The sequence below is a fragment of the Ammodytes marinus genome (assembly GCF_949987685.1).
Source record: "Ammodytes marinus genome assembly, chromosome: 17".
Lineage (NCBI taxonomy): Eukaryota > Metazoa > Chordata > Actinopteri > Uranoscopiformes > Ammodytidae > Ammodytes > Ammodytes marinus.
The window spans coordinates 13,859,586-13,931,674 of record NC_137221.1 but is presented as its reverse complement, the minus strand read 5'-3'; the positions used below and the strand labels follow the sequence as shown (position 1 = coordinate 13,931,674).

At 40.2% G+C, this 72,089-nt stretch overlaps 1 protein-coding gene across 2 annotated transcripts; it reads right to left on the bottom strand.

The window, feature by feature from the left end:
• Window positions 1–21,031: 21,031 nt before the first annotated feature.
• Window positions 21,032–43,468, bottom strand: triqk (triple QxxK/R motif containing). Of its 2 annotated transcripts, none has more exons than XM_080045697.1 (4): window positions 43,320–43,468; window positions 41,241–41,315; window positions 30,422–30,507; window positions 21,032–23,035 (listed from the first exon to the last, which is right to left on the bottom strand). In XM_080045697.1, exons 2-4 carry the CDS (start codon window positions 41,299–41,301, stop codon window positions 22,928–22,930), a joined length of 255 nt encoding a protein of 84 aa, XP_079901823.1. In that variant the 5' UTR covers window positions 41,302–41,315; window positions 43,320–43,468; the 3' UTR covers window positions 21,032–22,927. The 2 variants fall into 2 exon arrangements, with proteins under 2 accessions (XP_079901823.1, XP_079901824.1); XM_080045698.1 differs by lacking the exon at window positions 43,320–43,468 and adding an exon at window positions 42,330–42,460.
• Window positions 43,469–72,089: the final 28,621 nt, after the last annotated feature.

Below are 72,089 nucleotides of genomic sequence, written 5' to 3'. Positions count from 1 at the left end.
TGTGTGTGTGTCAGAAGAGAGTTTTAGTGAGAGAAAATTACGAGAAAGGGAGAGGGAACACAAGTGTTTTGTGCAAGCATCCAAGTCTATTAAGTCAGATAAGCACATTAACACCTCGACAACAAGGAAAACACACACACACTCCCACCTCATAACAGTTCCTCCCTGTTGATAGTGGTCCCCCAGAGTCAGTGCAAACACACACACACACACACACACACACACACACACACACACACACACACACACACACACACACACACACACACACACACAGGGACACAGATGCAGTAAACATCCCAACACTGCGTTGAGTTTGTGGCTGAGCAGTCATTAACACCTTCAGCGGGCATCTGGTTTTGCTCTGACATCACTGATGGTTTTGACCTCTAGAGTGGAGAGGTCACAGACAAGTCACATGTATTGTTTCCAGGTCTACATAACATCACCACAACATGTCTCGCATAAGGCACGGTCTGAATTTACGTTCTTGTTTTTCTCCTTCAAATAAGTTTGTCTAATGTTGGGGTTAGTCTGTCATGCTTTTGTTCCGTGCCCCTTCAAACTGCTTTTCAGCATTGTTGTTGAGCACCAAGATCTCTTTCATTTAGCCTTGTATTTTGGGGATCGTTGTTACTCGTCAGTCATACATATTAATAATGTTAATTCTATGTTATTTATTGCCATCTAATATTTTGTATTTTTTTGAAGCACACAAACCAAAAGGCCATTCTAATCAAACCACCTCTAATCATTACTGTCAGTAACTCCCCGAGGTGGATGTAATATGTCTTGCTCCCTGATAGAGCTTCTGTGTGCTGGCAGGTCTAGAAAATATGCTGCAACATCTGTGAAGCTACTTGGGGTCCTAACGTTTCACTCCGCTCCCAGCTAAAGCAAACAAGGGGAAACATATTGGGAAGGAATTAAGGGCAGATTTGAGACAGGCTGTATTGTTAAGCCTTTCACCACTGACATGTCTGTTTCAGTCAGTGTCTACAGAAGGCCTGACCTGGCAACCGCTTTATGCAACCCGGAAAACCCGGGCCAAGATTTGTGAGGTTCTGATTTTCAAGGGTATGGAGGTTTAAAATGTATGTTTATTAGGAGGTGTACTTTTCTGTGGAGACATTTCAGGATTCATATGTGTTTTATTAATAGAACAAAATTAATGTTGGAGAGAAAGAGAGAAGTCTGCATTTTGCCCTAACTTTGCGTCGATCATCTGTATATCCTTATACTTTCCATCCAATCGGATACATTCAGGACAATTTCAACCAGACCTCCCACTCCCCTACACACACACACACGCACACACACACACCCGCTCATTTGTCCATTTGCTAGCTGAAAAACTGAACAGATGATGGCTTCTCCTTTCGGCATGGTGCCGGTTCGTGGTGACAGTAGCGGTGGATGGCGGCGGCGCGCTCATCATTCCACAAAAGCCCAGCCAGATGTCTCCGAGCCTGGGAGGCAGGTGGGCCAGGGCCCCCCTCTGCCGCACCGCGACAGTGCTGGCAGCTCTTCAAACCTGCTGGGTATAACCTTTAATTCACATGCTTTTTCTGGCACGGTGGGCCGAGGGGCTGCCATCTGCCTAGCCTGTTGTGGTACACAGACAGAGAGAGAGATGGAGAGAGACAGGAAGTGATAGAGAGAGAGAGAAAGAGAGAGAGAGATATGTAAAAATGGGTGTGCATAAGTGTGCTTGTTTTTGTGTGTCAGTGTAAGTGGTGGGGTGGGCGCAGAGTAAGCCTTTGAGCGAGTTGACCAGCAGCCACCTCATAGAATATTGTTCTGGTGGTCCATCAGACCCTCCTGGTTCATGTGGCACACACTCTCTCATGCACACACACACATACACTGAACCATCCAAAGAAATAAAGAAATGCCAAAAAAATTAATCACAAAATCATCTGTTCTCAGTGCTTACCATACCAGTTAATGTGTCATCAAAAAAATACATGCTAACTCAAAACGGCTAACAAGCACTCAAGACTAAATGGAATTAATTTTAAATAATGACTTAGCATTTCATTGAATGAAAACATCAACACCGTGTGGAGCGAACAAATTAGTGGTCTCTGCATGCAGATGCTTGCCAGATGCAGGGATTTCCACTTGAGTCAAGACACACCTTTGGATTATTTCACAGTATCCCTTTCATCTGTTAGCTGAGGAAAAACCTTTATTGCCTTCTCTCTATCACGGTGGAAGGGCTGTAGACAGAACAGATGTCATGAATAATCCCCAACATAATGAAACTCCACTGATCCCTAAGTCACGATACTGTCAACAAACATGGCAACACTCAAGCCCGGAGCGCAGCAGGGGGAAGAAAAAGGTTTCTTAAGGATTCTTAGGTCATAAACACAGTGGGGGAAAAAAGTCATATTACAATGTTGGGAATTATTGCCAGACTGCATTAACTGATAAGATCGAGGTAGGAGAGGAAGAGCAAATTGAAAGTGTCTTATCTCCTGATGTGGGGTAAATCTCAAAGAATAGTTTTTGCGGCATGTTGTAATTCTTTTTTTTTTCTTTCTATTTTTTTGTTGTATATCCTAGTTGGTTAATGATGTTCCTATGATATAAAAAGGTTTGAAAGATAATGAAAAGTGTTACAGAGCTAAGACAATTTGAAGGTATCGTATTAGTTTTTTACCTCACATTAAAAATTGGCAAAGTTTAGTGCTGCTTCGAAATACCTCAAATCTATATGGGGTAACAAAAAACTAAAAGCATCTAAAATAAAAATCATGAATCTGAAATTACACAGCAAAAGCTGTGCACATATTATCTAACCCATTAATAATTGACACAGTAATAGTAAAAAATATAACCCCTGGGACATATTTATGTTTGTTAAATGATGATTCAGAGATGTTTGTAAACATCACACCCATTTTTTATTCAACACTGGCATATTGGCATTTGAGTATGCAAATCCATGTCTGGCTCTGATTTTGCACGAGACAGTTTAAAGTCAATCTTGTCCCATCCCTACTTATTCCAGCTTCAAAAGAAATGAAAGATTAAAAAAGGGCGAGTTTGTCAAAGGAGCTAAGAAAGAGAGGGAGAGAGAGAGAGAGAGAGGAAAGAGAAAAAAGTAGATTGAGTTAGATCACAGAAATAAAATGAACAGAAAGAATGATAAAGGAAGAGACAAAGAGAGGGAGGCATAGTCAGACTGAGAGAGGGAGAGAAGAGAAGATAGATGGTGAGCAATACACTGCACATTGGAGAGATAATGAATAGACGGACAATGCCAGAAATAGCAAAAAGAGGAGGTACACGAGAAAATGGAGAGAATAGTGAGAGAGAAAGAGAGGGGGGTGCTGCAGAGAGGCAGCCACAGGCCTGCTGTGCGGTGCATGGCGGAGGCTCATCATTCAGCTAATTATGATCAGGCTTTTCCCTGCAGGCACAGCAGCGCTAGAAATGGAAAGTCTTTGTTCTCACACACCCCAATGGAAGCGATGGGGCATGGCGCCATGCAGATGAGATGTGTGTACACACACACACATATACTGGTATACAGACTCATACACACAAACACAAGCAAGTGTGCGGCCTCATTAACACTACACGTGTGCACTACGCTTACTCCCACATACTTCCTTGTACACAGAGTTCAGGACACCCACCCACACACACACACACACACTGCATGCACGCACAATCTCCATTCATACCACACTTCTCTCTATGTCGCCAGTCGTTTATACATTTCCCCTCACACCGACACACACCTCTGCCTCTCTCCCACACTCATAATCATGTAGTACAAAACACACACACACACACACACACACACACACACACACCTATACAGATGAATACAAACTCGAGGGATTGCACACACAGACATGCAGACACAAAACAGGCAAACAAACCAACACAGAATAACCAACACAAAAGCTATCAGATTCAATTTAGAAACATTATGATGATGTTAATCATTCAAGTCTGCACCTACTGAGCCAAGTTATCAATCTCTATTATAGAATACAGACCTCTGTTAGAAAAACAGCGGGTTATTCAATTTTAAAAAGTGAAGACAACAAGAGATTTATTTCCAACATGGACTAAAAATATTCCAAAAAAGGTAAATTGTATCAATTAAATGACCAGGATTTGTTGTGCAAAGTTTGGCAATCCGAAAAAATACACAAACACAATTTTGTCAAGCAGAGTCATGGGATCAAATATCAAATAATAACGACAACAACTACCTGTCAGGGCCACACTGTGTAATTCATGGCCACTGAGCAGCATTAATAAATTGAAATGTATGGCTATTACACTTCATTTAAAAAGAAGGATAAATGCTTCATTAATAAATAAAGCAGAAGAGAAAGCTTGTCAAGAAATCGGTACTGGACTGAATGCACAAGTATCCTCTTTCGTTCCAAATTTTAACATAGCTTGAGTGGGCCTAATCTAATCTTGAGCAATATTTATTCCATTAATTTCTAAGAACAGACAATTGGTATGCTACTAGAACATTCTACATATACTACGAAATGACGAAAAACACATTTGATATTTTGGAAGATAGATAGATGTAGAATCCACTATCAGTGTGTCGTGTGTAAATGTCGATGGAAATTCAGTCAGGGGAGAGTCACCACAAGTGATGCATCATACAAATGGTTAATGTAAACATTTGATATTGGAAGTGTAACTGAAATAAAAATAGATTTGAGAAAAAATTGACACATGACTCTTAACTCTTCACTTCCTGTAAAAACTAATTAAATATGTTTCCTGTGCCTCTGGGTAATCTTTATTAAATCTAAGAATATAATCCTGTTGATGTCATAGTGATGTCATCAGGGTTATATCAGAGTTGGCTTGAAAATAATACAGGAAATTGGGAAGATGTGATTTTGATCATTCTTTTAATTAAATCTTAATTAATATACTAAATTGAATGGAGCACCTCTTTAAAGTGGCCTCTCTAAAACAAACCCCTTTTATTTCTATGAAATAAACAGAAAGAGAATAATTCAAGAAGAGAATAGGGAACTTCGGATTTGGGTCGTTAACAGAATGACATACACAATTATGATGCTATCAAAGGTAAATAATCCTTACAACCTTGGTACTTTCATGGTCCTGGATAATTTGTGAATTGAGTTCAGTCTTTATCCACAATAATTGTTGTAACCCACTTTTCTCAGGATTGTGATATCGTGGAGCACAAAGCAGACAACAATTAAGTTTTTTTTACGTTGCTAAGTAGCTCGACTGTATATATTGCTGTGCCACTATCCAGGCTTCCAGAGCTGGGCTAGCATATCCCTTGTCTCCCAAACAACACTCGTGAGAACACACTCTCACACAGAAAAAACTATCCATTATTTTCCGATGACAGGTAAATTTGCGCAGCTTGGAAAAATGAATAATAATAATAATAATAATAATAATAATAATAATAATAATAATAATAATAATAATAATAATAATAATAATAATAATAATAATTTACATTGCCACATATTAAGTGGATTGTGTATCTTGTGCCTGTTACTGGAAAAAAATGAAGAGGTCAGAGAAAAAAAAAGAAAAAAAAATGTGCCGTGATATGGACTGAGCCAGCTAGCACGGCCACTGTGCCTCCATATTGCTGATGAAGCAGTGTGCATCACAAATCATCTGAAGGGAAAAGGGACGAATGCGAGAAACATTGGAATAATATAGGCCAGGAGAGAAGGAAATAGCTCCAGGAGAGAGATGTGATTAACTACATGTTGAACTGTGGAAAGCAATAACTGGGTCTATACTTGTCGCGAAAGGTTCTGATTAACAGTGCATGACTGAAATGACCTTACATGGAGAAAGAGGACAGGATTTTTTTTCAGACTGAAATCTCATTGAACCGCAGCTTACAAGAGCATTATGTCAATTAGTAGTAGGGCCCTATCTGCACACTGATACTGTGGAATGATTTACGGTTGACAATTGTTTAGTGGAGAGTGAAGTGAATGGAAGCTTTGTATGGACACAGTTGTAGTCAAGTGGCTTGGAAACCAGATCAAGGGAATTGTTCCTCAAACAGTATAACACAATAGACTTATTGTAGATTCAATAATTTTTAAAATAAATAAAAGTAAATCAATATTAAATCAATGGTGGCCAGGAAAAGAGAGAGAAATGCATACTTCAGACAAAGAGGGATACACTAGATTTGCTACAGTGTTCAATGTCTCTAGCTGCATGCAGCCGTGTGCCACTGGCAAATACTGGCAAAGAATTACATAAACATGTATTGTTGTGCTTTCATGCAAGGCAGTGTTCCTGTCCATATTTTTTTCATGAAGTCTAGAATTGCAGCCCCCTTTTGGCACACAGACAGGTCCTCTTGGCATGGGCTCCGCACCACTCTCCGTCTCTCCCCTCTCTTGTTTACAGTACAAACACATCTGCCTTTCACGCATAAGTGGCTCCTGCGAGTTGTGCGACGGTAAACGATATCCCCCTGCTCCCGGATAGAGGTGTGAATGGCAGAATAATGTCCCCAAAGCTGAGAGGACTTGGCAAAAACACATTGGTTGTTTTAATGAGCTGCTTATCTTTGGGCTGGTGCCCAGTGTGTGTGTAATCCAATAGACAATGTGCACACGTCACACATATGCAGAAAAGACTTTTAGCGCACATAGCTTCAGTGACTGGGCTTTTTTTAACCAGGTGTGTTCAGATGGCTTATTTTAGACGTAGTTATCTTGTCATGAAATTATTATTTTGTTTAAGACATAGAATGGAAATTATTCACATAAATTAATTTAAGATGCAAAAACTTTATTTAACGTAGTTATGGAAACATGCATAACAGATAGATAGATAGATAGATAGATAGATAGATAGATAGATAGATAGATAGATAGATAGATAGATAGATAGATAGATAGATAGATAGATAGATAGATAGATAGATAGATAGATAGATAGATAGATAGATAGATAGATAGATAGATAGATAGATAGAGTGAAACTAGAAATTTATTTTCTAAATAATTACTGATGCATAGTACACACACACAACACTGCCGGTAACCTTTGTGAAACTTCTTGCTGCTCAGACTCTCATTAGGGCTGAATCAATATGCCACAGAATGGGACACCTCTGAGAGGAATTTTGATGAGGGAAATTATGTGCCATTACCAGGCAAATGCCTTTTGCGTAATTATTACATGCTGGACGTGGTTGCAGGCCATTATATAAATGCCCTATGAATACTGTCCATGCATACTGATGTAGCAACACAGGCATATTAGTTTATCTGTCTGTATTTATAGACTCTTGACATTTTCTCTCATCTAAGTCACTGTGGATAGCACTGATTTAAAGTGTATTGTTTGTCAGGGTTTGTCAACTATGCCGATGGGAAAACGTAATCATATAGCTAGGCCTGGACAATCAAATGATAACGATAATCATCTTGATAAAAATATTTTTTTTTCAGAAAATAGTTCCTTATAATTAAACCGCCCATACAGCACAACCTACACCATAAACCTATTTCATCATCTCATCTGAAACAAAATCGCCCATTATGATGTGCAGAAAGTAAGAACTACCCATGCAGCAAACTATCGAATCAGTCACCTTAACAACATGCCTAACCTAAATCATGCCTTACATTACCTCACATCTTTACAGGCTGCACACTGGGATCATTTGCAAATGTTTTGATCATTCTGCACACTCCACAATTATACAGCGTTTCCCTTTTAAAGAAGGGATATTTGAATACTTATTGTAAATGTTCTATTCATATTTTTGACTTGCTTTAATTTACCTTCTCCATGTTTATTGTATCCACCAAAGCAAACTACTTGTAAGTGTAAACTTACTTGGCGTTACTCTGAACTCTGAAAATAAACCTTTAAACTTGAAAGAAATTAAGATTTTACATTTATTGTAGGGCTGTCAAGCGATTAAGAAAATTAATCTAATTCATTACAGGCTCTGTGATTAATTAATCTAAATTAATCGCATACTTATATGACACTTTTATGCCTGTTTATAAACAACTGTATAGGCTCCCGTTCGTCTGTCTCTCTCTCTCTCTCTCTCTCCCCCCGTCTCTCGTAACTTCTGTCTCCTCACAACAGACAGCGCTGCACTGACACAGGTGCACTCATTCACCGTCCTACTCATAGCCAAAACTATTGACACACACACACACACACACAAACACACACACACACACACAAAGGAGGAAAAAAGACAGGCATATGCTAGGAAGAGTGAGAGGGGGCGGGTGTCGCAGCTAGCAAACAAAAGTGAGACACGGAGGAAGATTGAAAGATACTGTTTTGAACCTACATTGTTAATTAGGCACCTACTAAATCAATAATGCACAGACACTCCGGAGAATAACATAAGACGTATTCCTACCTTCATGCTTATTTGCCCGGAGCAGCCCACATCCATAGAGCCCTCGGCCCCTTACCCTGCTTCTTTACTCTTTAATCCCGTGCGGGCCGTGTCCGCAAACTACAGGTGCAGCTCCGCTATCGTCCCACCTCTTTTGCACCGGGTCAAAGGGCATTATAGAAGTGCGATTAATCTGCGTTAATTTTTTTAATCGCGTACATTTTTCTGTGATTAATTCATCGAAATTAACGCGTTAATTTGACAGCCCTAATTTATTGCAACAATTACATGTAATATAATTCAATCTAGTTATCGATATTAACTGATATGAGACAATTTTTATATTGTATTGACGATTTTTACCTTTACCCATATGGCCCAACCCTGCTTATAGCATTGTCCACACATCAGCTGAGTTTCCGTGGTTACTCGGCCCCACAGCACATGAATGGACTTCCCATGCATTGCCCATCGAGTTGCTCACAGCGCGAAAGCACTTTACAGCTCTCAACTTAAATAGATTAAAGTATTTTCCCGCTGCATCAACTACAATTTCATAAGCACATAAACCCCTTCCATTGTGACTTTAACAATGCCCGTGAAATCAACACCTATTCATTGAGAAACAAAACTGGGATAATAACAATTCCATATGCTTCCAAGAAACAATCACAGCTGCAAACTTGGCCTGGTTTGAGCAGATTTTTTTTAACAAAGGCAGCTAACGGTGTCATTGTGCAGCCGCTATGCTAAGCCTGTGATTAAGTCTGTGCAGAAGGAAAAACAGCTAAATCAAAGAGCATCACTTTGAAATGACTCTTCTCTTTCATTTGCCGGAGCACTGGGGCATGCTGGGAAAGGTGTCATCGTATTGGAATTGGTTTGAGGTTTTGATGGTCGGATCGGATAAAAACATCTCTCCTTTTTTTGCTCTCTCTCTCTTTTTTAAACTCCCTCTGACTTCATCCTGCTCTATAAAGTGCTTCAATGGCGTCTAGAGAACAGTGGATTGTCAAACTCTGAGGCAACTCCCCAACAACCCATCTAACCAGATAGGCAGTCGAGTAGCCGACCTCGGAGCCAAACAACCAGCCAAGCCAGCCAGCCAGCCGAAGCAGCCCGGTGTCTCTCCTTCAATGGTTCCAGCTCTTTGTTTCCTCCCAGTAGTTACAATGTGGGATTGTTTACAGCTCTTTTTATAGTCCAGTGAATAAGCCCCTTAGTTTCTCCCAATCTACTCCTGCTGCGAGAGCCAGCCCAGTCAGTGGGAAGTGGCCCTGGGAAGTCGTAATTATATTTGGCAAAGAGTGCAGAGCTGCACACACAAACACAAACAGACAGAGAGAGAGAGAGAGAGAGAGAGAGAGAGAGAGAGAGAGAGAGAGAGAGAGAATGTAAACACCATCACAAAGACACCTGTGAAAGTGGGCATGCTTACAGGTACAGTACCCACGCAGTGCTGAGTGCTTCATACAATCACATACAATGTTTTACTCTCTTAAAAACAACGGCACACAAAAGGGCACAACACCATACCTGCCCCGCACAGAAAAGCCAGCATGCACACAACCATAAAGGCAACGGAGAGACTCCTCTGCACGCCTCATACGCAGCTTTGCTTGGGACTCTCCCTCCCTCTCTGCCTGAAACAGTATGATACAGTATGTTTAACAAGCACTTTGGCCAATTTTGGCTAACTGCTTCCAAAACGCAAGGGGAACAGCGAAAGATCATAGGATGCATGACGACTTGTGTGCATTGCCTTTGTAAAGACCCGAGCACTCCACACCAAGAAACACCACCAATGACAGTCAGTCCTTTGAAAAAAACTCAGGCTTTCTGATGCTCTTTCTGCACGTTTCCATCCAAATAACACCTGGTTTTTGTAATGCAATACAGTAAAATTGCACGAATCTTGCACGAGTCGCTGCTTTCACGGAGACATACTCTATTTGTAAGACAATAAATATAGTGAACGCCTTCGGAGAACATCCAAGATGTGTCATTTAGAGCCTTGTACTGTTAAATTTAATCTGCAGACACTAGAGTTAAAGTTATAATGCGTCTCTGTCGCAGAAGCTGTAGTAGGAAAGTGTGTTTTGCTTATGAGGCATCTTCATATCTTTTATTTTTTTTATGCCTGAAAGGACAAGAGTTGACATACATTGATATATTTCCTTGGGGAGCAACAATGTGCAAGTGAATGCATGTAATAGTTAAGTGGTGATCTGTACACAGGCTCCCTACAGAATGCGTGTTCTCCGTGACTGCAGATTAAACTGATTTGTAAGAAGTAATCTGGGTGTCAGGCTCTCAAGCGGGGGTCATGGCGAAATAATGGGAACAGTGGGTGTAATCGTTTTGCCTTTTCCTCGAGCAGGCAGTTGCAGGGGTCCCTCTTAAGTGCTCTTTGTGTCTGTGCAACATGTGTGAATGCGCTCCATAATACATTCCTTTTTCCACAAATGCAATTCAGCCTCTCAGAGTAACAACATCAGATGAGATGAATAGGCCATCATTTGCGCTGCGGGAAAATGAATTTGCAGCTGAGGTGGGCAGCACACGGCTCCAGTTAAAAATTGCACTCTGGGTAAAAAAAAAACGGTTTATATTCTCATTCTCCATCTTACCTTCTTTGCACTTCTATTTTTTTTAACAAAGAGGCAAATTCAGAGCATCTTTTCATATTCAGCTGATGCTTTCACAACACAAAAAGCGGAGGATGAATTGGATCATAGCTCTGCAAAAGAAAACCATCGGAGCACAACAGGAATCCCATTTATCTGTGTTTGTGTGTATGCCTGGTACTCAGATTTGGTTATGATAGCGATCGCCTTCATTTGCAAATTGGAGTTAACGTAAACAAACAGCTTGACTTATATGGTCATTGTGTACCGCCAGTGAGCATTTGTGCAGGTATGTATAGTGAAAGCCTATATGGATAATTGTTTACTTTCTGTCATGTACCCTCAAAATAATCAATCGAAATAACACCGAGTCTCCATAACAACTCGCACATATGAATGCCGATTAACTGACTTAATGCCGAAAGACATTCACAAAAGGGAAGCATGAAAACACACACTTTCACTCTTTGTTTTCTCCATCACAACTGTTGTCTAGATCTGCCAGTTTACAGTACATCAAGCCGAGCAACAAAGGTTCATACATGATTGTACGTGACTGGGTTAGCAGACATCTATCCAAAGCAATTCCCTAAATACACACTTTATAGTATTATTCACTGTTTGTTAGAATTGAATATGTAAATTCCTTAAAACAAGTGTAAAAAGTCAGATAGGGATAATAAAACCACCATTGTATAGTAATTTTCTTTCTGCAAGCTGAAAATAGGTTTGCAAACAAAAAGAAAAATGCATATTTGTTTAAAGATAAGTGTTTTTTAGAGCAAATGCAAGATAACATAGTTACATTATTTTCCTAAATATGCACGGAACATTTAACAGCCTTGAGGGTTTCCTTTATATAGCTATACAAAGCAGGGGTCATTTCAGGAAGTAACAATTGTATATTATATACAGATCACACACAATGAGTCACAATTGTCTTCACTGACACTATACAGTATAAAACAATGTCTTAAAGCTGCAACCTTAAGCATACCAATATGGGAGAGTTTCAGTTTAGGAATGTTTTATTATTTGATTTCATTGGACAAGAGCAGAGTCTTTATTCATTTAAAGAACAATGTGATAAAATTAGACAAACCGGCAAGGTGACACGACAACCAAGTGTGAAACCTGCAAATTAGCTGTGCGGGCTAATTAAAAATATTCCTCCATATGTTATGCATCTCATTATCATGTATGATTAAAGTCATTAATAGAAAAGAAAAAAAAGGATAAACGATTTTATGGCAAAAAGTAATGTGAACGACATATCAAATCTAATAAAACTGTCACATAAGGTTGTTGATGTCAGCGAAAAAAACAGGAAAATGGCTGAAAGCAAAGATGGTGAAAAGAAGAACAAAACGCACAAGGGGAAAAGGAGAAAGACGCTCAAAGGTGAGATGGATAGATAGGCGAGCCAGGAATGACGGGGTGTGTGGGAGACAGAGGAGGGAGGGCAAGCTGGAGGAGCTCACCCCAGGCTCGGGGGGTGAGTCAGGGGGCAAGTATGCAAGATTCACCCTGGTACTGGCTTGTGTCGAGGCCTGGGATCCATCTGGCTCACCCCCCCTTTCACACTATCTGTGGTTAGGGGAGGAAAGGTTGTGGTCAGGGCTAGGTGTGTGTGTGTGTGTGTGTGTGTGTGTGTGTGTGTGTGTGTGTGTGTGTGTGTGTGTGTGTGTGTGTGTGTGTGTTGGGTGCAGTTGTGTGTAGCAGGATTGAAGGGGCAGGGCGGAAGCAGGAGTGGGGACCAGGGAAACCCCAATTTAAGCAGCATCAACAGACAAAAAAAGGGAAAAAAACTAAACCACAATGAATTAATTAATGAATTAATGATTTATTTCAAATATGCAACAACAATACAATAATAAAAATGCATCAACAGGAGTCAGCCCTAGTGACTCCTGCACTGATAAGGCCGCCAAGCACTCTATAAAAATGCCACAACATATTTGAAAAGGGGTGGGAAGAAGTAAAAACTTGTTCAATCACACCCCACTTCTTTAAACAATATTAACAAGTCAAATCAAACTCAAAACTACATGTTTCCTTCAGACTAATTTCTAATTTTCACAATATCAATTCTATTTATCAACACTTGCATATCTGTAGTGTACACCATACCGATGCACAGATACACACAAGCGTACAAACAAACACTTGCATATCTGTACTCCATACCAATACACATAGATACACACAAAAGTACACACGAACACTTGCATATCTGTACACCATACCAGTACACATAGATGCAAACAAGCTAATAAGTCACAGGTGGCAGGGCTGCATGCACACGCATATACACACAAGCTATTTAGACACCTAGTCAGCACTTGTGAATGATTTGCAGGGACCTCTTTGCTCTCTTTTTATTCTCATGGTCAAGGTGACGGAATGATGAGGTCAAGGCGTCACCTAAACAATATACAGGTATACATTCAATGGTAGTGGGAGTTAACTGCAGTCTATATTTCATGTTAAATCTGAAAACACTGTTCCGGGGGATTTTTTGAGTGTGGAGGGGTGACAGTGGCAAATGTCCAGTCGACTGTTACTTTCCCCTGAGGCTCAGGGAATACAAACAATTATCAGCTTTTAGAAGAACTGATATTTACATATTCTTAGTAGAAAGATCAACTTAACTGAGAGCGAGGGAGGTATGCTGCAGTTTGCATATTGAAGTCATCGACAGCTGAAAAAAAGACACATTCAGACAAACAGAGTATGTGAACGTGGTGGTAGATCAACTGAAGTCCAGCGGGGTGGGGAGTCTGACGCAGGAAAATGAGAGTGTGAAGACAAACACAGGATCAGCTCAACCGCCAGCCACAAGGGTGTGTCTCCGTGTGTGTAAGTACTAAGTAGGCCACAGGTGTGTATACTTTAATCCCATCATTAAAAACAGCTTTGGTCAAGATAGGTGTCACATACACACTTGCACACTCACATCATAACCTTTGATGTTACGTCAATGTGATGACACCCACTAGGTTTAAGAGTATTCCTTCAGAAAGGTATTTGTATAAGGCCTGTCTTTGTAAATGCCAATTCAGCCCCAAGGTGTCTCTCTCTCTCTCTCTCTCTATGTGTCTCTCTCTCTCTTTGTGTGTGTGTGTGTTTTAAGGGAGGATTTTTAGAAGTCAAATGCAAATATCAAAGGAAGTGGGGTTTTTTTCACCCTTGGAGAGTTGACACCTGTGTAAACTGCCATGTCACCCGGATAGCCACCTGTCAGGTGATGTTGATTCTTCTGTGATAACTTATATCTTCTTGACTACACAATGACTTCGAGGTACATCTTGATGATATAAGCAGATTTGTAGGGGTTGAGCCAATTTTCCCAACACTAATATTTCTGAATTTATAATCTCTGTAGGATGACATTAAATTCTTAAAGCTGCAATGGTCATTTTGCTCCACAGAAGCTGGTGTAGTGTTTATTGTTTTTCCTTTTTTTTTTCGTAGCTGAGTCAGTTTAAAGCATAACAAAAGTCCCGGGAATACCACAAATCATCATTACAAGGCCGTGCAGTGTACTAAACACAGAACAGTGCTTTCACTGGCATGACAGAGGTATAGATATAGATATAGTATATTTATGTATAAAAAGAAAGAAGATAAAAGTTCTCTCTGAATGGCCCTCTTTCTTCCTCTAAAGTCCCTCTGACTGAAAGTTATCTGCCTTGACCTCTGGTAACCTCTGGCTTGAGGGGACAAAAAAGAGAGAGTGAGTGGACAGTGGTGTGCAAATAGAGGGGGCACTGTGTGACTTTGTGGGAAACAGAAAGAGAAGGGAAGGGGAAAGAAAGAAAGAAAAAGAGTGTGTATTATGTATGGGTGCCTGCTCTCCTTTTGCCTGCGGGGGTACAGATCCTGTGGCTCGGACTATTCTAAATCAACAATAGTTCACCATGACCCTCTTATTACCTTGAATGTAATGAAAGTGATCCTAGGAGCTCTCCATTGCTTCATGTGAAAGTGTCAACAACGTTCCCTTGAAGACTTAGCCAAGTCATTCATTGGCCTGCTTGCTCAGATAAAAGATATAGGGACAATAGAAAAAACGGTATGGACCAATATTCTCACATAAAGACACAGACAACAAGACACACAACAGGGTGCCCCGAAATACTGAGAGTGCGTTCAGGCTCGTTACCCCCCCTGTGTCATGCGATATCAGTGCGATATTGGTTTGTTTGACCCGGAAAGCAGGGAACAAGGGAACGAGGTGGAGAGGTGAACAGAAAGACTGATAGCCCCCATCTTTCCTCGACCATGTATCATCAGCCATTGACGCTGTTGCCAAAACAAAGCGACTGCTGCTTCGAGCCCGTTAAAATGTCACCGCTAATGATGTGGGTTATGTTGCTAATGTGGCTAATGTGTTGTTCCCATGGGGTTTGGTATCCTGCCCAGGTCAAACCCCGTGCCTGTGAAACGTGAAGATGAAAGATGGCTAATTGTTCATCATCTTTCTGTTGGGGCTTTGGTTTACAACATTTTTAAAAAAAATACAAAAATTACTTACTGAGGTTGAAATCAATTTCTGTGTAACTGACATTGTTTTAAATATTCATAAGAGTTAAGTGTTTTATTTCTTTATTTTAAAGCTGCACTCATTCATATTTTTATGTTACCATATCACGTACAATTCAAACAGAATCATTCAGAGTGATAAACAAACATAGATGTTTACCCAACTCAGCAGCTTCCCACACCTCCTTTGAGCTTTTATAGCTTCTGCATGTAGCTGCTGTTTTTGCGGGGACAAAACTCTTGACACTGTTTGTTATCTGCTGAGCAACAGCTGGCAGATAGACAAACTTAGCGACTAGCTGGTGAACAGTGCAACATTAAAGCAACTAATAAGCCAAATTCTCCCCCCCAGAGTTAAAAGAAAGTGAGCATTGGAGTACATTTGTCAGGTGGATAACACATTAGCCACATCAACTTTAATGGTTGATAATATGTATTGTCTGATACCCTTCAGTGGTTGAAAAAAAATAACATAACTGCTTTACCAACATTAGCACATACATTTCAATGAGGGAAATATACCCCTAGAAAAAAAACATTCAAACAAGAACATTTAAACTTTATAAATGTCAAAACAAGTGAATCAATCCCTGTATCAATTACAATATTAAATGACTGAAGTTTATTTTAAAACTAAGTAATGGTTGAAGAGCCTGCCGTCTGAGAAACAATCAGTTGAGCCACAAGTTCCCTTGAATGCATTCATCAGTGCGTGCTTACTCTCTGGAACAGTGACTCAAGGAGAGAGAGAAGGGGGAAGCTGAGATCTCCTTACTTCCTATAAGCTCCACAAGAAACCAACAAGAACCGGGAGACAACATGTTGGTGATATTCCCTCAGGTAATCCCACGCTCACCGGTGCATAGCCAAGCAAAACCATTGCGAGAAACACAGCTAGCAACACTGCTCTGCTTCTTGGAGGCTTCATTTGTCTTGATGGGTATCACTTTGTCTCTCCCTCCCATACTTCCGAGATACACCTTTTAAGTCTCTGGGACAACACAAAGGATTGCTCATTTGTCTTGCTTATTTATTATAGACTTACTATAGCCCCCATCTGTATTGGCCTGGAAAGGTACTCAGATCTAAACAGACAAGCCAAGTTTAGCATCTGCCACTGAATCGTATTTTAATTTAGCTCGATACATACTGTAGCTTTTGTTGAGATTATAAACTTGAAAAGGCAAAACAAATCTATGCCTGAAAGAATCAGCCTTAGAGAGATCAACATAAGTAGGCTACACGGTACTGATTAGCTTAATGTGCTAACAGAGTCCAAATAACTGATGTATACAAGAGGCCTGACTCTCAGGTGAGTCAGTCTCAAGTGGGTCGGACTTGGATGGTTTACTCAGGGTGTTGAGTCTCCTGGGAGCTGAAGGATAGGATGTCAGCTGCTGCTTCCTGCTTCAGCCAGTAACAGGAACTGGCTCTGTTCCAATGTGTGTGTGTGTGTGTGTGTGTGTGTGTGTGTGCTGTCAGACACAAGACTGGGCAGCGAGCCCAGGTACAGCATAGCCCAGGTGTTCCTCTATGAAGAACACAATGAGCGTGTGCAAACACGGAGGGACAGACAGGCAAATGGAGAGGGATTGGTATCAGAGAGCGCACCTGTTGAGCACCTGCCCCATCCGCTCATGGCACGCTGATTATGGATGCGGCGGTTGTAAACAAACAAACCACACACACACACACACACACACACACACACACACACACACACACACACACACACACACACACACACACACACACACACACACACACGAAATAGCCAAAACTCAAACATGCTTATTCCCTCCAAATATTTTAACATAGAGACCAATCGGGACTGTATTTAGAGTAATTTAGATATAGTTTTCTCCCTCACCTCTTACAATTTTGGAGTATATTCTCAGGCAACTTTTCAGTCACTACCTGCCCTCTGTGCTCTTCTCTGCTCCCCTCCCCCGGAGTCCTTCGCTCTCTGTGTCATTAGAAATCGCATCAGGGATTAAGGTGGCGATGGGAGGATCTGATTCACCCTGGAATTCACTAAGTCCGGCATTACCACACACCTCACAAAGCACAGGGGAGTTTATAATCCACCGCACAGCACAATCCCGCTAATGCATTCATATCAGACACACGGGCAACAGAGGTCGGCCAGATAATTTAACACCAACGTATTACTGTCAAGTTCAGCGTTTACAGTGCCTTGCAAATGTATTCATACCCCTTGATATTTTCGACATTTAGTCACGTTATAACCACACACATACATTTATTTTATTGGGATTGTATGTGATAGACCAACACAAAGTGGCGCATTATTGTGAAGTGGAATGAAAATGAAACATGGTTTTAAATTTGTTTTATAAATAAAAAACTGAAAAGTGTGGCGTGCAAAAGTATTCAGCCCCCTGAGTCAATGCTTTGTAGAACCACCTATCGCTGCAATTACAGCTGCAAATCTATTTGGGGTATGTCTCCACCAGCTTTGCCCATCTACAGACTGACATTTTTGCCCATTCTTTTTTTTTTAAATAGCTTGAGCTTTAGATTTAGCATCAGATTGGATGGAGATCATCTGTGAACAGCAATTTTCAAGTCTTTCCAGAGATTCTCGATTGTATTGAGGTCTGGACTTTGACTGGACCATTCTAACACATGACTATGCTTTGATTTAAACCATTCCATTGTAGATCTGGCTGTATTTTTAGGCTAGTTGTCCCTCTGGAAGGTGAACCTCCACCCCAGTCTCAAGTCTTTTGCAGACTCTAACAGGTTTTATGTCCTGTATTTGGCTCCATCCATCTTCCCATCAACTCTAAACAGCTTCTCTGTCCCTGCTGAAGAAAAGCATCCCCATAGCATGATGCTGCCACCACCATGTTTCACGGTGAGGATGGTGTGTATAGGGTGATGTGCAGTGTTAGTTTCCGCCACACATTGCATTTTGCATTCAGGCCAAAATCTTCAAGTTTGGTCTCATCTGAATATGCTGTGTCCCCCGCATGGCTTGTGGCAAGTGTTGGAGGAAGGTGCTCTGGTCAGATGAGACCAAAATTGAAGTTTTTGGCCTTAACGCAAAGTGCAATGTGTTGCAGAAAACTAACACTGCACATCACCCTGAACACACCATCCCCACCGTGAAACATGGTGGTGGCAGCATCATGCTGTTGGGGTCCAGTTTTTTATTTCTAAAAAAAATGTAAAACCATATTTCATTTTCAGTCCACTTCACAATGATGCACCACTGTGTGTTGGTCTAGCACATGAAATCCCAATAAAATAAATGCACGTGTGTGGTTTTAATGTGACAAAATGTGCAAAATTCCGAGGGATATGAATACTTTTGCAAGCCACTGTACATGCATGTCTAAGTCTGCAGGAGTATGCATTTTGGTAATGAAGTAGATGTTGGGAAGATAATTTATAAGACAAAAGACCTGTATGAAAAACTATTCAGAACTCTAAATAGCTATTAACCCTAACTATTGTGTAACAACACAACACTATTCTTAATCATTCACTGCATATGGAATCGCAATCAGTTACTCTGGGTGTATGCACAAACGTCTTTTACATGATATAAATCTACATATTTTAATCTTTAAGCAAAATTGCAGAAGCAGGGAAAGAAATCCAGTTAAGCAGCAAATCAATGAGAGTGGGGAAGAAATATGGGGAGGGGAGAGCGAAAGAGGGGGGCGCATTACGTGTGGGACTAACAGTAAAGTACTTTGTGACATGCATCATCAGTCTTGTCGTCTCACTATATCTCCCTAATGGGAGCACAGCAGTGTGTGTGTGTGTGTGTGTGTGTGTGTGTGTGTGTGTGTGTGTGTGTGTGTGTGTGTGAAAGAGAGAGGGGGCGATGAGTCTCCCTGTCAGAGAGACTTGTAGATACTGTGTGTGTCTATGTGTGTGCGTGTGTGTGTCAGAGAGAGATAGAGATAGGGGTCTAAATGAGCTCCTGGCGGGACTGACCCTCCTCACTTCTCACCGGTCCGTCAGAGAGACTGAGCGCTCCACTGGAGCAAGGCCACAGGCACGGTGCTGAATACTGAGAATATATGCGTGCGCGCACACACACACACACACACGCACACACACACACACACACACACACACACAGTCAGGAGAAAGGCGGCTGCACAAGACCTCAGTATACTGGCATTCATACACACACACACACACATAAAATTGCACCAAAGTCATCTTTGAAAGTAAACAGAAAGTACACTGAGGTCAACGTGCATTTATGTTCACATGACGTAATGCTACAGACAGAATGTGTGACAAAGTGCACGTGTTTGTTTATGTCTAAAGTGAATACCATGAGAGCCAGACCTTTAGCTTGCTACACATGCAATGTGGGGTTCAACAGCAATCATAATTATGATTCATGTCTCGGTAAACAGCCATACATGTTTCCTACTCACTATAAAGTGTGGGAAAGTCAAACATTTTAGTGTGAGTGTGTGTGTGTGTGTGTGTGTGTGTGTGTGTGTGTGTGTGTGTGTGTGCGTTGTTGCATATGCAAGTTTCAGGCTAAGTATAATTACTCTTGGTGACATACCTCACATGACTAATGGGTAGGATTTGGGCGTACGGCGTCTAGCTCATTTGTCACAGTAAGGTAGGTAAAGCTTCAGTGCATTTGACTCCCGTGGAAAGCTGCTAAGGTCGTGCCAAACGCTCATACAATGCCACTGCCTGATTAATTTCATGTTTTTCGACTCGCAAATGCACAGAAGTCTGAGAAACGCCTTTAGATTAGCGCCGGATAGGTCACGTGATAGGTCTGACGTCGTGCTCAATAAATATCTTAGTGGCAACAGTGCTTGTGTGGCACCTCACTGTGCCAAAATCCTCACTGGCACACAGTCATCCTCCCTAACAATTGAGGAGAGGCCATGAAATGACATGTAGACCAATGTTACTATAGCCGATACAATTTAATAACCCTTTACTGTTAGGACATAGTTGTTTATAGCCTAGAATAGAAGCAATCGAAGAGAAATAATGGCAAGCATAAAAGTAAATGGACACTAGGTTTTTTTTCCATTCATTAACTTTTAAGACTCAAAGTTAACGACAACACCTGCATATAACAGCTAAATGTAGACCTGCAGGGATGAAGAGGTGTAAAACATGACTGCTGGTAAAGATATTGTCAACGGAGTTATCTAATGTATACAATGCCTGATTAGATTGTATTTTGTATAGTAATAACAACAACAACAACAATACTAATAATAATTATAATAACAATATATAATATGTGAAGGTATCATTATAACTACATCATAAATGGGCTTGTTTATGTTCAAGCGTTTTGATGCTTCTGGCTGTTTGTGAAAAGTAGAAAATCCACAAAATGTATAATACAACGTGCTCATTTTGCTGTCATGGTCAGTTAACATGCAATCCAATAAATGTATCAAAATACCAAAACAGTCCTTTAATCTTCTGTCACATAATATTGCATCGTTTGTATTTTCCTTTACAAAAAAATTCATAATTTCGATTTTTCGAAAAAAGCAGTTTACCGAAATCAATTAAACAATAACTTATAGTTATATCACAATTCATATCACACTGTGTCCCAGCATTGAATCATTATGCAAATAACACTGTAACATGTTTGTATACACCATACAAACAAATACAATTTTAGCACTCAACGCTACGCTATTGTGGGGAAAAAAGCTTTCATCTCGTCCTGGCAAACATGGGTCCGAATAAATAGGTTGTGTTCCCACATCCATTGTGCTGATGTCAGAGCTCTGTAGATTGGTGATGGTGACCTGTTAGGTTCCAGGTGTCATGGAGGTCTATTAGGATGGGCTACCTACATGGACCTATAAAGAGGCTACCTATTGTTACACATGTGAGTGACTGGCTGTGTTGGAGGAGGGGGGGGTGGGGTTGTTGATGTACCAAGGCCAGATGAATGGCTTATCATAATGGTTTTCTTAGACATGTCTTTTACTAGAGGGGCAAAGGTCATGGGAGAAAAAAAAGAAGAAACCGAAAACTCACAATCCATCTCACATTTCGAGAAATCAAGTCGGCCACAGAACACACGTCAGGCACGGATTGACTCATTGGGGGGAAGAAAAAAAACATGAGAGATCTTATAAGGCCTCTTGTGTATTTGGTATTGGCCTTTTAATACATTAAATACATATATATATATATATATATATATATATAGGTCATATCCTAAACATCGCATGAATTGCTTTTGATAAGGGGTTGGGGTGCACTGGGAGAATGTGGAATAGAAAGTGATGTAAAAAAAAAGGTGCAATTTTGAACACACACAAAAGAATAGAAATTGGACTTAATAAAAGCCGCTGACTCTGCACTAACAAAGAATATGTCAAACAGTGGAATCACTTGGACTGAAATGGTTAGTGGAAGGTCATGCACCTATAGCGCTACTAGTGCACAAAGCGTTAAGGAGAGAAACATACAGGCTCACCTCTATTCAGGGCATTGGCTCATCTATGTAATTTCCATTCAAATGAAAGAACAGGATCATATTTGTGATGCAAATATCTCCGGATGTCTATCTCTTCGTGCCGCACGTATGCGTAGGCAGGTACAATGTGTTGATTTGTATTCTGCACACATCATTTAATCAGGGGCGAGGGGCTTTTGTCGGATTCTAATCTCACACTTTGTGATCTCCAGATATAACCGGCAGAGGAGAGGCGAGAGATGGTTTGTGCACTGGAATGTGAGGCCAGTGTTTGTCTGTCTGGATGGAGAGGAGAGGAGAGATTCAGCAGCGGAAGAGATTTACATTTTTTCTATTAGCGGAGAGACAACAGTGGGACGTGATTCCACAGCATATGATTAGCAGGAGCTCTCTCGGTCTCTCCACTGTAGTTTCGGAAGGCTTGTGTTAAAAAAATAAAAAAAGTATTGTTTTGTTTGACGAATGTAGATTATTATTATTTTTCAACAAAGTTATAGAAGAAGTCCCATCTTGTTTTCAGGGAAAATGAATCAAGGCTGCGCTCACAGATCAAGGCTTAGTGTAGTACAAAAAAAAAAGAAGAAGAAAGTAACATTTATGGATGTAGAACCACAGTGCAACAAGTGTCACCGTAAAAAGTAGAACAGTTTCATCTAGTGTTCCAATGTAGAAAAATAAAGAGGAAATGAAGTGTCTAGATAGAAGGCTGAATTATTAGTTATTTGATGAATTGCATTATTTCTCCTGAAGAGGCAGTTCATTTTCACTGCGTCACCAAAAAGTGTGTTCGAAGGCTGAAGGATTGTGCCGACCGGAGCAGTCCCAAAATGCTTTATACATACAAACCGTTTGACTGTATTTGGTCATTCTTCATCAAGAAAAAGTCTCCTGTTAATCCACATCCAGGTCCAGGTTAAGCTCGGTGCTCAGGTTGAGGTAGAAGAAAGCGTAGACACAGAGGACGAAGAAGAGGATGGCTGCGATGACAAGGAATGCATCCTGAAAAAGAGAAAGACAATAGGGTTCTAAGAAACTGTCTTATTAGTATTAATAAACAGTATATACAGTACCTGTCTGTCTGTCTTTCTGGAGGAGCTCTACTCCCTTTGAATTTGTTTGCACGGTACTGTTACTATTGTGCTTATTTATCAGGGCTGTTAAGTCTATATTTGTCTATATTCCCTGTTATGTCTATAATAAGCCCCTATTGTCATTCCTTTCATCTAAATTCGCTGCATTCCTCGCAGACTTTTCTTTTCAAACCCATCTGACTTGTTCCTTAGCTTGCTCTGAAAAGTAAAAAGTAAATACTAAATATTTAATCTGTAATTTGTGCTTTTTGAAAGAGAAATGTGATCATAAAAGTGTCAATTATCACACTTTTATTTCAGCCATTAAAGGAGAAAATATGTTTTACATACAAAGATGCTCAAATGCATCAAATAGCTTTCCACATATTGAAGCAGTCCAAATGTCCAAACAGGCATTATAGAACAGGTATCGGCGAGATGTCAGAAATAGATTGAGCACTTTGACACTGCTTGTCCTTTGGAAGGCACATTCAAGTTTTCTTTTTAAAATGGACCTGCATTTGTGTAGAAACGGTTTCTAAAACCAGATCCCCACAGTAGGTGTTCTAACTCTGATGGATCCATGTACACATTAATGACACAAACGGTCTGTTGCTTTGAGAAATGCGCTGTGGGAAATTGTTACCTGATGAAATTAAAGCAGGTTGATTCAGGTGATGCTGACGCTAAATATACTGAAATTAAATCAACAAATGTGTAACAGCATACATGTTAATTTCTTTTACATGTTTACATCAAGTCAAAGAAAATGCTCCAATAGAATGCAACAGCACCTTCTCTGGAACCTTAGGTTAATTTGAAGTTCAGCTGCAAGCTTTTGGTCACTATCTTTTTTTTCACAGGTTGGTATAGTTTAGTAAGAGGAAAGTGTGACAGCAGATCACATACCTCTGGTTTTTATATGACGACTGTTTTGCTTCACTTGTTTGTGCTGGTTTGACAGTAGTATGTAAAGTGTCTTTGAATGTATTGAAAAGTGCTATACAAATAGAATGTATTGTTATTATTTAAAAAAAAATCAAAATGAACAATATCGCAATTCAGACACCAAACACTGAATGACCACAGTATTATGACCTATTAATTAGATCCATCTGCACTGTTCTCCTGACATCTGAGAGGTTAAACTTTTTCTACAAAAATGGCCTATTTTTCTTCTTTTTTTTCCTCAGATATTCTAATGGTTAATTGTCAAAGTAATTGAGGCTTTCCAGAGGAGTGGCATTCAACTTGAAAATGGGATTTTGGAGCGCCCGTTCATTACGAGGCGCTCACTCGATTCCAATCTTCATCAGCTGGAGTTTCAGTAGTGCCTCTCAAGAGTATTGAACAATGCCAGTTATTCTTTATCAAGAGAACTCATTAGCAGCAAACTTTCTAATCAACAACTGGAGAGAGCGTGGAGAGCTTTAAACGAGAGACGAGCACAGTCTGATTGGTAGGGTTATTCAAAAAGAAATGTTTGATTTGATTTGATTTTTTTAACCATAGAAACTGGGCCACAACAAGAAAGGTGAGGTGAATTCAAATCATAGAGCTCTGGGGGGGGGGGGGGGGGGGAGAGAAAGACCACTCCAAATGTGTCTGTCTGGTTAGACTATTTAAAAGGTATGTGTTTGAGTCCTGACAACAGTTTCTTCAAATTCCCCCTCCAAAAATATTGTCATTTAGAGCATCTCCATTTATTAATGAAGAGGTGTGGATATTTAAAACATTTGGAGTGGAATAGGGGAGAACGGGGTAAGTAGGCACACTTTTTACTCTAGTGGGAATTGCTTATCACCTAAACATCTTTCAATAGTCATTCCTACATTAAATTGAAGCTTAAGGTGTTGGCTTGAAATGTGTACCCCTCACTTTTTCTATCTTAGTGTAATAAAGAAGAAATTAATCATCAAAGACACCCTTACACATTGTGACAACCAACCCCATCAAGTGGTCGGTTGTCAAACACTATGGGGTTGTTTGTCACAATGTTATCTTAATGGGAATAATCTTAAAAAGAAGGCAAGAAAGTAGAACTAAATTTGAAAGTTTAATTGCATTGTCAAGTTGACAAATAGGCCTACATAACTTACTGTAGCCTTGGCAGCTGGTCTAGTTTGGGATGCACTGGGTTGTTTTAATTTTGTTGCCCTTTTTTCTTTTGCATGCTAGCTGCCTTTTCCTGCTCTATTATTTCCTTCTCTGGGGTGTCAGTGAGGATACAGCTTGACAATTTATTTCGTTATTGGGTTCCTTTTCTGGCTGCAGCCTTGAGATAACATGTAACAACCAACCCCCCAAAAAATGTGACTACCAACCCCAACTTGAATTTCTTGCTAGCATCAAGGCCAACAACCATCTGACAACTAATTAGCTTTCTACAATCTAAACTATAGTTTACCCTTCACACTTTGTATGGGTAACAAGTGTTTTGTTATGAACCCATTGTGTAAAAGCATAGAAGAAAAATACAGAGGAGCTAAATATTTTCAATTTGACATGAAAAACACAAACAGTCGTCTCACCTCAAATTCAGCAGTCTAACTCCAAGGAAGACTATGTAGGTGACCTCTGATCCTAATTCTGGATATTTACAAACCAAAATATCAATAGACAGCGCCTTGTGGTTCCGAGATATAACGATTGTGACAACCAACCCGTGTGACAAATTACCCCGTTCTCCCCTATAGATTTTTTTTTGCAGAGCTGTGTGATTCACAAACGTATTCATACAATTATTCAATTATTGTAAAGATATCTATTCTCCTATTTATGGATTTGTCAAGATAGAACTACCTGAACCATGTCAAACTAAAACCATAGTTTAGCCATAATTCCACGTATGACAGGCTGAGGTGATAGAAGGTTAATGGCATATAGGAAATAAGCAAACAAAAAGACAAGACTAAACACAGAGAACCATGACAGTTTTAAAACATAAAAAGAAGCGAATAAAAAAACACAGGAGTTAGAAAAAGACAGACTGAAAAAACAAGAGTGAGAACGGAGAGAAAACAAGAGAGATAAGGCTCGGCACAAACGTGGTGGTGGGGCTAAGTGTGTGTGTGTGTGTGTGTGTGTGTGTGTGTGTGTGTGTGTGTGTGTGTGTGTGTGTGTGTGTGTGTGTGTGTGTGTGTGTGTGTGTGTGTGTGTGTGTGTGTGTGTGTGTGTGTGTGTGTGTGTGTGTGTGTGTGTGTCTGTGTAAGGGGGTTGGTGACAATTAAAAGGTGTCCCAGCATCCGCAGCTATCTGTATACATGCTGTAGTGCCTAGTCATCAGCGACATTGGTCTTCATTAGCCTCGGCCCACATTTTATCTACATCCCGGCAGCCTCCAAACAGCTTTTAGTCCTCGCCTAATTGGAAAACTTTTAAATTTCATGCACTTTAGTTTCATATATTAAACAGCCAGGCTCCCACCACTTTGATTTACTTTTTCTATTTTGCCTGGGCCTTGCAGAAGAGAGAACTGTTATCGAATCACGGTGGCTTGATTGTTTTTATCTCTGTCTTTTTCTGTGTGTTGTCTTACAGCTTTGAAAAACATCGGGGAAAAACAAAAAAATGTAATCCTGATTAGAGTAACACAAGGTAATCGTCACGTTGAATCGCCACTGAAACTAAAAGGACCCAAGAATCCAGGTCAGGTTTTATTTTTTATTTTTTCATTCTTTGCTTCAGTTTTCAGATAGAAAGAGAACAGCTGGTTTGAAAGCAAACTGAAGGGGTTTTGGTGAAAGCACTTGACTTGTAGGAAGCACCTGCACTTGATTGAGATCATTGTTCTCAAGGAGAGTGGCCCACTGCGTTGACTCTTGCCTTGTCTCATAAACGCCCACACCACACGCACACGCACACGCACGCACGCACGCACACACACACACACACACACACACACACACACACACACACACACACACACACACACACACACACACACACACACACACACACACACACACACACACACACACACACACACACACACACACACACACACACACACACACACACACACACACACACACACACACACACACACACACACACACACACACACACACACACACACACACACACACACACACACACAGTGACACAGCCTCTCTGCCCACATTCTGATGGAGACCCCTGGATGGGGCCCAAGCACATCATCATCTTCATCATTTGGAGCTCTCAGCACCGGTGGCAGCTGCAGCACACTCGGCATGCTGGGAGCTGGGTCCCTGTCACCCTGGCGACAAGCCACAGCTCAGCAGACATCCCCTCATCTGGTCCGCCTTTTACTCTCCTCCTGGGTTTGTTTGTTTGTGTGCGTGTGTGTGTGTGTGTGTGTGTGTGTGTGTGTGTGTGTGTGTGTGTGTGTGTGTGTGTGTGTGTGTGTGTGTGTGTGTGTGTGTGTGTGTGTGTGTGTGTGTGTGTGTGTGTGTGTGTGTGTGTGTGTGTGTGTGTGTGTGTGTGTGTGTGTGTGTGTGTGTACATCAGTCTGTATGTGCCTACGCACTAAGCAAGAGAGATCCAGTGTGTCTGTGGCTGTATGTGGGTGGCAGAGAGACTCCAGCTACAAACAACTGTTGGTGCATTTGGGCTGAGGCAAGTTAGTACAAGTCACACTAATAAATAACCAGCCATGAGATTATATTTCATATCTGGTTCAATGAAAAGGTGCTGACGATTTTATTTTTAATTTTTTACTTATTTACTTGGTGATCATGAACACATCTTGCAGCATTCATACCTTCACACTTATCTATTTAACTTCCTTCAATATTAATTTACTGCTTGTTTTATCTGACCAACTGTAACAGTTGCTTATAAAACAGAGGGGGAGAAAAACCTTGCATGTGAGGAGATATATATTTGCTTGATAAATGACTTAAAATTATTACTTGTTATCAATTTCCTTCATTCAACTCATCAAATAATTGACTAATTGTTTTAGCACGTGTCTCTCATCATATCATCTATAAGCTTATCATAGGGAATCAGGATTTCTGCAAGTCATTCCTCACTGTTTATCATTAATTACTGAACACATTCATCAGAATTGCTCCTTCAAGACAAAATTAGCAGTTTATATATTTATTTATTTATTTATAGTTGCAAGATATACGTGTTTTTCTGTTGCTACCGAAACATTAAATTGAAAAGATTGGGTGGAATAAACAAAAAATAAATATAAATAAAATCCAGTCCTACAATACACACAACATACATCCACAAATGACAGCTGCAAGATAGTGATTATGGGTTGCCTTCATCCTCTGCCAATTCCATAAGCAATTTTTCCCCAAACTTTCCAAGCTCAGCAGTTAAATAAGACAGTGCCGAACTGAACAGAAGGCTAGTGAGCCAATTAGCCAAGGCAGCATGCTTGTTGCCTGAGCGGCAAGCTAGTGTGCTGGAGCTACTTCCAAGGCACTTCTTCTTCTCTGGGCAAAAACCGAGGGAAGACTGCAGACAACTTCCTGCCAGTATCTACTTCTCCACTTATTGGCGAACCCCTCGCCATGCAGGGTTTGAAGCAGCTGGACAGGAACTATTTCCACACTTCAATTCAGGCAGCAACAAGTTACTTCTGTAAACGCACCGTGACTTGACCCGTGTATAAGAACACACACACACACACACACACAACGCTACAAGTGGGTGGTTTCCGCCACTTCTGAGGTTAATGTTTTGGGCAGCAAAAGACACAGTTGCTCCTGTGGGAACAGAAGTTCTCCCTCTCTCACTTTCTCTTTTTTGCGGCGCTTCATCCCTTTCCCTGCCAACTCCCCCAGACTGTCCTGCTACAAGGAAAAGCCCCAGGACAGCCTGCCCTGGCAGCTGCCACATTCTCTGTGCCCGCAATGTCTGCTGGCCCTTCTGAGATGCCAGCTGCATCTGAGAGCAGCATCTCCACCAGGGGCATGGCCAAAGAGATGAGAAGGGGAAAGAGAGTGAGGAAGAGAAAAGAAAAGAAAAATAAAGGATATAGAAGATATATTTTTTGCACACAGCAACATGCCTACAAAAACGGCAGCAAAATTCCTGCTGTCAACTTAAGAGACAGAGACGGGGCCTTTTTTCACTGTCATCACAGAGCTGTGTAAAAATCACAACTATATACGACGCTGAAAGGACTCGATGGGAAAGCAAGCGTGACCAAATATCCATTACATTTTGGGGTGAATTTCAATTGAACTCGGGGCCAAGTCAGTTTAATATACCCGTCCCAGAGGTATTTTTAATCCGACCTCTGCAAATTCCCCTCATCTTGGGCGTGAAAAAAACCCTGAATTATTCATAAGCAATATCAATATTTCAAGATATGGACTAATCTAATTGGATTAAAGACTTGCCTAATGAGGACTTGCGTGTCTAAGAGATGCATATTTTAAAACCTGACCATTTCACCCAGTGTGTGTAATCCTCGCTAGATTTGTTCATCTCTGTGTACTATGTTCCAGCTGAAGATAATTGAGGAAGTGGAAGCAATTTTCAATGCCCAGAGGAAAATACACATGCAAAAAAATATAAATAACTTGTCTAAATTATGTTCTCTTACACTTCTTCACATTTAACAGCTATATAACAATCAGTGACGACATGATTATATATGCTGGTCGAGGATTTAAAAACCTATGAAGGTAGATTAACAAGCCATTCCACTGGCAAAGATATGGAAGAACCTGAAATAGTGGCAGTGTTTATTGGTAAGATTTAGGAAAAGCATAAACAGCTATGCCACGTTTGCTAGAGTGATAACTGTGGAGTCATCCATCTTAGCCTGCACAACAGCTCACAACACCCTCACCTCCACTTAACTTTGACATTACCCAACTGTATCTATCTCATCACTTCATTATTGTCTTATTTTTCTCTTGTGCTTGACCCTCTCTATTCCTCCTTTACCATTTAAATGAATAGGGAAACCCCTTGAATTAGTTGTTTGTTTTAAAAAAGCTGTGTTATGTCTCCCACTACCGCCCCACCGATGGCTTTCAACAGTTGTACAGATTTTCAAAGGGATAGGCAAGGGGGCCAAGTCACATCATTTACAGGTACATAGATGTAGTTACATTCCCAAAAGACCTACAGTAAGTTGGAACAGAGGTAGAGTCTGGGATCTGAAAAGTGATCTAGTGAGACACACTTTCAAACAGGCAGACAGACGCATGGACAAATAGAAAGAAGATGGTCGGCCAACAAGACACTCAAGCAGAATCACAGATGAACCAAGACATAGAGACAAGCATAAATAGTGGAAGACATGTAGGCTGCAATATTCCTAAAGAGGAAGTAAGTAAGTCCAGGCCAGTCTCACCCTGAATCCAGAGGAGTTCTTCTTTGCTTCAGCTTTCAGACGTGTAGCCTTTAAGACTGACTTTGTCTTTTTGTAGTCCTGCTTACCTGAAAGAAAGAACATCATTGTCATTTTGAGTGACAGGTTTAATTTATGGTTGCAGGGTAAGACGAGACTCCATTTAGTGCACTTGGACAGGAAATAGTCCCTCATATTGCCACCCGCGGAAACGTTAGTTTTTGTAAAGATTAAACAAACGTGTGTCTTTTAAGTGCTGCTGCAACTTCAACATGGGACTACATGCGCTTTGAGTGCGAGAAAAGCGCTATATAAATTAAACATATTATTATTATTACATTAGCAGTCTCATATTTACTCAAAATATCATGACAATTAACAAGTAGAAAATAATACCGCTCATGCGACTTGTGATTTCTACTATGAAATGTTATGTCAAAATGAAGCACTTGAATTTAAAAATTCCACCCAATTAAATGTAGCCACACGTTGCTATCTGGCCTAAGCTGCGGTGCACACAGTTCACCTGTGCGTGCTTGACTTCCCTTAGGATCAACTCTCAAGGGTGACTCTTGTAGGCAAACCGGACACCTGGCGAAGCATGTGTGTTTATGTGAGAGTGTGTGAGCACGCTTCACATGAGGCAGAGCCGGCTGTCTTGGTCTAATTAGAAACAACACACTGCAGGAAAAGGAACTCTGCTAACAATAGGGTGGAAAGGCAACAGCTTGCTGAACAGTGTGTGTGTGTGTGTGTGTGTGTGTGTGTGTATATATATATAAGAGAGTATTTCTATCATTGTGAGAACAAATGTATACGCTTGGATTGTTGGCTTATTAGCGGCTCATTAAAGGCGCTATTTTTGAAATTTTGCTCAGGGTCAAATTTTTAATTTAGGTACAAGATAGGGTGACAGCAAATCAAAGTTCAGATAGTTATTGTAAGTTTAGTATTTGTTAGTCTATCAGTTATTGGCAAGGGAATACATGGACGGTCCTCATAAGGAAGTTTGTGTCCGTTTAAGACAGAGACCGAAGGGGGCGCCCTTAGCTCAGTTGGTAGGGCGTCCCCCCATGGGCCTCGCCTCGGCCAGCAGCGGACCCGGGTTCGATTCCGGCCCGCGGCCGTTCTCTGCATGTCACTCCCCTCTCTGCCCCATTTCAACTCTGTCTCTACACTATCAATAAAGCATAAAAAATGCCAAAAAAATATCTAAAAAAAAAAAAAGACAGAGACCGAGTCAGCTTAGAGCAGGGGTCACCAACCTTTTTAAACCTGGGGGATACTTCATGGGTACTAAGTCATACGAAGGGCACCCAGTTTGATACACTCCTCTGAAATAACAAATTTGCTCAGTTTGCCTTTAGTTATATATTATTATTATTATTAATGATTAATGATATTCATCTATGTGAAGACACTGATCATGTTAATGATTTCTCACAATAATGATCAACAATGACTTAAAAAAGGTGGGAAACAGATTATTATGCTATTTTTAGAACAGGCCTGCGGGCACCTCATATGGTCCTTGCGGGCTACCTGGTGCCCGCGGGCACTGTGTTGGTGACCCCTGGCTTAGAGGTTTTCGCAGTTGATGATGTGACATGCGAAGGCCGCTTGGAGGGTTTACTCCCAGCCAATTAGGCCTAATTTACAGCCAAACAGGGAACTGGAGCAGAGGGAAGGAGAGTAGAGAACTCGTCCTTATCTAATATTGGAAAGGTTCAGGGACAGAAAAGAGCGAAAATTAGCTATTGAGAAGAGGCTGGGAAGGAGGTGTGTGTGAGATATATGTTTTCTTTGGGAGCAGTGGTTCCCCTCTTCTGCAGATGGAGAGGAGGAGAGGACCATTAGTATGGATTAGGGATGTCCATGGTTAACCGGTTAACCGTTAAGAAGATCTTTAACCGGTTAATACTAAAGGTTAAACGGTTAAAAAAAATTAAATCATCTTAATTTCTCTGAAATCCGGACTCTTATTTTGATATCGCTAAACCGGATGCAAGAATGCCAACTGTCGGTATTGAATGAAAAGTGTTGTGTAGGCTACTCTCAACTTTATAATAGGCAGGGGTGGATTACTGCACGGGCACACCGGGCACAGGCCCAGGGGCCCAAGGGCTCAGGGGGGCCCTTAGCCAGAGATACTGATAGTAACTTTTCATGTTGCATAGTCAAATAGCTCATGTCAATAACAGGGTCCAAAAAGGAATAGCCTAAATATAAGGATACTCATTAAAATGTAACAAGATAGAAATCATCAAGGGCCCCTCAACTAGTAGGGGAGAAATACAAAAGCAAGTTAAAAACAACAGCATTAGTAGCTCTGTCTAAAGGCCAGGGGCCTCATTTATAAAGCTTTGCGTGGGATTCACGTGGAAGCTGGCGTACGGAAGAAATGTAGGATGTACGTGCGAACAAAAATATTCGGATTTATAAAACAGTGCGCACTCACGTCCTACGCCTGTTTCCCTTTATAAATCACAATCAACTCGAAATGTGGCGCAGCCTTTGCGGGCTTCACGTACCGCCCATATTTACCTATACATAGTCATCGACACGCCCAAATTAATATCATTTACTGAGTGCATGAAGGCGGTAGTGGCAATCGCCGACTGAAAGGGAAATGGAAAAATAGACTCCACACGGTGTGGATCACTGCGGTCACCCCGAAGTAGACCTACCCGTTGGAGAAGTGGCGAACAGGGAAAATATAGTTTGGTGGCAGTGTGAGCGTAAAGGCGTCAGAGTGCAGCCTGTGGCGATCTCTGTGAACGCTGTGGCCGAAATAAAAAGAAGTGATCCGACATAAAAGTGGACGCAAACAAGTGCATATCCTCACACAACAGTGTTTGTGCCACGAGCGGGGGGCACTGAGACCCCCCATGAGATACAGATTCGGAGAATTCATCCCGGGGCAGTGGCGGGCGGCGGAGGGTTAATAATAAACTTCACAGTCCCTTTCAAAACACAATTGCGACGTGCTTAAACACAAAGAAAAACACATAGATAAAACGGACTAAAAGCCGTGAAAAAAATCACAGTAGCCTATGTGATGTACAGTAGGCTTATCATTAGTGTATGAAAAGGTGCACTCTTGTCTGCCTGACTGAGGCATCGAGAACAGCGTCAGTGTAAAAGTAATAGGCTGTATTCCACCTCAATATTATCAGAATTAATTCCACAACATGCAGATAGGTTATTCTTTAATAACTGCAGAGCTTATTCGAACGTTGCTATTTTGTTTTTATTTGGACTCATATATCTCCGTTTGTAGGCTATTTAAGATCCTAATTCGTTTTGTTTTTGTTGGTATCACTCCATGGAAAAATCCGTGGAGGCATTTGTTCATTAGTTGTAAGAATGGCTTCATCCGTTTTGCAAAGGAACTCCCAATATATGATAGGCCTACATGGCTTATAATAGGCCTATCTGGATTAATTTTACACAAACACATTCGTTCTCGCACTTCATACATGTGTCGACGGAGTCGCCGTTTCTCCTTTCTCCACTTTCTGTGCGTACGCATGGGTCAGAGTTTGCGTGGAGGACCGCACATCTCCCGTCAAGTTTGGTTTTTATAAATCCCAATATTTGCTTAGAAATTGGCGTGCGCCCTCTTCTGGGCGTACGCAACGTTTATAAATGAGGCCCCTGGACACACCAGTCCGACTTGTTTCTACTTGTTCCGACTACGCAAAAAATAGTGTCGGCCGTTTCAGGAAGCTCCAGGCTTCCCGTCGCGGCCAGAGAACACACCAAACTGACTGCTGACTTTCCGTACGCTCTGTTGCTTGCGCGGGACGTAATGTCTCCATAACAGCAGGCGGCGCTAATCTGTATTGTGGCCCGAAAAAATACGAAAGCCGGAAATGATGGGACAGCTGTCTAGAGCATAAACATAGATAGAAATACGTATTTATATTTATGGACCATAAGATCACAATTTTTAGCAGAGAGTGTCGAGCATGGTGTCGAGCAGTCAACAAGGGTTGATGCATGTGAGTACTCTCAAAACGAAACGAACAAACACATTAAAACGATGGCTAGCTGTTGTTAGCTGTTTGTGCTACCCGCCTCACTTCCGGGCTTCACTGATTCGCTAGCCCTCCACCAATCAAATTGCTCCAAATGAAAGACGGTCGGCCGCCGATTGAACATGTTCGGCTCAAAACAAGCCCGACGACCTCTACGTCGGCCGACGTCACGGCACACACCAAACAGATTCGTCTCCCGACCCCCTATCGACTCTACGACGGCGATTTTCGGGCTGGTGTGTCCTGGCCTTAAGGGGCTCCATGAGGGGCCTTGAAGGCCCCCCCCCCCCCTCACACATACAGGAATAAGCTTTGTATGTGTGAATTCTAAATTGTTCATAAAAAGTAGCTATCCACCCTTTATCTGTTGAAATGGGCCCCTCCATCATAGAACATGGGTCTGCAGACCAATCTACTGTACCTACCTGTTTAAGAAAAATCTGAAAAATAATGTTCTTTCTGCATCTCAGGATTTGATATAGCCTCTAATATTTCCTCTCAAAGTGCATCAGATTGATGCATTTTACTTTAAAAAGTTATAAAAATTCCAGGGGGATGCCCCCGGACCCCCCAACAAGGTACAGGGTCCCTCCAACAGTATCCCAAAATCCTGTAGGAAACACTGACTTCCTTAATATGTTTTTGCCATTAATTGTATCTGTGTGGAAAAGTCAGTGTACCTGACTGGATAGGGAGGAGTGGGGGGCCCTTTAAGAGTTTGTGCCCAGGGGCCCATTATCTCATAATCCGTCTATGATAACAGGTCCATGGTATGCTCCCAGAAAGATAGCCAGTCACAACTTATGGTCACAACACTCCCCTGCCATGTGTTTGTATAATTGAATTAACAGCGTGGGCTCCCGCTAGCTTAACATAGCGCTAGCATTAGCCTTCTTGAGGTGGATGCTGTCCAGCATCTATCACCGTCTCAGTGATTGTGAGAAAGTGACAGACAGGCAGTGAGTGCCTGCACCGACACAGAGAGGTCTGCCATGCTTGTGTGCGAGGATCAATAGCGAAAATCCGTCATAAACAAAAGCGTAAAGTACCATTATGCAGTACTGATAACGTTGGAGCTTATCAATACTACGGCCTTTCAAAATGTTGCCCCGTGCTCAGCACTACTTAACACCGGGTTTCGGTAGGCTACCCATCCCCTACGCCTGTGTGTGTGTGTGTGTGTGTGTAAATGTCCCTTTTCAGTCACTTATTTATTTCACTTTCTGCTCCTACATTCGCATACTAGACCTCTTCTCACAAGAGACAAGGTGCCGTGTGAATGTCAAAATGTAGGCATTTAAATTGGCTACTGGTCCCTGAATTGTTTTTAAATTAATATGCAGGTCCTTAGAACAAAAAAAGGTCGGGAGCCCTGCTATAATGTTTCATGTATTTCACTATAAATAGGCTACATTAAATCTTAACGGTTAACCGGTTAATAACCGCTAATTCTTGTGGTTAACCGGTTAAAGAAGAAATTCTAAATGGCCATCCCTAGTATGGATAAACACATATAGGCTACTTTACACCAATTTCCCTCCCTCTACACTTTTTACCCACAACTTGCACTCAATTCCTATGTCTTTCCCTCTTCCACTATCTTCCCGGGTCTGGGGCTGGTCCTCCACCTCCCTCAGACTCAGTGGAGGGCTAATAGAAATGGGAAGCATGTTGCCGCCAGCAGACAGTGAGCTAGTGGGAATTCATTAGGAGGGCCACTGGATGTCTCCTCCACTTGACAGAAAGTTGAGAGGGGGAGAAATTTGATTGGAGGGCACCTCAGGTTGCTCGACATTCACAGAAAGTGTGCAGGGAATTCACATACGGCAAACTAGCTCCATTAAAAGCTACAAATCCAATATCAAAAGGAGGACATTCAGAAAAAGCCTTATAGATCCTGAAATGTGTGTAAAAAAAGGCAAGCAAAATTATTAATATTGTAATCATCTTCTCTTGAATATGTATGCATCGTAGACAATAACAATAACATGACAGTACCATCTAGGAAACACGGGGAAATAACCGTGTAGAAATCCTTGATCTCTGTATTGCAACCTGTCCCTAGATTTATATATAAAAAAAAATACCCACATACGCCCATATTACCATCTGGTTGGGATAAATACTTAATTGGAGCAAAATCAGAACAATTACACCAGGTAGGCGTATTAATTGTTGGTAGGGAGGAGAAATGCCGAAGAATTACATTAGGCTGTGTAAGGTGGTATCTAATTGTTGTCGTAATGTACAGCTGTGTACTTCCTAAAGCCTCATGTTGCCGTTCTCCAGTGGTTTGTTTGTGTGGATCTAGAAAGCGCACACACGCACACACACACACACACACCTCATAACATTGCATTGGGCTTATGCGCACTCCTATTTGTCATTGCTGGTCCCCCTTGCAACAACCAGCGCTGTTAGACACTTTCTGTGACCGATTATCTTGGTGCGCTAGGCTACTCTCCGTCCTCCCATCCCCTCCCTGCTTCTGCCTGCCACACTGAAAAGGCATCACTGTCCTCCTGTAAGAGCAGCAACAATGGCGTGCTTCAGAGGAACATCAGCCGTGTAAGGCGGCCTTGAGTGCCTGCTGAGAGGCTTCCCTGAGTGTGCCATTCACTGAAGCCATTGCCGATTTCATGTCAAGAGGACAAGAGAAAAGTGAAAGTGGTCGTCTTCTTCACCCCCCCATACACACACTCTCTCTCACACACACACACACACACACACACACACACTCCCTTAGTTGTGTGTTTTATGGTCTTCTCCTTGCTTATTTGTCATTGCTTTCACCTTTAAATGGTATTGTCCTATTAGGTCCGAGGAGAAATGGGGTTTTTATTGTAATGCTATTTTTCTGCTCAGCATATCAAGACAGGTAGGAGGCATTAGCTCAAATTAGCCACGTGTGATTGAGCAATCAAGAGAAGGAAGGGGGAGGAGAGGCACATATGTGATTTGTGTGTCACACAAATTGGCCATTAAAGTGAAGCTACAAGAGGGGTAGACATCTAAAAGGTAAGGCGGTTTTTCCTAATGAAAAGAAAGATCTGTAGTTAAGGGATAACAAATCAAAAACTGTATTACTGTTCCACTGCATCTGTTCCTTCTTTCCCGAAAACATATTTACTTATTGTTGTTATCCCAATCTAATTCTTCTTTGTGGAAGTCTTACTTGTCTGAAACTATGTCAACCAACATGCAATTTTAACTCACTTGCCTCATGCCAAGTCTTGATTCTGGCACAGAACAGTTCATCCATTTGTGGTAAAAGGTAAGTCATTCCTTGTACGATTTTGAGTAACCTCGTGATCCTAACTAGCCTGGCTCCGCCCGCCCGCCTACTTCTGGCCAAATTTCATTTTCCCTTCAGTACAAAGTGTTCTGTACAAATGAAATGGTACGATGGTCTGGTAGCACCAGGCTAGATCCTAACTTCATACAGCTGTATAATGTATTTAAATTTCAGTCATGCCTCATGTAATAAAAGACAGCTGCTTCGTCATTTGAACTTACCTTTACCAGTAAATAAAGAGCCAACCCACCAGAGACGCCCACTTTGTGGCATTAACTTTTTCCCAGAGTTGCTGCTTTCTTGTTTATCTCTGTACATTTTTCCATATGTCACTCAAATGTTCAAAACCAATATCAGCCTCTGCAGAAACATGTTGCTCCTCAAAACTGCATTACTGACGCATTGAATGTAAATAATGTGCAAAAAACACTTCTCGGCTGCATTTGTCTAAACATACGCAGCAAATTTTAAACTTCAGTGCATGTGAACATCATTAACCAAAACTACTTTCGATCCCTAATTGAATATCAGTAAAATACATGCAGCAGACTAATGAGCATGTAGCGTGTCACGTGTTTGAATTGCAGAAGTAATATTTACAGATGCTAACATTAACACTGTTTATTCTGTTTGTGTGAGTGTGCGTGTGTGTGTGTGTGTGTGTGTGTGTGTGTGTGTGCGTGTGTGTGTGTGTGTGTGCGTGTGTGTGTGTGTGTGGACTAGCCATCTTGCATATCCACACCATGCAGAGTGATGGGGTGATTTGGACAGACAGAACATAACACTGTCCGGTGCCCTCCGAGAGCCCTGGGACAATTCAGCCAACACACTGACAGCGTGTCTGACAGTTCCTCCTGTATACTTTGCTTTGCTTGTGTGTCAATGTGGCACGGCGGCCAAATAGTCAACTTATGGTGCGGATCGCCAGCGTCTGCCAGGACGCATGGAAGTGGAGCAGAAGGACACATGTTTAGGCTTTTTCCTCTGTAGGCTGTGAGGCGAGGAGAGTGGAGGCAAAATCAAGCTATCCATGTAAGATTTAGAGTAAAAGCACACAAAACAACATTATTATAAGTTATTATATGTTATATCAAGACAAGAGAAAACATGTATTATTATTACATAGTTATAGATTTGGGATTTTTCACCGATGTATCAATTTATGGAAATTACTTCAATCTAGTAGGTTTGATTTTACTCAAAATGATGCCTTCTGAAGCTATTACATATATTTTGTTGTTCTATACATGAACATTTGTGTAGTCAATTCTCCTTAGTCTGTTCAGCAGGCAGCAGCAGCAATCATTACTTGACCAGTTTGCACTTCCATGTAGGAACACTATAGCTTTACCTCTCCTGAAGGAGGCTCGGCACAGGCCAATTATAATGGGCATTAATAATAGTATTTAAAAAGAGAGTGTCAACAGTGGCCCCTTGATGGCCACCTGACATGACAAAAGCACTCCAGCAGAGATGATGATGATGATGGCACAGCTCAACAACCAGCCCTGGACTACTGCTGATGTCTTCCATGAAAAAGCCGCTGTATTACCATATCAAATGACCATGTTCCACCTTTCAAAAGACCAGGGCCCTATGCTATCTTTCAATATGTCATTTTCCTCTGTGACATGTTTCTACCTCTTCTCTGTTTTCAACCTTTCTTTGTTAAACAGTGGTTTACTGAAATTGCCTGATGCCCGTTCTTTTCAGAAAAGAAGGGGAAGGGGTAGACATGAAGGGTTTGGTAGGCCCCTCACATCGAAATATGACCAAAATGTCACCTGTGTTACATACTTTTTAAATTGATGAGATGTGCTGAGAAAAAAAGCACTAACTAACAAGGACAAAAAGAAAGTAAAAAATAAACATATCTGCAACCCTGGTAGGGGATATGACTGTTGGAGAGGGGAGATTGTAGCTTTACATCTATCTCATTTGTTGAACCTGCTGTGTTTCAAACATTAGCAGACACGATGGACGTGATAATCCAATAATTATATCCCACTATGTAAATTATGTATACAACCATTCCTCTGCTTTATAAGACCCCGGCCCTCATAGCAATGTAAGTTAAACAAGCTTGAGAGACCGTCTCGTGAGTCTTGTGAACACAAAAAGTTTCACCAGGAAAAATAAAACCAGGAGAAATCAGAGGATGTGAATCACCGGGGCCTAACAGATGACAATCCACAGTGAACAAAAACAAAGCCATGGCTGAGACACAATCTTTACAAGGAGGAAGGTGGATTACTTTATAAATATTTGATAATAAATAAACAAACCTTATTTTTATTTTTTTCATTAAAAGGCTGTGATGTTTTAAACAAAAAAAAAATCAGCATTCAACCTGTAGTAGGCTTCTGTCACCATAGAAATTGTAAAAAATGTTAAGGTGGTCTCAGCTGAAATATGAATTGTAAGAGGACTGCTATTGGAAAGAACCTACTACTTGGACATCTTGTGATGCTCTTAAATCAATAGTCTCACTCCATTGGTGCAAACATCTTAACTGGTGCCTTGTATTGAGTCTGAGAAGAAGACTACTTATTCATATTTACTGTACACAATATGCCACTCCTATAAATCTGAAGTGAAAACTTAAAGCCTAAAAGGAGAACAGACGTCCCCTTTGTGTTTGCGTCAGTCAGCTGCTCACAATTATCCAGCTTTGCCATTGGCCACCTTAAGGTTTTGCTCCATAAGAGGAAAACAAAAACAAAAAGACAAGTTATGAGCTGTGTGATTTTCAAGCCACCACAAGCTAAAGGGAACCAACATGTTGATTGATACCGACCATATTGCCTTGTCATTGACTTTTGTGATGAAAGGGGAAATATGCAGGAACAAAATACTGCAGGATTATTGCGGTTTTTGACAAAAAAAAAAGCTTCTGACAAATTCAAAAAGAGCAGTTTTTTTCATTGTGGAATTCACTTTTGGTCAGTAATGTGCCATTAGAGTCTGGTAAAGTTTTCTTTTCAATCAATTACAAATTAGAAAAGTTTCTGTGCCGTAAAATAAAGAAATTATGCCATTTTTGCGAAGCCAACATTGATAACGCTTCTTCCAAAGAGTCGGGCCCTCGTTAGGCACTTTGGGATATCTGTGAAACTACCACAGTATTACTCACTGCAACACAATATCATGTGTGAGTTATTAAGTGTGACATTAGTTTGTTTTTATGAGAGAAACACCAAGTTGATTACTGTGCTGCAGTAAAGCTGGACCACATCAAGCATTCTGTATTGTGTTTAATGATGAAAGACGAAGACCGATCTCAACTGTCAAAAAGCCTCATGAACTCATTTACAGAAATTGTTGCTTTAATTGTCAGTTAATATAACGATTTTCTTTTTGATTAAACAATCAATCATTTGTTATCAAATGATAAAAACTATTAAAAAAAAATACTGTAACTCGTTTTGATTGCAATAGGGAATTTACCATTGAGCAACAAATTGATTAAACGTGAATGAAGACTCACCAATCTGTTTTCGGTACTGATCCACTGGTAGGTTGGTCATACTGGCGTCCTTCTTCCCCATTCTGCGTCCTCAGCCTAACAAGAAGAAAAACAAGTTTGTGAGTGAGAGAATTTTACAGCGAATCAGTCTCAGTGATACACCTGATCATTTAGTATAATCAAATAGGGATATAGCTCCAGTCCTGCTGCTGGGGTATCGTGAGATTACTCGTGAAATCTGCATGAAAGATTCAAGTTAATATACACAATGGTATATAGAGAAGAGTAGTCACGTTTGATTAGGCAGATGGTTTATCTTTGCCGTACATCTGCTAGACATAATTCAATTAGTTCTCACCACCTTCCATGTGTTACGTTCCCCAGTATTTGCACTTCCTATCTCATTTAGTCCCAACACCATTTCCCTTCACACCGTGAGCGCTCTTTGATTACCCTGACAGCTCACAGAGAAGATATAAAAAAATAATAATGAAGAATAAATAATACAAACAGTATCCTTAAGGCCTAACATGTAACTATGAACATGTCGGTCTATGCTTGTGTGAAATTGCCAGTGAACAGGGCTGTGTGCCTTTATGTCAAAGCAAGCACGTACTGTATATAGATGTACTGTCACGAGAAATGACTACGCCTGTACAACGCTTTACTAAGTGTGTGTGTGTGTGTGTGTGTGTGTGTGTGTGTGTGTGTGTGTGTGTGTGTGTGTGTGTGTGTGTGTTTCCTGCATCCGTCCATATTTGTTTCTCACTCTGCTCTAAATTCAAAACAGGCTCTCACACAACAAACTACACAATGCAATCAATCAATCAATATTGTAGCCTTTTTGTTTAAAATAGTGGGAAAGCGCGGAGGGGCAGGCCTGTGCTCTGTGATGATACTCAAGTACGGAATGCTTTGCCAAATAATAATTAATATCAAAGAATGTTTAAGTGTGACAGAAAGTGAGATAAATAGAGTAGATATGTGCCTATGTGCAGCGTAGAATAACAACAGTGGTGAAGAGTCTAGAGGTGCAGGCAGGGGAATAGAGGAAAGAGACCGAATTAGCATGTTCAAGGAGCGTAGCTGACTGCTTGTGCTGACTGATACCTTCTCATGGGATGACTGCTGCCTTGGGAGACCAGAGTTTTACCCTAATACTAAAAACGCTGCTTTCAGCTACATTTCCAACGGCGTTAGTGTCCCGGCAGCGAAGGAGTATGTATGCACGGCCATTGTTCTCCGGCGGTTGGAAACCAGAGTCAGCCGATTACAAGGAAGCGAGAGGAGGACAAAAGGGAGAGAGAGAGAGGTAATTGTCCAAATGTAATGTTTACAGTTGAGACACAGTAGGCTCTCAGATTTACCGGCTATGTTGTTTTTGTGCAGGGACATCACAATATTATATTTAAACAAATGCGTTGGAAGCCTCTGTCACAACCTGTGGTCATTCCAATATGAAATGTTAGCAAATGTGTTGCAGCATGTATTGCAATTTAAACAGTGGGGTGGTAAGACATAGTGAGGCATGTGCAGACTCAAAATCTAGGTATACCAACAGGAAATGCTCCTGTTGGTGATGACAAATTGTACCTTTCGATATTAAAAAATATGTGTTACACTTTGTAACACATATTTGCCTCTGACTCATTATATACAACACAGTTTCAAAAAAGAGAAATTTACATAATAACTGTTAAAAAAAGGCAGGTTTTATTTTAGATAAGGTGAATTAGCATTAGCTTTAGTGGACCTGATCAAATGTGAACTTTGAGTGTAAGTACATGCTCATTATTTATAATGAGTATGTACTAACATAGCACGGTGATTCAAAAGTACAGCTATACAAGCATTGTGGAATATTACCTACTGCATCCGATTATTTGCATATGCATGCATTTGCACTTTGTCTCCCTCTCTCTCGCTCTCTCTCCCTGTAAAGCCCGAACATGGATAACAAAGTCAAGCTTGCAATTTTGCAGAGCTTCTGTTAGCTTATAAAAACATTGATATATCATTCATCTCGATCGTCAACACTCAAGTGGACATGCAATTGTCCAGAAGCAGAATTTCATTCATTGCACTAACATAGATACTCACAGTTTCTGTTTATGGAGAGAATATGTCGCTCAGCAGAGGAATTATTCGCCTACAAAACGCCCGGCTGCGGTCAGGCGTAAAGACGCAATTGACTAATTTATCGTACTTTGGTCCAAATTTCTCCAGAATGCCAACACACCACTTCTCAAATTCCCAGTTCCTGGTTTACGCATTAACAATGTTGACAGACAGCCCTCTTCCTCCAATGAGAGACGCTTATTCGTCGAGTTGACCAATAGCACGAGCACAGGGCGGGGCGTTTAGACATAAACATTGGAAGAGCACGTGACGAGTTGTTTTGTGGGGACAGACTCATAGGTCCATGAGACACTCCCACGCAAAAGACACAAAACCTCCTGGATCCCAACAAAAGCTGTAGGATATATTACATTCATATTTATATATTTTTATTTATTTAAAAAAACGAGACAAATGGATAGTTCTTAAATTAATATAATATAATATCATAGGCTATACTATACTATAATATCACACAAAATCAAATATTGTAAAATATATATGAATATAAATAGAATGTGTATATATATATATATATCTTTGTAGTCCTTTGTAGGACTGTCTCCATTATACTTCAGCTCCACTTCATTCCCAGGAAAGTATGTAATTGTTACTGCACTACCTGACAGATGAAGTTACTGATTAATTTGAAGATCCTTGTTTTACTCACAAAACATATGATCAGTTCATTAAATATGATGCATTGTAATATAATGTATGCTGGTGTATTTTTTCATTTTCATTTAACTTTTTATCCTCGAGAGACCAATTGAGGGGTGACCCTCATTTACAATGACGTCGAGTTGTATGTTGCTGTTTGAAGCAGTAGAAATAATGTTAATCTAAAGCAACCATAACATGAGAGCACTGTTTGTATACAAAGACATCAATCAAATGACCTATAATATAATTATATAACACCGACAAGGAGCATTCTACAACATGAGTGCTTTTATTTTTGATGCCAAAAGCACAATCTTTTCACAATACTCACACCTTTACTTTGGTACATTTTGAATGCAGGACTTTTACCTGCAAGTGGACATTTCAATTAGTCTTACTGCTGCTTTAACTTTGGCATATTGAAGATCTTGTCCACCATTGTAAAAGATCATCACAAAGACCTTGTGTTGTGCACAAGGATGATTACATGGAATGATTCCTGCATCCTTACATATTCATTCAAATTGACCTAAATGTGACAAAGACGTAAATTCTAGCAATTCAAAAGTCATATAGTTATTAGTTATTACGACACGTTCTCATTAAGTCATTCTTGCCTTGTCAGATTACAAGAAATGGCATAGTTATCCTTGTTGAACAGTAGCATTATGCTGCTACCATTAAAGGAAGCAACAGCCGACCTCATCAAAGACGAGGCAATCTCACTCTGCGTGCGATGTTCTTTTCTCTTTCATCAGTCTTTTCACATGTTTTCTTTGTTTGCTGTGTATAATTTTATTTCCCCTTAATTGCACCCAGCCTCATTACTGCCTGGGGCACTGTGCAGATTATGGCTAGACTTGCCACCGCTTGTAACTTATTGAAGTCTAAAATGATTTTCTGCTCTCCCATGGGCATGCCATTTGCATGCAGCACAGCATTAACTAATAGATGTAATCTGCTTATAATGTGCCCGCATTATGCCTCACTTTATACGACTCTGCCAATGATAGTGTGCACTTTTACACAGCCCCTTGATGGGGGGAACAAGAATTGGAATTATATTTCTCAGCAGTGATATTTTTATCTTCTGATATTTTGGTCACGAATCAGAAAATTGTGCTGCATATTACGCTTTCATAAGTTTGACACTTGAATTAAATAAATGTGCACGTAAGGCCTGCAAAAACACACATGCTTACACATGTGCAAGCCCAAGCCCAGAACTGTTAACAAATAGTATCAATAAAAAGGCTGCTGGCCATCAAAACCAGCATGAGTGTAGTTAATGCAGAGCTCAAATGTTCTCTTGTTATGCTGAATGTGTGTGATTAATTTCTCCCGTTGAGTGAAACAAACCAACACGCTGTGCCTGTCACATTGATAGATATGAAAAGCATTAGCATCAACTGCTATTGTCAATGAAAACTAGGCAGGATGGATCTGCCTGATGAGCAGCTGAAGTGTATGGACTGTGCACATCACTGTAATGTATAGATAACACTTTAGAGGAGATGAGAGGTTTTCCCTCAGGGCCTGTTGGTGTGAAGAAAAACAATGACTGAGTACCCCTTGTTAAATTAAACAAATTTCAGCTGAACAAATGGCTGCTGATTTAAGTGACCACACTGCAGAGACGGCATCAAATAGAGTTAAGCGTTGGCAGTTTTCCTGACATGAACGTTTCTTTTTTCGAGATCTATTTTTGTGTGTATGTCATGTTTATTTTCCTTTTCTCCCTCCCCGTCTCTTTGAACTTCACTCATTTACACTCAGTCACCCTCCTTCTGTTCCTCTCGCTCTCCATCTATCCTTCTCTCAGGCAGTTAGACGGCCTTTAATTGCCAGACATTAAAAAGAATGCAAGAGAAGAAGAATCCCCTGGGGCCACTGGCAGGCTAAATGGCAGCTCTGCCGCCATCGCCTCCTCCTCCTACATGCAGCAATGAAGACGTGTCTACATAATCTTTGGCAATTTGCAGTCGTCATCAGGGAGACTGATCCATTTTCGGACTGGATGTCAGCTGTAAACAGCGGGATTGTCTTTCTACATTTGTGTATTTGAATGTTTTAAAGCAAGGTAGAGATCAACAATCCATAAGATGTATCAAGTGGATATGCACCTTAATCCACCTCTTTATCATGTTGTTAACTGCAGATAATAGACCCGTTTTTAAAATTGGGTTCAAGGCCCCAACATACCATATATGTATGACATATCTGACACTATTTTATTCACACTCTGTCAGACTGTACAGTATCAATTCTGAGGTATGGCAACTTAGGAAATGATTTCCTCGTAAATTGCACTGTCTTTATATACTGTAAATCAACTAATAGCTGCGGCCTTCAGACACGAGCATTGAGGTTTTAGATTCAAAATCACAATCAAAATAGGTTATTTATTTTAATAAAAATTGAAATAGTATTCCATTATACTTTGTATAACAATCCACTCTCATACGACATAAAGCAGACGCTCACCTCACATACAGAAATACACAGAACACTCACACCTATAAAATGTGTCATGAATTCTTAGAGACTGATGTGTTCCATTTCCACCCTCATTTTTATTATTGGTTTGGAGGAGAAGCCAAAATTCTTTCTCCTGTTTAATATTCTTATCTCGGTCGTTCCCGCTATGCCTGCAGTGTGCGGTGAATTCTCTTCCCCTCTCTATCTCCCAGCCCCAGAGTTCCCTCTCATTGACGGGGAAACTGTATCAGCACAGATACAGCGTCAAATAAATTTAGGGGTTTAAGAAACGCAAGGCCTCATCATATAAGGGGGAAAAAAAGTCTCAGACCTAGAGAGATAAGTTATCGTACAATGGATTTGGTCCCGTTTCACTCCAGTCATTATCCTGTATCGGAGCATAGCAACTCTGGGAGTTATCCTCCAGTGAGCCAAGCCAATCTACCCTATGAATCTACCTGCATGACCTGTCACTCAATGAGTTGGCCACACCCCCCAAGGCTATATATGTTGGCCCTTCAGCCATGTGACTTCCTTGTTGTCTCCCTACCAAACACCGGCAAAAATAAAGGAAACATATGGATGTGAGTTATTGGGGGATTTTCCCCTTAAATGATGACTTTATATGACTGCTCTAAGTAACTGATCTCATTTCTGATCTGATTTCATTGAATAGATTCCTGAGTTTACCATGTTGTATGAGAGAGCTAAAGAATGCATCAATTAAGTTTAAAGTAATTTAATGTATCAGTATGACCTTGACCATATATTTTGTTTAATCATCCTGAACAGCATCCCGGATCCTGTGTTTTAAACGCGTACACCACATCAGATGTTCCCTCATCCACAACACATGCCGTTTTTGTTCAGTGTGTGTGTGTGTGTGTGTGTGTGAGAGTTTGGATGTGTCAGGACTATCACTGCAGACATTCCTTTGTCATATGCAGCAGTTAGAAGAGACATGAGGAGAATAGTATGCAGGGAAGCACCAGGTAGTAAACAAAGTTAGGTAAATATGGGAGATATGAATATAATTTAATATAATTTTATATAAAATATCAACTGCATATTTTTATGTTTCCTTTTATAGGGTTCCCATTTTTTAAAATAAGTCCATCAAAACCAGTTGTTCATCCAAATCGTAGGGCAAAAGTTTCACTAGCTGGAGTAGAGTCACTCATGCCAGCAATTCGATAATCTCAGATTGGGTAATTTTTTCATAGTTTCAAAAACAACAAAAATATATAAATACAAATAAATAGGCATAGATAGGCATAGCAACTGAAGTGAGAATAGGGTCATGGCTAAGAAGCTGGTGGTCAGTCACAAAGTGATTGCTAGTTGTCTGATATTGTATTTGGATCAATTTTTACCAACACCAGGGACGATAGGCTGCATTACTATTCCTGTCTTCCTCATCCATGTTTAGTTAAATGAACATCTCTAACCATTTGGGGGCTGTTGGTGCATCCGCTTTCCAGAAAACAACTCCAATCCGAGAGCAATGTGTACTTCTCATTCTCCCCAACACAGTGCTTTCCTATGTCCCCAGCTGTGTGCAATGGCTGCCCACACTAACTTTGAGTGTTTATGCAGGTGCTGCAGCTGGATCTCTACTATAGGTCGCCCCGTGGACACAGTGCAGTCTGGCTGACTAGTGTAGAGTATTTCTTTTTCACTGTTTACTCTGGCAAGTCAGGTCCGGTCCCTGCTGAGAGCTATTCTTGAGGTGCTTAATTCATGTCGGCTGGTGGCGATCCACACCAGGGACAGCCACATTTTTTTTTAATTGTTCTCTATATCGCAAACACACTCTTACGTATACACAGACACACACCATTACTGCCGTACACACCCAGTAATGTACCCGCAGTAATCCACATGACACAGAAACACACACAAAACCTTCCACACCAACCCACACCATACCCTGCCGACAAAATTCGGTACACCCCACCATTACTTGGCCTAGTTGTCATGAGACAGCTGCAGAGTTTTGACGTGTTAATTCCAGCCCTGAGTTGACCCCCAGCTAATTATCCTTCAACTCTGTAAACACTAGTAGCACCAGTTAACACCAATTAATGGCCACTAATCATTGCCAGATGCTGCTACCTTGAGTAATTTGCCCCATTTCCTACACTTGCACTTACAATTTCACACAGTCACATGAGAATGTATTTCTATGGTTAGTTGAAGCCTCTTGCAGAGTATTAGCCAAGAATGCACCACTGATCTCCGGCACTCGTCCTGTTCCACATACCATCATATACACACCTGTATACATTTTTGGATATTTTATCATTTGATTATCAAATATACCAATATAATATATAAGTTTGGTGGGGGTGAAGACATGATAGGGAATACGATTTTGGTTGTACTAACAATCTACAGATAAGAATAATCTGACTTCATATTTCAAAATAATTTAAAAATAATTGACCATGTATTGATTGTTGGTATTTCTTTCTTCACACACAAAGAAAGAATAACACGAAGAATAGTTAAGCATCATATAAAAACAACATTTAACTAGATACCAAAACAAAATCCTTTTTAAGCAGCAAATGATCAAAAGCTTCTGCGTCTCCCCCATTTCCGTGTGCTCCGACATTATTCTTGATCTGCTGCTTCATTGTTTGTATTGATTAGTCGAGTGCGCACTGCTTGTTGTCTAGCCTGCCAACTGTACTGTTGCCAAGGGGAAAGCGTGAACAAACCACCGTCAGCAGCACCAGCCATCCGACGGCAACAGCTGTGCCACATATGCTGCCGATCAATATAAACAAACATGGCCTCCCTGCAACGGGGAGAAGGATTGACAGGTATGATTCATCTTCTCTGCTCACTGGTGGGAGGTGGGAAGTAATAATAAGCAGAGACAGATCTTTTCCCATTGCCTTACGACCACTGGGGTTAGTAGTAGGGGTAGGTCGGAGAGAGATCATTTGCCCCCCCCCCACCCCCAAGGTAACTGGCAGGGTTCCTCCTATAACCCCTCACAGTTCTGCCGAGGATTAGAGCAGTGTGAATCCACCAGGGCTGTCATTTGTGGCGTTCCGTACACAGAGCGAGCAGGCGAAGATGAATGGGGAACGGGCATGGATCATTGGTGCTGTGCCAGTCTCACTGAAACTGAGCCTATATTCAACACAGACAGTAGGGACAATCACAGCATCCAAGTGATTCATGACACTCTGCCTTTTTAATAAGTGCTTTGTACGCCATTTGACACCATTACCAGTGTTGAGGAGTGGTGCACTACATGTAATGAAGACTATTAGTTTAACTATGTTTTGCAATATCATGCTGGTAGTACAACTACATTCATATTTGCATAGTGATTCAAGTAATTGATTTTTTTTGCATTGTTTTGTATAGTACTGAAAACTACAAACATTTAAATACTTTACAATAAGGGTATATTACTAAACTGTTTGTTAATGCTATTAATTGTTAGTTAATGCGTAGTAAATCCTATTAAGCATTCAGTAAGTGTTAATGCTTAGTTATTTGCGTTAAGTTTATGCTTTGTTAACTAATGCTTAGTTAAGCATAAACTAAGCATAAAAGTTAGTTAGTGCTTAGTTTATGTTTATTAAGCATTTACTAAGTGTTTATTAACAGTTAGGTAATGCTTAGTAAATGCTTATTAAGCCTTAATTAAGCATTAAGTAACAGTTCATTAATGTACCCTTATTGTAAAGTGTTACCTATTTGTTGTATAATAATTTTCCTAATTTCATGTCACTTGTATATTGTCAATTTGATATTTTTTAACTAAATAGTTTGTACTACTTTTTCTAAGTAACCAAACTAGATGTCTCCCTTTAGGGTTGCTTTGCCATATTGTTCAACGTCTTACAGTGTGAAGTAATTGGTAGTTTGTTAAGCTATGCCTTCAAAGTATTTTCCCCAACGCTGACCATTTCAGCATGTGAGCATCTCATCAAGTGAATGGGGTTTGATGCATTTCACTGCCAACATAATGATGACATTTCTGTGCAAGCACCATTTAAGGATTTCAATCATGGCGCGGTGGTCCTTTGTGGCCACATAACAGGGGTTCAGCAGCTTGTACATCACGTTACACTGTTGTCTCAGGGGCACATCTGAAGACACGGGCCGTGGAGGACAATAGCTGCACAGAGTGGCTTTGACGTCCCCTTGATGAAGAGTAATGGCTTGAAACAATATTTCTCCAAGGAGTAGAATTGAAATCTGAAAACTGTGATATGGTTTCATCGCCATGCAATTTGGAGGTGTCGGATCAGTTTTGTTGGGGCCGGCATTGTGTGAAAGAGCAGAACACAAACCACAGAACCAATGGATAATGTACAGAGAGCGAAGCCCTTTTCATCAGCTGATACCAAACCAGAGATATATGGTGAAAGATTAATAAATAGAGTTAAGTGAATATAATCCTATTAATTAATGGACCTCATTCAACTTTTCTTATCTGTATTATGCCAGTTTTGTTTAAATATTACTATACTAAGTCTGCTCTTACTGATTTCTCTCTTACTTGCAATCGAAGTAAGATACAAATAATACAAAATAAATTGCATTTTAACCTTTTCCACACTAAAATGTACGTCACATATTTTTTAACTGACTTCTATGTACACAGTTTAAGTTAAAACCATAGTTTGTAGTTTTCTTAGTGATCATATTCCAGTTTTATTTCTCTAATTCAGTTTTTTTTAACAACTTTTCACAATAAGCTTTCATGGTATCATATTGGGGAACTTTTTTGTGTTTGACAAAATTGTATTTATCTACTTAACTATTTAAATTTAAGTAAGTCAAGTAAGTTCTTAAATCAAGTAAGTTCTTTATGTGATCTTTGCCCGGGTTATGTTACCCTTTTTCAGCCTTAGTCCCAGATAACTATAACCAAACTTCAATTCAATCGACATTGTAAACCCTAGATATTTTTAAACACGCTTCCTCAGTGAGCTAAGATTATTGGAATAATTAATAATAAAAGAAGTCTTTTAATCAGTGCCACTGATATGGAGCTACTTAATAATCAGGGTTGATATTTAGATAAGGGTTGATTGGTACATTTAAATCAGGCCCATTGTGCTGTTCAGTCATTATCAAGAGCACGACCCTGTTGGAAACCTCCCTCACACAGGCTGTCTAAAGTCACTGTACTGACAGTTTCCTCTGACAATCCCTCTGCTTTTTTTTGCATATTTCCTCTTTTTTTAAAGACAGTTTGGAGAGACAGAGATAAAATGGGGTAGGGAGGGTAATGACAAGCAGAGAACCATGAAAGTTGGAAGAGGTAGAGGAGAAAAAAAAGGAAGGTTTAATTCTAATCCAACAACAAGCATCACAAATGGAATACTGATGCGTCCTCAGTCAAGTCCATGGCAACAGTCCTTTTTGTCACTCGTCTTTTAACTAGAACTTTGTTGCTGCGTTGCGAGATCATTTATTTTCTTTACTTCATTCACCAGTTCATTGCATTTTATTGTGACTTGCCTAATGTGAGCATTATGTCTTTAGATACGGCCCAAGTAATGACTGATAGATATCATAAAAGACAGTTTAATTACACACCACCCTAATTGTTTTGCATGCAAAGCCTCCATTACAACCGCCTTGAATCCATACCATCACGTAGTAGGGAATGAGGATACTTTGACATATTGGTCTGACAAGCTGATATGTAAATGTGGCCTGTGGGGGCCTCCAATAATGACAACTGCATGTGTAGCTTTGTATATGTTTGAAGTTAAAGATAAAGGATGATGATGAAGATACAATGTCATTTTGAGGCATCGACAGCTACACTCCTTTCTTGTTTCCTAGTGACATATACACAGCAATCATCATTCTGTCCTGCACTCAATCAGTGGCGAGAGGTTGTTAAGGGGAAATAGAATATTCTGGTCATTCGCCGCAGTAGCTGGGTGTGTTTCAGTCCCTGTGTGATGCCGTTCATTACTGCCCTGTAGGAGCTCTCACGACTCGGGGCTCAACAACTAATTGAGATGGCATTTCCAAATACACACACACACACACACACGCACACACACACACACACACACACACACACACACACACACACACACACACACACACACACACACACACATGACACACACACACAAACAACAGAGTGGACTTTGGCATAATTCTCCACTATATTTTTCCTTTGCACTCAGAAAGCAGCGACACTTCTTGTTTTTTGAATATTTTCTAGGGATTTCGCTGTCTTTTTTTAAAATGAAAATCCAAAGTGTTTTGAAATGAGGGTTGAAAAAAAGACCAGTCTAGAGAAAAGAGAAACAGGAGTGAAACACAGACAGAAGATCAATTTGCTTTCCCAAAGAATTGCACTGTCGATACAGTTTCCATTGTTTTCTTGAGTTCAGGGCTGTGCTACATTTATTACCGCATACAGCTCAACCTACACACCTTCAAAGCTTCAACCATCACCTGTGGCAACTTCACGGAAAAGATGGTGAACAAGGAAGAATTGGGTATTATACATAGGGGAAGGTGGGGTGATTTGTGCATTTTGGAAGTTGCAAAACCCCTTGTTTCTAGAAAACCGTGGAAGAAATTGGAAATGTGACCACATATTTAAGAAGAGCCATCCATTTGACTCATCCTGTAAAGAAGGGAGACACAAGGAATAAGATATAAGCACATTTAAGCTCAAAAAACTGTGTTTTGCCTTTCAAAGTAAAATTTCCATGATCAAGGTTTTTTGATTATTGTGTCTGAACAATTATAGACACGTTTGAAAACATTTGACACATGTTTTAGTGCTTTGGTATGCTATACTTTGAGTCTATATAGTTAGCACAATGTCAACCCTAAATTGCTGCATCATGCCTATTATCCAAAATTCTGGGGATGGGGTGATTTGTGCGCAAGGGCCTGGGTGAGTTATAAGTAAGTAAGTAAGTAAAATGTATTTATAAAAGCACATTTATGACAGTTTGCACTGTCCAAAGTGCTGTACATAGTGCATTCAGTAGGTAAACAATGAAGGTAAAATAACAATAACCAAAATAAAAGACGTAAAGCCCATACATCCACATAAACACAGATAGTAGTGCAGAGGTAAGTAAGTAGTGCAGAGGTTAATGGGGAGGAAACACCAGGGTGTACATATGGGTTTTGAGCCTTGATTTAAAGGCAGAAATGTAGGGGGAATCACATTTGTCAGGTGGCAGTTGGTTCCACAAGCACGGAGCAACTAGTGCAAAGTACATTTCTGAGAGTTGTGCCAGTGGCATGGCTGTATACGCTGGTCACCAAAAGAAAGTGATTGTCTACAGTAGCTCAGAAGAGGGTGACATCTCAATTCCACTTAACGACACCACTGATGAGAGTTCAGATGGCCAGAAAGATGATGATGGTGACTTTGTCATTGTGACACAATGACGCACAAATCACCCCACTACGTGGGGTGATTTGTGCGACAAGACAACTTTTTTTCCGAAAGCTATATTTCTTAAACAGTTTATTCCAGATCCAAAGTTTTTATTGCCAGGGATGCACAACATCCTGAAATATATGTACATATTTGAGTTGGAGACATAACTGTCAAGGCCTCACTTTAAAATCACTTTGAGTAAAAAGTTGCACAAATCACCCCACCTTCCCCTATATATCAAATAATGTAAACGTACAATAAATAATACAAGTGGTGTTAATATAAATACAAGTATACACATTTCCTCAAGTACTGTACTTAAGTACTTCAATTTACATATAAGTATTTCCATTTCATTTTACATTATACCTCTACTCCTAAATATTGTATTTTACCTTTACCAACTGCAACATTTAAGTATTGTTTGTACATGACGAAATAACAATCCAATAATATAATTGTTTCTGAAATACTTCTGAGTACTTTTCCTTTTGGTTCTTCAAGAATATTTGACTGCTTTTGTAACTTAACTCTACACTGAGAAGAAACTCTGGCGCTGCACCAAGATTTGCTATATTTTCACTTTGTAAAAAAAATCCCTGTCCTTCTTTAAATGAACATGAATCAAATGTGTGACGTGAATGCCTATTCATTAATGCGAGCAAACCCAGTGTGCGGCCATTAGTAGAACAGGTAACAGAAATGGGTATGTGGCCAGATTGTATGAAAAGGCTAATCATTTATCAACCCAACATTGTATTTAAATGTTTTCGGAAAAATTTAATTTTATATTAATTACAGGGGAAAACGGAGACAATATTAAATATGTACACTTGCAGTTGATAATTGCTGGTGTAATTTACAGACAGAGGCATTTATTTACACATTTTTATTTTTTTACCATAATTGATACCAAAATACATCCAACACAAGCATCAAAAATGGAATAGTTCTTATTTACAAGAAACCTGCTATGAAAACAGATTGATTCTAGGGGGGGGGGTATTTGTATGCCCCTTGCCTTCCAGCTATCATGCATGCTTTCAAAATGAAGTATTAACAGCCTTCCTTTATTCTACTTAGCACTGGGCACAACTCAGGAGAGTCGTAATGTGTGTGGCCGCTCAGATGTGCCTCGGAGAGACGCGGCTGCACCACACACCAATCACACACACCGCAAAGCTGTTGGCTCCCAGAAACATCATGTATATGGTACTGAATGGGTTACAAGGAAAAGCCAGTATGACATCAGACCAACAGTGTTACTATCAGATGTCTAAACTCATTTAACTGTCTTCACATTTAACTTCACAGGTATTTTATTTATTGCCAAGCATAATGCAGCCCTCTCCCAGGCCCCTCACAGCGAAACATCATCACAGCCAAACGTGTTTTTCTTGTTTCCATTCAATGAACTTCAATCATTGCAGTGCCGTTAGAGGATTCAAGCATGACAGCTTGACTAAGAGAAACAATGGAACAGTCTGTGTTTTGGTAACGTCGAAATCTTGTTCTGCATATTAAAGCTGTGTTTTTGAGTGTTCTTGGTGGATGCAGGGTGGGTATTGGAGTGTAGCTTTGTGCAGTTCATGTAAGTAAAATATAAGAAAATAACTAAACAATTAAAGCAATAGCAAACACCTGCAATATTTTCTAGAGGTTGAAAAACACTATCTGGATTTAGCTATTGAGTCTATTAGAAATAGAATGTGCCATCTATGCTGCAGTCTGATGCCATTGTCAGTTCCAGGTAATCCCTGCAAAAAATGTTGCTTCTTCCTCTGATCACCAACATCACACTCCACTGGCACTGTGACAAGAGCGCTGAAACTGGCTGTTACAGTTCATGTCTGGTAAAACTGACTCTGGCACAGATGCAGTTGACCATGCATAGAAATTAGTTATTAAATCCATAACTGTCCAAACTATTCTTGGCAACAAAAAAAATGTTAGAAACAAAAAATTGGCAAGGAGTATTCAATAAAATCAGGCTTGTTTTCAGACAATTTAATAGGAAGGACCTGGGGTCAGATGTTTTAGTTTGTCGTTTAATTTTTTTGAGTCAGCTAGAAACGTTGGTAAAACATTTTCATTTGTTATTGACTGAGGGTGCTGAATAATTATTTGATTAAAAAAACTGAAATACAAACACAGTCACTAACACACACACACACACATGCACTCATGCACGCACACCGTGTCCTCAAAACCTGGGAGACATGGCACATGAAAGGTGCTCGACATCAGAGGGAGTCAAATTGGCCTTGGCTAGGAGGATTGGTCCAATCAACCTCCAACCGTATAATTAGTAATTAGATTGGGATTAGAGTCAACTCTGAGTGGAGGAGCGTGGCCAATTCAAATCAGCATATGAAATGTGATTAAATTAATAAGAGAAAAATTGAAATATTAATGTCCTTTTTTTTCCCCACTCGGTCTCAGTTTGATTTGTTTGAACTGTGGTTAATTATAGACGCACATGGAGTAAAAGATTGGTGGCTATTTTTCATTATGTTTTTATTTTATTGTACATTGCTGCGTACCATTTAACCCAAAATAACACACACTCTGAAAATAACACAAACATTAAAACAGAGACAACAAGTCATCGTTTTACTAAAACATTTGACAAATCGTTACATTGTAAAGGATAAATATGATACTGTTCTACATGTAGCAGCTTCCATCTTGTCTTTCATATATTTTTTGTTTCTCCTCCCTTGTTTAGTATTGTTTATGTTGCATTTTTTTTTCTTCCCGTTTGGTCAAGATTCCTCCAAAATAGGAGATTCTGATCTCAAGAAACTATCCAAATAAAATAAAGACAGTCATGAATAAATACATACATACCAAAGTCACTTAACTGAAAATAATATACACTAGACCAAAATTATCTCTTGCCTCACTCACATTTGCAAGGATACGCTGCTGCCTCCAGCCCCTGAGGCTCTGTCCTTCCCTGAGATTGTCTAAACTTCTCTGACATGTTGCAGAAAACTCCGGTTCACTTGCAATGTAAACAATTGAGTTTCCTGGAGTTTTTAAGAGTCAAGTCGGTCAGAATGGATTTCTTGGACTAATGGCCATATGCTTCCTGCACAAATAGACTGGTGGTGATTGAGCCCCTTTTCATTCAAACCATAGGTAGCTGCAGATAATTTACAATCAGCCTCCTTTTCAATCCTCAGTAACCATTTGTGTCAAACGTTTCCAGCATGATTAGAGCGTAGGTATTAAAAGGCTTAATTCTTAACAATATGCCTGTCACTATGATCTGGATTTTTTTTTATTAATAAGCGTAGTGATCAAAGGGGTTCTTATGTGAAGCTGACAACCGGTCATTTACAAAGGGCAGGTATTTCTTCTTACTTATTTAGACCTATTTTAAAGATGTGGTCAAATTCCATCATTCGAGTTTACGCTGTTCAGTTGAGTCTCGCTAAGAAAAATGTTAATGCACAGTGGAGACTACTTCTTTTGAGACCTTCTATTGAAGGTGCATCTTCTTTTATTCAAATGCTTCAATAATTGATCACATGACATAGAGTTCTGCTACATTTGCATTTAAACCTGTGTAAGACACCGCTAGGCGTTTGAACGTGTATGAAAAATTCAGCTCCAACAAGCCATGTATGAAGGGAAAGAGTTAAATATTGAAGATGTACTGTAGGTGTGCACTGGGTTGAGTTGTGTCTCAAAAGAAAAGAGTGGATTTTTTCCCCAGCTGCCGGGTGTGTGTTATGGAAAACAATAACCAAGAGTAATTCCTGTGATGGTGGGATTGAACAATTTAAAGGAAGACAAAGAGAGAGAACGATGGAGAAGAAAGTAAGAGCGGGCTAACACTAATAAATAAAAGTCTACCCTGTACGAGGCCCCTCTACTGTGCCCCAGGGCAACTAGCTGCCTCACCCTCAGGTAACTTCTGAACCAGCCAATAAGGTGATTTTGTATCGTTGACGAAAAGTGTGTAGAACTCCAAACTCAAAACAAGTTCAGGGGAAAAATAGAACTTATTTTCCCAAAAACTAGGACGGCTTTTGTAAGTGTAAGCCTTCTGATGATAAAGTTATCCTGCAATTGACTGCTAACATCAATGGTGGAATAGGTAGGTAAGCTGTGAGATTCAATATTTTTGCATTAACACTGGTTTAAAGGTCTACGTGTCATTTAACAAAAGGTGCTAATAATGATGAAGCCACAGAAAATGATCACCTGACTCAGCAGCTCCCCTCAGTTCTACAGAGCCAGGCTCCAGCATCTTTTAGCTAATAGTGTTGTTCTGCTGGGTGTCCAAATAAACCCCTGTAGCAATATCAACCTAAAATGTCAGAATTTGTGTTTACAGATTGTTTCAACTGCCCCCAAGGCAAACAATATTTAAGGTTATTTGAGCAAAAGTTGATATTTACTAATTAATATACATAAAAACAAAATATAAAACTACTTTTTTTTAATAAAGTAACTGAAACAAGCGCCAATTCAACTTACAGTGAAATGTTACTTTGCATTTGTACATCACACCACAAATTATATTTAATATATAACAGTATAACACAGACATACATTTATAAAAAAAATTATTTGAATTTGTATTTGAATATTTTCATGAGATTGTATCTTATTTATAAAAGTAGCCCCAAGGATCTGAATCAATCCTCTTTAAATTCTAATCTAATTCAGGGCTATTTCATTAGCGTTAAACACCAAAGTAGGCAAATAAAAGATAATAAAACACTGATCTTTTTAAGAACACAACATTTTGAGTATTCCATTTACATTTATTTGATCACAACACCAGAAGATGTATGTCATTTTCATTGAATGGATAAGAGCTTTTATGCCGGCCTTTTCTACACTATACCTATTGAGAGGGAGGGATTTTTGGCAGAGGCATCCATTATGTTTTATTAATGAAGATGCTGGTACTACAGAGGGAGGGGAAGAAAAGCTCGCACAGAGCGTTTGCGGGACGCGATCACTCAGTGCATTAAAATGTATGATACAAGGGAGTAAGTGAGACAGTTTTCTGCGTGGAGAAAAAGAAGATGAATAAATATTGGAACCTCCTAATAAAATATTAACGGCAACACAAACAATGAAAGTAACTAAGGGATTTAGGAGTGGCCAAAAAGCCCACAGGGGATACATTTTCAAAGACAGCAAAGCTGTGCACAGTCTTTTAGACATTTTCCACCAAGGAGGGGAATAGGAGCAATTTTTTGAGGCATATCAGATGATCTGCTTCAGAGAATGAAAAATTACATGTTATATACTTGAGATCACAGGTTTCCCCTCAGAGAATCCCTTTGTTTTAATGCATCACTGGGAGACAAGGGCAGAAAAAAGAGCTGTGTATTAAATATGATGACTCCTGAGATGTTTGATGTACCTATATGATGGGTGTATCGCTTGATGCAATATATCTATTATGGGCAGGTGTGTTATGCAGTGCTGGTATGCATGTATTCATTGTTGGACTAGTACAATTTCCATCTGTTAATTTGATTTGCTTGTCTTCCTTACACTCCCTGTTGTAGTGATTATGCAGTGTTTGTGCTGTTAGGAATGTGCATCTCATCCATACATTTGTATGTCAATATCACCTGCAATATAAATATTAAGGAAGACTTTAAATTCAACACTGCACTGGTTCATGTTCAACACGTCGGGTTTGTGAAGATGATTTTGAGTTGAGTTTGAGCAAATTGCAAGAACATTTTCAGGGTCATGGATTTCCTTGCCAAGAAACCTTTTTTTCCTGCCTTTCTTTTTGAGAATTGTATTGTATGTGGACTTGCATACTTGCTGATGCTGTTGAATTGATCAACCTGGCAAAAAAAACATATGGAATACTAAGATCCTCCTAGGATTAGAAAGGCCAGTGCCAGAATGCTGATTGATAAACTTTTGACCTCGGTACAATGTTATGGGAGCAGAACTATTAACCGTGTCCCAAGATTGTGGAGAAAACCTTTTTTCTTTAGGGAGAAAGACATTTGAAAGTTACTACAAGCTATCCATTTTAAAACCAAGCAATGCACACGAATGTGAGGTCAGAGAGAACAGGGAAGTGAATTGTGAAGGCTGACTGATTGAGAAACACATTTCAAATTGCTGTTTATTCCAAGGCTTGATAAATGTATTTCATAAAAAGTGCGTGGGAAATAACAAAAGCAAAAGAGATAGGGGAAAAGAACTGGAGTTCCTGCAATCAGTTTGAACACACATTGATTATATTCCTCCTTATGCCTTCTGAATGGATGACAATCTTTTTATACTCAAAGTTCTTATCGATTGTTTTTTTTTCCACAGTTAGAATTGTTAGGATTGTTCTAAAATACCTCTGTAGTACATAATAGCTCTTCACAAGGCCTACTCACACACGCAAACATCTCTCCCTGATCCATTGCAACACACCACAGTCACATTATTGCTTAAGACGTGTGCCATTTCAAGTACCATAGGCTGCACAAATGCACCATTCTTGGACCTTCCTGGACCAGCCACCACTGGGTCTGTATAGTTCTAATGTCAGAAGCATCAGCCAAGCAGTTGCAAATGAATGCTTCAGTTAAAATGATTAACATTTGAACTCAAATTCACTGTTCTTCCTCTCCCTGCACCTTCTTGCTCCTTTTTTCTCATTTTTTCTGTCCATACCATATACCCTGTGTTTTCCTCCACTCCGTGCTGCTTTTCCCGGGGCTCTCAATTTAATTGAAGTTCTGACAGCATCCATCATTTTAATTGGATCGAGTGTAAGGTAAATAAGACCATGCTGCCTTATTAGGGAATAAGGAGCGCTGGTTTTGGTGGCAGGGTATCTACCTTGCTCACGCACCTATTGCATAAACATGCACATACATTAAAGGGGAAGCGAGCAGTTAGGCATCAAGAACACACTGCGGACGAAATATACAACAACATGCAATGCTTTATAACTCAATAACGAAGACAAAAGAATGGGAGACAACAACCCATCATCTACCTCCTGCCCGGGTCACACCTCCTCCTCTTTTGTCCTTCCTTGCCTATTACAATGCACCATGGGATGTCAGAGACTCCACCAATCCAACCTACACACCTCCACCCATGTGCCATTTAAGTACCAGGCCCCTCAGGTGGGAGCGTGAAGGTTGGGGAAGATATGTGTGCGTGTGCTTGTGCGTGTGTGTGTGTGTGTGTGTGTGTGTGTGTGTGTGTGTGTGTGTGTGTGTGTGTGTGTGTGTGTGTGTGTGTGTGTGTGTGTGTGTGTGTGTGTGTGTGTGTGTGTGGTCTCCTGCATAGTAGTCCACAGCTGCATGGTGCGTCTGCTTCCCCCTGCTTGTAGACATGCTGCCATTCATCGCCTCATTACCATGGAGGAGAGGAGCGCAGGAGATGGGTGAAGGTAGGGCTGAGCAGACTGCAATCAGCTTCCTGTTGCTGTTTTTTTTATACACACTGCATATCTCATTTCAGTTTGGGCATGCTCCAAAGCCTATGCTACTAAAAGTTACCACAAGCTGACAATAAAAAAATAAAAAAATAAATAAAACAGTTGGTTGCATGAATCATGAGCTTGAATCAGCAGGTGAATGACTTACTTTTCATATTATATGAATGTCTTGAGTCCTGACTCAAAATGCTAAAGAGTCCCCATAATTCCATACGTTATTCACACAAGATCCTTGTCATTTGCCATTGTATATCATCTATTATGATTCATTATTTTTCTTTCAGTAATGACTTGAGTTTAAAAGTCCATTCACTTAAGTTTACTGCCATGGTGATCTTCCTTTGGCCTAAAGGTAGATTGTTATTGCAGCCCAACACACTGGGTACAAAGTGACTCTTCTCTGCAGTCTCTATTGGACTGTCCTTATTGCATTTAACTTGGAAGGTCATTTAGGGCAGTGTGTGTTGTGCATACATTGTTGAACTTGAAATGGCGTTTATGAACAAAGTGAAATGCAGGAATGAAAAAAAAAACATCTCTCAATCATGAGTTGTCAAAATAAGACACACACAATGTGTGGAATTACCGTATTCTGTTTATCGTTGTCAGGATTTTGTTTAATTACACTGCCTGAGATAGCGGGTTCTCGAAGCACATTCGCTAAGCAAATAATGAAACAAGATGGATTTTCATATAGTGGCGTCTCCTGTGTTTCAGCGCTATTTAAAGTTTGGCCATAAATTAAGCAGTAATGCATTATTCATGACGCCACTTCTGCACTCTCCCGAGGGGTTTATGCAAAGTGGGGATCTCTCTCTCTCTTTCTGTCTCTCTCTCTCTCTCTCTTTCTCTATCTATCTATCTCTCTCTTTCCTTGGCAACTGTCTCCATTATCTCGCTAATGGTCTGAGTCAATGAGTCACTCTTGCACTCACACATGTCAAAGCCACGGGATCGTACAGGTTGCTGAGACAAAGTTAGCAGCAAATGAATGATCTCTAAAGAAAACAGCACAGAATGTTGCACAGAAAATCAAAACAAGCTGGATATTGTTGTGGTCAAAACACAGACTTGATTTGAATTCTAGACATTTTTCTACATTTGTTTTCCTGTATTATATAAGTGTTGGTTACAGCTGCCTGCAAGACAGTAGCACTTTTCTCTTAACAAAGACACCGTATTTAATATTCACAGGACACTTGTCACGTTGTCTAATTCGCTTAGCAAACCAAAGAGAGCTGTAAAAAACAATTTGCTCCAGGAGCCAGCCAAGTCTAACCAAGTGTGAGTGATAAACACAGAAATGAAAGACAGCAAGGCACAGAAAAAGAAATGTACACAACATACAGAAAACAACAACCATTTTCTCTACGCGCGCCACAGAGCCAAAGGTAGTAGCTGTGAATGTGTGGTGTTGCTGTCAGTGGGGGAGGGGTGGATAGTGGACAGAGCAAGGCTGCTTACCAGAGCCTGTACTACTGCTCAAAGGAGGGGAAAAGTGTTGACAGCAATTTCACCGCAGGGTGTTAGTGCACACAGAGCGCCCCAGGTGCCCCGGCCCATACACAGTGTCTGATTGCAGTAAATTGTGGTGCTGTTTTTAGTACACAAACAAACCTTACTGTGTGTCTGGCTGCTCTGTTCACTGGGCGGGTTTGTTGAGGACAGAGGAGAGGAAGAAAAGTCATAGGTGTGTTTTAATATATAGGGGAGAACGGGGGAATCTGAGGCATCAGGTAATGTGAGCCACCCCCTGTATCTAGGCAACGGAAAACATTTGTGGTCATGTGAGATATATGTTTTAAAGCCCCTCTCATTTCCCCTTGGCCCTGAAAGAGAGGACCTCATGGTGCTGTTGTAAGCATGTTTTTTTTTCACCAACATAGGTATTTTGCATGTAAAAGTAAATTTTCTTGCTGTCTACTTAATCAACTGTTGTGCCAAAGCAAATGTATTCACGTAGAAAAACTTATATCATACGTGTTGATGAACTACCAACATATAAAAACCATGTGATGATATTAGCTAAAGATTAGCCTGAAATGCTGAGAGAGTTAGTTTTTTCTCAGATTGTGGTCGTGGGGGAAAGTGAGCCAAATGCTGTGGGGGAAAGTGAGACACTGTCTCACTTTCCCCAACCATGAGGCACAAGCTACGTTTAGTCTTAAACATATTTTAATGTAATATTACATAACATATGTTTTATTTTAATGTCATACACATTGTAGAAAAGCCATCATGCCAAGGAAATACACCAGGAAGACGACCTGGGGCAACCACACGGAAAGAGCACCTTCTCATCTTTCCCTGTAACCTTCAGGGCTGGAATGTAGAGTAGGCCTAGTTGTAGAGTATGACAGGCTGATGTTATAATCCAGTTGGGTCTTCTCCTGTGTTCTGAGTCCCAGGCTGTTCTCGCTGGTTCTGATTTTCCTATGCTTTGACCCCCAGACACAAGATGCCTCTAAGGGTCCTGTGTTCTGACCCCCAGACTGTGTTCTAATCTAACTGGTTCTATTTTTCATTTGAATCTTATTAAAACCTTTTGAATTATAATATGTTTTATGTGATTTTGTTCAGAGTTACTTTCAAGTGTTTAGAAAATTTGCTCTGCCTAATTGACCAAACCCCATCATTCTTTTACTAGTCTGACATTAGTTCTGGAATGTGTGGCTAGCTTTCAGGATTCTAACTGTTACAATATGTGTTTTTATGGTAGTTTCAGAGTGGAAAAAGTAAGTGGATCAGTTTAACCCCAGCTGGTTCACTTTACCCCCTTGATTTGTCTGGTCTGTCTCAGTTTACCCCACAGCTGGGGTAAAGTGAGCCACATGACAACTTTTTTTAAAACAATCATATATATTTTCACTGCCCTTTGTCTTGAAAAAATTCTGCTAATGCCCATTTCTAGGAAACATCCTCAATTAATGGGAAATGTGTAAATTTGAGTGATAAATCATTTTAGCTCGCTTAGAGGGGAGCACATGTAAAAAGTGGCTCAGATTACCCTGTTCTTCCCTATATATATATATATATATATATATATATATAATCATAGCTTGTGGGTTTTGCCTTTTGAAAATACAGCATAAATAATGTGATATTGTTCATACTTTATGTTATTTTTATGGTTGGTGCATTGTAGCTCAGTTTGCATATCTTAAGTAGGGTAGGGGAGAAGCAAGTTGCAAAATGCTTTATTCATACATATGTAATTACTACTACAATATTCAAATAAATGGCAAATGTAATTTTGCTTTGAAAGAAAGTGGCGCAGACTTCTGCGGTTTGTTCACGAACAATCCATTATGGAACAAAATGCACTCTCCTAACATTTTACAATCACACTGCCTTAACACTTGAACGTTATTACAGCAATACTCTGTATGAAAAAAAATTATGAAGCATGGCCATTCTAATAGGCTGCGACATCTCATCTGCGATTCCCACTTCGTCTAACATTGCACTTGTTTTCCAGAGAGCAAAGTATTTTTCTCCTATCTCATCCATCTTGCTTATGCAAATGAGCGTCTTAATTTGGTTAGGGGCAGAGCCATGTGGGAGATAGGAGTAAGTACAATCTTGTTTAAGTTAATGGGGAATGTTTTCAGCCCAGTTAACCAATACAAAGGCTAATTTAGTCATGCTAGAAGCAGGAATGATGGGGCTAATATAACTTAAATTCGACCACAAGACAAGAAAACGTTTTGTTTGGAAATGCAAACACAAGCACTGGCTCCATACTTAAATACTTGAATATCAATTGCCTTGAGCATATTTTTTTATTTATAATACCATCTTGAAAATATTAATATATATATGAGGTATTAACAACTCAACAAAAAACTGATCACAGTTGAAATAACACAATGCATAACATAACATACAGGTGTGAAATTTCCTGCACAGAAAGTAACAAGAAAGATCTATATCGGTAACGAGAACAAAGGGCTGAGGTGTCATAATTACAGCTTCCACTGACCCTTCTGTGATAGCCACACGTAGCGAAAGGGCACAGGAGAATAATTGCAGTCAGCTGAATCCAAAGCATTTCACTGCGAATGTCCACTCTCTGTGTGGTACGTATTCTTCTTTCTCTCCACCGTGTGCTTTGGCAAACGCGTAAGATGAATGATGATATGAATTGATATGAATATATATAGACGCAAGAATCAAAATGTATTAAACTTAAATATATACAAGTTAAAAAATTATAAATCTACGATATCATGAATCTGGAGTGAAATATCTAAAGAATAAATTAATTTTTCTATTGTTTTTTGCATTTGAAAAGCGAGCATGGACATGGAGAAAGACAATTCACTCGTGATCAAGGGAAAGCTATTTTGTCATCCCAAGATAACAAAGATTGTTATCATGTGATTATAATATCATTATCTTATGATCAGGAGAAAAACCTGATCATGGGAATTACTTTCCCTGCGCAATCTAATGTCGGAATATTTTTTCCACAATCTTAAGAGAATAGACAAACTCATGAACGAATTATGTTATGACTGATATCTAATAATCAAAATACCGGAATCCTCCTGTGTTAATTGCATCACTTTGGACATTATAACATCTTTATATTAAGGGCAATAACACTCTTCCAACTTAGGTCCAACTTACTTACTAACTAATACAACTCTGCATTTCTCAATACAGAAAATAAGCAGGCTAGAATCAAACTCCTAAATGAAAGTATGTCCAACCAAACCCGAATGCCAATGGCAATTATTTTCCTGCCATTGGTTATGCATGTGCAACCCCTAACCTTTAACACCTCTACCACCTAGAGCCTGAGAGTAGAGTCACACCAGCACGCTCCACCGGGTCCTGTGAAAGGATGCCAGGGCCAGGTTAGTGTGAAAAGCAGCAGCCAGAGGGACTGTATCTGTGTGTGTGTGTGTGTGTGTGTGTGTGTGTGTGTGTGTGTGTGTGTGTGTGTGTGTGTGTGTGTGTCTTGAGGTGAATGTCACACCCATTAAAGTGCACATGTAATGATGCACTGTAGCTGGCATCACTACAAGGCGATAACCTGGATGTCCACTTACCTGCCCACGCACACACACACACACACATACTTGCTTAGGTGTACTTTTGGGATGCATGTAAACACAACCCCCCTGCGGGGACACCACTTGCCCAGTGGTTTAGAAGGAAGATACCACCAACCACAGATTTAAAATGACTCCCACATGATAAAAAAAACACCTCATATTTCATATAGTCTTTTGTTCCATGTTAAATTTCACCTTCACCTTCTGTGATAAATGATTCAGCTGTTTTACTAAAAGTCATATTTTTTATGGTCAGTTTTAGCCCTCGTTGCTATGGAGAACTCTACGAAAAGAAACACATTTCTAGAACATTCAAAGTGCTTCTTAGGGAAATCGTTATTTTTTTTAGATTAAACAATTTAATTATAAATTATTCATTATGGAAGTTCATGGTGCTTGTTTGTGATGCTTCCACCAGCATCGCCTAACACAGAAATTATCATTATTAGGCATATTTCCTTAGGAATTTACTTTAAATTGTAACGGAATTAATTCAGTATTGTCTTGTCAAGAAAACATTTTCGTTCAAGTCAGGTCCATTTTATTTACATAGCTAAATTGTATCACAAATAACAATTTAAGGGGATTAATTTGCCTCAAAAATCATTGTCCAACATGAGCAGTTGTAATTTCTAGGTATTCTGGATGCAGTATGATCATTTGGCCTTAGACGGACAGACACACACACACACACATCAGTAAACCATATTCTGATGTCGTGCTGTATGTCATATCAATGGCTGGAAGGCAGAGTTGAATTCTCCATCTTTGATATGCAAAGAAAACATTGAAGGCATTGCTTGACAGAATGAGCTGCACTTCGAGAGCAAGGTGTCATGTAGTCACACACACATTCTTCCTTTACCTTCTGGTCTACAACACACTCTTAACTACCTCACAAGACTTGATTCCTTAGTGACTGTGAATATATTAGCTGGGATCTATTTCTTGAACTTTTCATTTTGTAGATTTTTGGTTTTGCATTATTTATTTGGGACTGTTTTTCTCAGCTGTATTTTGACTGATAAAAAGCAAATCAGTAAAGTTATAGATTAAATTAACTGATATCATGATGAACCAGAGATGGTGCATCCATTATTTATTTTATCTTTTACATTTTTTACATTGAATTCACACTATTTGATTTCCTTGCCACTGCTCATCTTTGCGTGTTATCAGCCTACGCAGTTTTCTAATAGCCGCGTCAGTGTCTCGGCGTGAGCATTGCAGCCATCTGTTGGGGGGTAAACGCGTTGTCAGAAACAGTGAAAGTGAGATGGCAGCGAAGAGACACTCGCCCTGAGGCCCTTCCTCTATCATCACTCCTAGGATCCCCGCTGTGCAGACCATGAACATTAACTTCCGAAAGCACTCGGGATAATCACTTACTGCCTCGCACATAACCAAAACAAAGATGGCAGGGGGATTTTCCGATGCACGCTGTTGGCAACATGGTGCAGGAATTGACAGTGAATGAACACTTCATTCAAGAATATTTCATATAAATAGTGAGCGTTGAAAATCAGGGAGACGTGGAACATGAAAAAAAGTGACTTAATTTGGCGGAAAATCCTCATAGCAGACCCTTTTGTTGAAATGCAGCTAATGAATGCTTATCATAAAACCCTAAGAATATCTATGAAGTAGATATGTCCCCCCAGTGCAGTGAGTGTGGCACCATTCAATCTAAAGGCACAAAGCTAAGGTGACTGCATTGACTCCTTAGTCCATTTTTCCATACAAAGACCTGGCTGCAGCATTGAAACATCTGCCACGTTACAAAATCAGACCGGTTGATGTATGAGGAATTGGACGGGCAGCTGTTGAGATAAACATGTAGATGGACAGGTAGAAAAGGCAGACAAACATACAGAAAAGCAAGCATACAGCCACATGCACGCACGCAACTGAATCAAGCCCATGCAGGGTTGCAAGCTAATTTTCCTTTCTAGGAACCCCATCTGGACATGAGACAAATAGAGTCATCTGACGGCCAGCGAGGTGGCACTAATTTGTTTGCCAGCATAACATGGCTGTAATATTTCGTTTCTATCCAGGTTAAAACACAATCACTTCCTAGCAAACACCGGACTTAAATCGGCCACAGAGCCCAGTCCTGCCATCTGTTGCTTTGCTTGCTGCAGGATGTGAGCATGGCTGGAAAAATGGCTCCCCGATTAGATGTTCCACGGACATGCCCTCATCTGATATATCATACATGTATATACACTTAGATGTAAACAAACATCTATTAGCTTACAATGCACACAGGCACGCTTGAGGACTATCTGTGTGTTTTCTTTCTTTTCCAGCATACATACAACCATGGACACACAGGCTCAAAGTAGAGCCTGAACAGAGATGAAGTCTGCAATCTGTCAGAAAGAGGTGCTGCTCCACTACGACACTCTATACATATGGAATGTGTTTTCATCAAAACTCAGCTGGATGCCCAATCACCTGAAAGTGTCTCTTCTTCATTCTGTAAAACTGTCAAACTTCAGCCACTTTTAAGAGACCATTTTCCATATCCACAAGAAAATGTTCCATCTCAGCTGATACCTACCGCTGTGTTGAATCCACGCGCTAGCAAAGAGGGCTGCTATATCTCTACCCCAAATAATATTGAGATTAACCATATGAACCATATTGTTGAAATGAACATAGAAAACACAGAGAGGAGGACTGTAAACATAATCTGTTTATTGAATTTACAGTTTTGTTTTGGTGCCAAGAATCCAACGGGAAACACCAGAGGGACGCTGTTGGGTTTTTGTTTCACATTTGGCATGGAAAGAAAGAGGCCTGGTAGTAACAGCAATCAGCCCCAGTACTTCCAGCCCTTTGTGTGTATAAATCATAGCAAGAAGTGGCCCCCTTCTTGTACCGAATTACACCTTCTTTTGGTGCATCCCATGAAGAAATTAAATAAATACAATATGCAAAACCATGCATAAGCTAATTAGCGGCAGGCTGTCTCACAATGAATGAAGAATACAATTAATCAGTGTGTGCAGTGTGTGTGTGTGTGTGTGTGTTTTTAGGGGGTTGCCGATGAACACATATGCTCTCTTTTTATTGAGGTTCCCTTTGTTTTGCCTCTGCTAATCTTCAGCCTTGTGTTTTTATTCGACAACATTGTTCTATGAAATCAGTTCTTTGCATGCTTAATGTTTTGCATATGCATAAAAGGGTGCAATGTGGGTTTATTTTGTAACGCTATTCCTGCAATGGATAATAATGCATAAGGAGAAGTCTGTTATTTTTATCTTTAATGACAGCATCAGGCCCCAAACCCCCCCCCCCCCCCCCCCACCCCCACACACCCCTGGTAGGTGACGTATCACACTACTGTTTGCGAAAAGGCTTCTCTCAGTTCAGTTCAGTCTGAGTGTGTCCACAGTTGTACCCTTTCCAGATGCAAATTACAATGTAATGCTATGGGCCTATTTGATCCAGTCCTTTCCGGTGCAATGTATTAAACATGATTAAACATCTCGGCAAAAGCTCCAGCTCTGCTAACCAAGCCTGGAATGAAATGCCTTCACTTCTCGTAGATTTGAATCAATTAAGCCATCAGTTTGATTGTGTTTTAGTTTATCATAGTTCTTACAGTAAATAAGAAGTCTTTGTCAATTTAAGTCCCAGAAGATGCTCTAAAAGCTCTCATCACTGTGTCAATGGTGTCACTGTTTCAATATGTTTATTGATGTAATGCTGAAATGTAACAGTGTACATACAAAAAAAAAATTCAATCGGAACAAATAAAAATAACATAATACTCTGTCCTCGTTTTATCCTCAGTAAATGAAAATAATTCTTGTTTTGCAGAATGACCGGGCCAAAATTAACACTGTCTGACCATCATAGCTGCACTCTGTGGAAAATTGTTGAACAGTGAATGTGTTCTGCATCAAAGTGTTCTGCAGTGGCAAAGTGCCACCAGTAACAAAGGGAGCCTTATGTTCGGGCCCGATGGTCCAACGTGTACCACAAGCCCTCCGACCCCCCGTCAGCCATCAGCACATCACAGCAGAGACAGACAGCGGAGGAAAGGCTGGACCTCATCTCACCTCTCAGAGAGCTTCATGACCCGGTTGCTCCCAGCTGCATTCACGCCGTCTGACACCAAGTTCAAAGTAATTTCTTGAGAGAAGAGAGAAGTGTGTTTTGTGTGTGGGTTGGGCTGAGAGGGTAAATTAGGGGTTTTTCAGGGTGTACTGTGTGTGTGTGTGTGTGTGTGTGTGTGTGTGCGCACGTGGTTGTGTTCTTGCATGTACGTACAGCATATGTTTGTGCGAGTACGTGCTTTGAAACACTTGTGTATATATTTTATATGTGTCCATTCAATACGTGTGTCACTGTGTGTGCGTGCGTGTGTGCATGTGTGCTTGCTTGTCTTTGTGTGAATGTGTGTGTGTTATTACAGCCCCCGTTTAGCTGAACTGAACATCTGTCACAACAGCCTGCTCTTAGGTCGATCCGTCTCTAGTGGAAAGAAAATATAAATATTCCCTTTTCTGCAGCTCTATTTGAAGGGAATGATATTTTACATGTACCGTAGACACACACATAGAAACACATCATTTGACACATGTCTGGATGTTTAATGTCAAGGATGTCTTTTTTCTTTTTCTGTCATCAACCGAGAGTCACTGTCATATGAATACCTGAAATATATAGTTTCAATGGGATGGAAGTGGTTATGGCAACTGTGTCACATAAAAGCAACTATAAATAGAGTAATCTACACAGTGGAAAAAAACATATGAAGTGTGCCCTGCTTTTTTAGAGAAGATATAGAGAAATGAGAGAAAAAGAAAAAGGGGATGAACAGATGTAGGTTGTTGCACCTCAAAGGAGTCGTCTTAACCCCATTCGCTCCCCTCCATTTATTTCAGCACAAAGGCATTCTCGTCTGTCTACAAGACCCATTTAACACATGAGTGGCAGCAAGCTCGTGTGTGTGGGGGGGAGTTGAAGGTTCATAAAATTGATGTACCTCGACATCAGCTGACCTTCTGTCTGCTGAGGCTTACTCTGTCGCATGTAGCGAGCTTCCTGCTTGGACTGAACTCAGGTATTTTATATATAACCTGTAAAAAATAATCATAAAAAAAACGATTTAGGTTCCTTTCAAAAGTTCATTTTGTGTATTCAGAAGCTTTGAATAGCAAACGGGGTTTCAGAGGGTAATTGATCATATGTTTGAGGGGGAGCAAGGCACAAGTTTTTATTGCAGGGGTAATTTGTATGGAGGTGTTTTTAAAGTGAATGACATTTTCACAATGCAGACGAATTTGGCGAAAGAAGCAGGCTGGAAGAAACTTCACTAAAACACAAAGATTTACTTCCAAAAGAATGGCGGGGTTAAATAATACTTCTATTCAGCCGGAGTAGGAACTAAAGATATATCATCAAGTTGATCCTGACAAGGCTGAACCATGCAGACGGCATAAGATACTATTTCAAGTAAACTGCCGATCTCCATGGTGCTCAGAGCCGACTACCAAAAAAGCATTTTTGACAATTTCTACCAAAATGACTCTCTCCTTTTGAACTAGATTTGCATGTGAATTGGCAAACCTGAAGCTAACACACTTGTCACTTTTGGTCTTGTATAGAGCACCATTGTGTAAAACTACAGATTTTTTTCCTAAAGAATTCCTTTTTTTTATACGTATAATATGAATGCCTTTATT

Bases quoted from the DNA above. Each gene is read 5' to 3' on its own strand.
- triqk (XM_080045697.1), bottom strand. From the start codon at position 41,301: ATGGGGAAGAAGGACGCCAGTATGACCAACCTACCAGTGGATCAGTAC. The intron at 30,508-41,240 runs GTGAGTCTTCAT...TCTTTCTTTCAG, and splicing joins TCAGTACCGAAAACAGATTG to GTAAGCAGGACTACAAAAAG. The intron at 23,036-30,421 runs GTGAGACTGGCC...TCTCTTTTTCAG, and splicing joins AGAACTCCTCTGGATTCAGG to GATGCATTCCTTGTCATCGC.